At 39.1% G+C, this 72,089-nt stretch overlaps 1 protein-coding gene and 1 long non-coding RNA gene across 15 annotated transcripts; one reads left to right on the forward strand and one right to left on the reverse strand.

The window, feature by feature from the left end:
• Positions 1–28,003: 28,003 nt before the first annotated feature.
• On the reverse strand, positions 28,004–28,879 carry LOC107792335 (uncharacterized). Its single transcript, XM_075222705.1, has 2 exons — positions 28,399–28,879; positions 28,004–28,314 (listed from the first exon to the last, which is right to left on the reverse strand). Exons 1-2 carry the CDS (start codon positions 28,877–28,879, stop codon positions 28,004–28,006), a joined length of 792 nt encoding a protein of 263 aa, XP_075078806.1.
• Positions 28,880–30,983: 2,104 nt separating this feature from the next.
• On the forward strand, positions 30,984–57,976 carry LOC107792336 (uncharacterized). Of its 14 annotated transcripts, XR_012710868.1 has the most exons (8): positions 30,984–31,434; positions 32,474–32,658; positions 32,770–32,940; positions 38,038–38,090; positions 38,247–38,342; positions 56,141–56,247; positions 57,567–57,616; positions 57,751–57,976. It is a non-coding gene; the product is annotated as an uncharacterized LOC107792336 (long non-coding RNA). The 14 variants fall into 14 exon arrangements; XR_012710870.1 differs by lacking the exon at positions 56,141–56,247 and having other exon boundaries at positions 30,985–31,434; XR_012710866.1 differs by lacking the exons at positions 56,141–56,247; positions 57,567–57,616 and having other exon boundaries at positions 30,985–31,434.
• Positions 57,977–72,089: the final 14,113 nt, after the last annotated feature.

The following is a 72,089-nucleotide window of genomic DNA, read 5'->3' on the forward strand; positions in this document are numbered from 1 at the left end:
TAGTTATTGCTATCACTTATCCTTGGTAACATTAGATTCAAATTATGTTCATTTAAATTTCGAACAAATGTTATAATTATTTCAATTCTGTCTGGCAAAAAGCTGAATCTTAGAAGCTCATGATTTGTATTACCAGTCCTTGGGGAGTTTTATAAATTCATTTATCTCATCTTTGACTCATATTAATAATATTATATTGGATTTTATTATTAATTGGCTTACCTAGCAAATTGGGTTAGGTGTCATCACGACTAGCAGGATTTTGGGTCGTGACAAGTTAGTATCATAGCTCTAGGTTCGTAGGTTCTACAAGTCATGAGAAAGTGTCAAGTACAGTCTAGCGGATTAGTATGATGACTCCCATACCTATCTTCGAGAGGCTATAGGAACTTCCTATCTTTATTTCTTTATCGTGTGGTATTGATTCAGCTTGAAGCGTAACTCTTTGCATTCTTTCCATGCATTTGTATGTGCATGTGAGCGCTCGGTATCAGCTGTACATCGACGACTTGCGATTCCATGGATGAGGTGCGAGATGAGATTTCTGTGTGCTGATGATGTGCCAGTCTGGAGGACTTGAGGCCAGGTTTTGACTGTAGCTTGAGCAGGGGGATTTCAGTTTTGTGAGCATGTGGTTTTGGACTTATAAGCCCGGCAGTGTCCCTATGAGTGGAATTTGTGGCTCGATGAGTGGTTGGATGGCTATATGATGAGTATGATGTGACTGTGGGATGTGTTCAGATGGATTGAATGTGACGAGAAGAGTTTGCTTGAGATGTAAAAAGGACTATTGGGTGCTTGATTTTTATCTTGATGACGTATAGTCTCGAGTTATGAGTGTGTTGGAGGATCTTTCATGTTATTTAGCTGTGGGACGAATTAGGCTCTTATGTGTCACGATCCTAACCTCGAACACGGTCGTGATAGTGCCTTTCGTAGAGACAAGGCCAACCAACTAAACCCAATTCACTTGTTAAAGCAGTTAAACAACATAAAAGCAGTCTAAAACATGATTTAATGATAATAAGTAGCGGAAATACAACCCGACACAGCCCTAACCGGGGTGTCACAAGTCATGAGCATCTAACAATACGAAATCCTCAAATGTAACTACAGAGTTTTAAATACTAAACTAAGGACATAAAGGAAATAGATAGGGAGGAGCTCCAGGCTTCGAACACCAACAGCTACCTAAAAACTCCTCGAAGATCCGCCTGAAGCTAGGATGAATCAGCACTCGGGAGCGGAACCAGCTACGCCTGAATCTGCACACAGGGGTGCAGGGAGTAAAGTGAGTACTCCAACTTAGTGAGTAACAAATGTAAATAATGATTGAAAGTAAGAACACACGTAAGGCACAAGGCATTCTATAATGAAGCAGTAAAATCACTTAAAATCAGTAAAACCAGTAAAAAAATCAAGTAAAATCCTCTTTCAACCAATAAACAGGTAATTGACAGATAAATAAGATAAAGTAAACAAATAGAAGTTCGCCCCTCGGGCACAGTATCAACAAATCCGCCCCTCGAGCAACATCTCAGATCAGTACCAGCCCCTCGGGCTCAATTTCACATCACAATGGGTACTCGCGCCCACTGGAGGTGTGCAGACTCCTGGAAGGGCCCCTTACGGCCCAAGCGCAATAACAAGCCACCTCGTGGCATCAAATCTATGCCCTCGACCTCATATCAATCAAGCCACCTCGTGGCGTATATATCTTAGGCCCTCGACCTCAAATCAGCATCAGTGTTTCCTCACAACTAGGCCCTCGGCCTTACTCAGTCAAAAATACTCACAAGCCCCTCGAGCAATAGTAAAACAGTGTTTCTCAGCCATACATCATTTAAAATATCATTTAAGTCTTAAAACAGAGTAAACATGGCTGAGTATGAAAACAATGGAAAATAACATGACTAAGTTCAAGTATAAAGTCAAACAGTGAGGAAATATCAATAGAAAGCCCTGAAGGGTTCAAATAGTTGGCACTAGGCCCAAATATGGCATTACGCCCAAGTAATGATGATAGCAAATAGTTTTCATTCAAATACGCGGTAAAATCATCAATCGGGACGGACCAAGTCATAATCCCCAATAGTGCACAACCCCATGCTCGTCATCAAACGTGTGCCTCACCTCAATATAGCACTACGATGTGCAAACCCGGGGTTTCAAACCCTCAGAACATCATTTACAATCATTACTCACCTCGAACTAAATAAATCTCTAGCTCGTGACAACTTTGCCCCTCGAATCAGCTTCCACGCGCGTCGAATCTATCTAAAATCAGAATGAGGACGTCAAAGTATGCTAAGGGAATAAAGCCCATGCGAAAACAATCAATAAATGGCACAAATCCCGAAATTACCAAAACCCGGCCCCTAGCCCACTTCTTGAAACTCAGAAATTTTCACATAAATAGATTCCTTATCTCCCCACGAGTTCATACATATCAAAAGTTCTCAAATCTGACCTCAAATGGTCCTCCAAATCCCAAATCAAAAGTCCAATTTCTCAAGCCCTAGTTCTTCAATTTTAGGCTTAGCTTTCATGATTTTCTAGGTGGAATTCACATAATAATCGAGTTTTTAGTCCAAGAATCTTACCTCCCAACGATTCCCCCTTGAATCCCTCTCCAATCTCCCTCACAAATCTCCCAAAATGGCCAACTATGGAAGAAATAAACCCAATCCTCGCGGACAAGACGAGTTTAAAAACATTTCTGCCCAGGCATATTTTCTTCATCGCGATCGCGGGAGAACCTTCGCGATCGTGAAGTACAAAGCTCAGCTTCCCCAATTTTATTCTACGTGAACGCGATACAGCCTATGCGAACGTGATGCCCAGGTGACTTACACTACGCGATCGCGGACATACCTCCGCGTTCGCGATGCACTAAGATCCATTCAAGACTCAGGTCCAGTTAACTCTATGCGAACGCAACTACCTTCCCGCGTTCGCGATGAACAACTTTCCCATGCTATGCGATCGCGACCCTCTCTTCGTGAATGCGAAGAACAACTGGACAGCTTCCTCAAAACCTTCTACGTGATCGCAGGACTCCCCTCGCAATCGCGAAGGGCAAATTTCTGCAACATCTGAACCTGCAATTTCTGCAATCTTCTCAACTTCAAAATGATCCGAATGACCACCCAAAACTCACCCGAGGCCCCCGGGACCTCAAACAAAGGCACCAACATATATTAAAACCTTATTCAAACTTGTACCAATCTTCAAAACACCTCAAACAATATCAAATCACCCAAAACACATCGGATTCAAGCCTAAGTTTCTAAAATCTTCCGAAATACGCTTTTGATAAAAAACCCAACCAATCCACGTTCGAATGACCTAAAATCTTACAAACACATCCCAAATGACACAACGAAGCTACTGCAACTCTCAGAATTCCATTCCGATCCCTATATCAAAATCTCGCCTATTAACCGGAAATTGCCAAAATCTCAACTTCGCCAATTCAAGCCTAAATCTACTCCGAACCTCCAAAACCCATTCCGGTCATGCTCCTAAGTCATAAATCACCTCCTAAAGCTAACCAAACCATCAGAACTCACGTTCGAGCCCTTTAACACATAAGTCAATATCTAGTTGACTTTTCCAACTTAAACTTCCTTAAAAGAGACTAAGTGACTCAAACCTTACCAAAACTATTCTAGATTCGATCCGACCAACCCGATACCACAAAACACGGATAATGAAGAATAAAGAAGCAGAAATGGGAGAAACAGAGCGGTAACTCATGAGACGACTAGCCGGATCGTCACATCCTCCCCAATTTAAACAAACGTTCATCCTCGAACGAGTCAAGTAACATACCTGAAGCCTCCAACAGGTAAGGATATCTACTCCGCATCTCCCGCTCGGTCTCCCAGGTAGCCTCCTCCACAGGCCGACCTCTCCACTACACTTTCACTGAAGCTATATCCTTTGATCTCAACTTTCGAACCTGATGACCTAAAATAGCTACTGGCTCCACATGATAGGTCAAATAATCATCCAACTGAACCATGCTGAAATCTAGAACATGAGACACATCCCCAATATACTTCCGGAGCATAGAAACATGAAATACCGGATGCACACTCGACAAGCTAGGTGGCAACGCAAGCTTATAAGCCACCTCCCCAATCCTCCGAAGCACCTCAAAAGGCCCGATGAACCGCGGACTCAATTTTCCTTTCTTCCCAAATCTCATAACACCCTTCATGGGTGAAACCTTCAATAGAACCTTCTCGCCAACCATGTAGGATACATCTCGAACCCTCCTATCAGCATAACTCTTTTGCCTCGACTGCGCTGTACGAAGCCTCTCCTGAATCACCTTCACTTTCTCCTAAGTATCCTACACCAATTCTATCTCAAATAGCCTAGCCTCGCCAGGCTCGAACCAACCAACTGGGGATCTACACCGCCTCTCATACAAAGCCTTATATGGAGCCATCTGAATACTCGACTGGTAGCTGTTGTTATAAGCAAACTCTACAAGAGGTAGAAACTCATCCCATGACCTTCCGAAATCAATGACACAAGCATGCAACATGTCCTCTAATATCTGAATAGTACGCTCGGACTACCCGTCCGTCTGAGGATGGAAAGCTGTGCTCAACTCCACCTGAGTACCCAACTCTCTCTGCACGACCCTCCAAAACTGCAAAGTAAACTGAGTGCCCCTATCTGAAATGATGGAAACGGGGACACCATGCAAGCGAACAATCTCCCGGATATAGATCTCTGCCAACCGCTTTGAGGAATAGATAATACACATAGGAATGAAGTGCGCGGACTTGGTCAGCCGCTCCACAATCACCCAAATAGCATCGAACTTCTTCAAAGTCCGTGGAAGTCTAACAACAAAGTTCATAGTGATCTTCTCCCACTTCCACTTGAGAATATCCATCCGCTGAAGCAAGCCACCCGATCTCTGATGCTCATATTTTACCTGCTGACAATTGAGACACCGAGCTACAAATCCCACAGTGTCTTTCTTCATTCTTCTCCACCAATAGTGCTGCCTCAAATCCTGATACATCTTCGCGGCACCCGGATGAATGGAATACCGCGAGCTATGGGCCTCCTCCAGGATCAACTCCCGAAGCCCATCCACATTGGCCACACAAATCCGGCCCTGCATCCTCAACACCCCATCATTACCAATGGTCACATCTCTAGCATCATCATGCTGAACTCTGTCCCTAAGGACAAGCAAATGCAGATCATCATACTGGCGCTCTCTGATGCAATCATATAAGGATGACCGATAAACCACACAAGCCAATACCCGACTGGGCTCCGAAATATCCAACCACACGAACCGATTGGCCAAGGCCTGAACATCAACTGCAAGAGGTCTCTCCCCAACTAGAATATATGCGAAACTCCCCATACTCACTGCCTTTCGGCTCAAAGTATCGGCCACCACATTGGCCTTTCCCGGATGGTACAATATAGTGATATCATAATCCTTAAGCAACTCCAACCATCTCTGCTACCTCAAATTAAGATCCTTTTGCTTGAACAAATGCTAAAGACTACGATGATCAGTGAACACCTCACAAGATACGCCATACAAGTAATGCCTCCAAATCGATGCCCAGGCGACTTACACTATGCGAACACGATGCCCAGGTGACTTACACTACGCAATCACAGACACACCTCCACTTTCGCGATGCACAAAGATCCATCCAAGGCTCAGGTCCAGTTAACTCTATGCCAACGCGACTACCTTCCCGCATTCGTGATGAACAACTTTCCCATACTATGCGATCGCGAGACTCTCTTCGCAAACACAAAGAACAACCGGACAGCTTCCTCAAAACCTTCTACGTGATCGCAAGGCTCCCCTCGCAATCGCGAAGGGCAAATTTCTGCAACATCTAAACCTGTAATTTCTGCAATTTTCTCAACTTCAAAATGATCCGAATGACCACCCGAAACTGACCCGAGGCCCCCGGGACCTCAACCAAAGGCACAAAATATCTTAAAACCTTATTCAAACTTGCACCAAGATTCAAAACACCTCAAATAACATCAAATCACCCAAAACACATCGGATTCAAGCCTAAGTTTCTAAAATCTTCCGAAATACGCTTTTGATAAAAAACCCAACTAAACCACGTCCGAATGACCTGAAATTTTACACACACATTCCAAATGACACAACAAAGCTGCTGCAACTCTCGGAATTTCATTTCGACCTCTATATCAAAGTCTCGCCTATCAACCAGAAATCGCCAAAATCTCAACTTCGCCAATTCAAGCCTAATTCTACTCCGAACCTCCAAAAACCCATTCCGGTCATGCTACTAAGTCATAAATCACCTACCAAAGCTAATTGAACCATCAAAACTCACATCCGAGTCCTCTAACACATCAGTCAACATCCGGTTGACTTTTCCAACTTAAACTTTCTTAAAAGAGACTAAGTGTCTCAAACCTTACCAAAACCATTCCGAATTCAATCCGACCAACCCGATACCATAAAACACGGATAACGAAGCACAAAAAAGCATAAATAGGGGAAACAGAGTGGTAACTCATGAGATGACTGGCCGGGTCGTCACATTATGCCTTGTTGGTGTGTTCAGACTCAGGAAGATTAAGTGATTGCGTAGTAGTTGTGGCTGTGAAAGGTAGAAAGAGATGTCAGTTTGAGGCTAAGTAGGTGGGTTATAACCTGCAAGGTAATCTACGAATGGGTGATTTTTATGATGTTGTGTTGAGGCTTTCTTTTCTACCAGTGGGTTATATTTGTGTGATTTGAGTTTGGACCGGTTGTAATAGATGAATTGACCGTCATAAGGATGAATACGAGATTTACGGATGATTTGAGGTATTATATGGTTTGTTTTACATGAACATATGAAGGATTGAGTTGAACTTCAGTGCGGAATTATGGCAGTAATAGAGTATGGGTATTATGAGTTATCGAGTATTTTGTTCCATGGATTTGAACCAAGTGGGGGAGTCTGCTATCGACAATTTGATTGCATGGTTATGTGTTTTACTGGTTTCCGTTTGAGGCATAGTTGTGAATCGTATATGGCTTACAGAGATTAAGATTGAGGATGACTCGAGTAAATGAATTTCTGGATACGGTTTATGTTACACTTTATGGGTATATGGGAATCATGGGATGATTGAGTTGTTATTGTGGAAGGTTTAGTGCGCATGGAGTAAGACTTTGCTCGGTCGCATTAAAGTGGGGTTACTTCTTTAGGTGTTGTCGTGCTAATGGGCAGAGTTCGTTCGGCCCGTTTGATCGGTGCAATTGACACGTGTGTAGAGTAGATGACCCTTGAGAAGGTTCTAATAGATTCAAGAATTATATGTAGCAATTAATAATTTTACGGATTGGTATATGACTAGAAACTGAGATTTACATTGGATGGTGTTGAGACTCGCGATATTTCTATAACTTTACGGATTGTACATTTTAGTATCAAGAAGGTAAAGGAAACGGTTTTAGATTAACAGAAGGTCTCTTCAGAATAGGTACCTCGATTGTGGTACTTTTGGGGTGCTTAAGAGGGAATATAGCGGCTTATGGGTGTATGGTTTTATGCTAGGATCACTTATGGTGAGTTTGGGTAAGCATCGTGGTGTTCTAACAAGGAGAAGTATCAACTTGAAGGTAATTTAGAAGAAACTCGGAGGAAATAGGATAGCTTGGTAGCAGGTGGGAGCAACACAGTAATAGTTATGATCGATTTTTTGGGTACTTATGATGTGGTGAGTCTCTACAAGTGTTTTATGATAATATCTTGGGTTTGGCGACCTACGTGGATTGGTTGAGTTAGAGAGATTCAATTCTGATGGCTTGGTTATGCGCAAATGGGTTTTGAGGAGTTCTCGATGGTTTCTACCACGGTTTGAGATGGATATTTCCTACCGGCGTAAAGAGCATGTTGCATATTGTAACTTTCTCTTGGATAAGATCAAATGGAAAGTTTCTGACTGATCGAGTATGTATCCTGCTAGTGACTCAGAGTTGATTATGAGATTCTTGTACTTTTCATATAATGGTATCATAGATGCGATGTGTTGTGTGGGGTTGAGATTTTCACGTGCAAGGTCATGGTTCCATTTTGAAATAAGGGTTACAAATTCTCAGATAGTATGAATGGTTTTCGATGTTTAGATGAATGCTATAACTACTTGGTATTTCCTGAGAAGGGTGCACATCTTAGAATGCGCATTGAGATTTGACTTATGGATACTTCATTGGTATTGTAGTATTCGCCTGGTTGATCGACTGTTGATATTCAGATTTTGCTATGTAGCACAGAAGAATTATCAAAGTATTCCTCATGGGATGATCGTGTATGAGAGAAGTGTTAGACATTCAAACGGTGGAGTTGGGATCAGATATAGTGACTCATTTGTTCTATGGATTTGGAGACTAGGAGTTCTCATACGTAGATTGTTTCATGGTTGTGGGCTGTGAAAATGTGGCCAAAGTTAGCGAGATGATGGTATGCATTATGGTTAGGTCATTGTGGACTTTCATATGGTTATATATTTATTTATGGGTGACAAGAGTTGATTTGGAGTCCATTGGTAAGGCCCAATGAGGACGTTTAATCTACATCGGGTCGGATTGGTTAACTCCGTGTTGTTGATGTTGAGAGATGTGCCATTTAGTTATAGTTGAGCTTATTCATTTTTCGATGTGTTCTATGAGTTATCCTTCTATGCTACGAGGGGTTGTGATTCGTTGGTTATACGCACACATGGTACGGTTCTATTTGGGACTTATAGCAAAATTTGAGTTGGATTGATATTAGGGTGTTGAATGATTGATTGTGCATCTAGTTTTGTTCTTTCCAAACTGTGGTGTTGTGTTATTGGTTCCTCCATGCCTATGGTCATGCATCTTGGGAAATTATGTCTAATTGCGCGTGGCTGTTGATTTTGGGCATAGTGGCTTGGGGTATTTCATATAGACCAGTGTTTGGCTAGGATTATGCATTATAGTGAAGTTGTGTGGGATATGATCCTTCGTGTTAGATTCATGTGTATTGGTTCTACTAGTTAGGATGGGTTTGTAGCATTTCGGTTGTGGTGGTACTTGTTGAACTTGCAGGATGGCTCTCTTGTTTGAGTTCTTTTCCATGATTGAGTACATTTGAATTATTGTGTATTGGTGCACGGATTGCATGACTTGTGGCTCTGGGTAGTAATTGTGTGGCATGTCAGTAGAGTAGCTTGTATTTGATAAATTGAGGTCGTCGGACCTAGAATGGGTGCAATTAGTTTTGATTGCGGTAAATTTGAAAGGGTAATGTCGCTGATCTGCTAAAAAATTGGCTATAGTTCTTAAGGAGGAGAGGGAGTTCCATGACTTGTTGATCTGATGAATGGTTATGAGTTTCTACGTGTTTTTTTCATCATCGACAGTGTACGAAGGTTTTAGAACGAGGTTTTGTTTAATATGGGGTTTATTATCAGTATTGGGTTGTTTTGTGCAGTTACTATAATCGGAAATTTTGCTATGAGTATGCGAGTCGTGTGGTATGTCATGTGATTCCATCTTCGGTTATGGTTATGGCTTGATACAACTTTTTCAGATTTATACAATGTGTAGATGCGAGGTTCAGGTCTTGAAGGAAAATTTCGGATGTTGGAAATTGGATTCGGGGGTTTACGGACTAAGGTTGAAGTAATGATCTTCAGTTATATTGTATTGTCAAGCCAATATGAAATAGAGTGTTGTGGGATCAACCCCGGGTATGCGTGTGTTAAGGTTATACAATGATTTGATGGCTTGGGAGTAACTCTTGGCATGTTCGAGGACGAACATATGTTTAAGTGGGGGAGGATGTAAGGACCCGACTGATCATTTTAAGCATTTGCCCTTTGCTCGGTGGTTTGAGGGCATGATTAGCTCCACATGAGGTATTATGACTTGTGTGAATCATCGGTTTTGATTTTCAAGTTATTTAGAATCAATTTGGAAGAATGAATTTCATGTTTGAAGCTTTAAGTTGGAAGAGTTGATCAAGCTTGACCTTTTAGTATTCGAACTCGGATTGGAGTTTTGGTGATTCCATTAGGTCTGAATGGTAATTTTAAACCCCAGCATATTCCCGGATTTGCATTTGGATACTTCTAGAAGGATTCGACGCTAATTGGAGAAAGTTGAAAAATTTGAAGGTTTGAAAAGTTCATAAGTTTAACCAGGAGTTGACTTTGATGAAATTAGATTCGGATTTTGGTTCCGGGAATTAGAATAGCTTCGTTATGTCACTTGGGACTTGTGTGTAAAATTTGAGTTCATTCCGGGTTGATTTGATATGTTTTGGCGCAAGTTTTGGAAGTTGAAGATTCAAAGTTCATGAAGTTCGATTTGAGGTATGATTCGTCGTTTCGATTTTCTTATGTGTGATTTGAGGCTTTGAGTAAGTTTGTAGTGTGTTTTAGGACTCATTGGTATGCTTGGGTGGGGTCCTGATGACCCCGGGTGTGTTTCGGGTGAGTTTTGAACAAGTTTAAGCATTTCGGCACTTTGATGATGTTCTGGAGCGAGTGAAGTACGGAGGGCACATTTTGGAGTGCTGAGGCAAAGCCTCATGTGCAGATCGCAGAAATCCTCTTGCGGCCGCAGAAAGGAGAATCTATAAGGAATTTGGAGTTGATCCAAAAATAAAAATTGTAGTCCTTTGAGTCTAGTTTTCAGAAAGGTAAGTCATTCGTCATTTGAACATTTGTATAGAAAATTATGGCCAATTTACTAAAGCCTGGTAGTGCAGTCACTGCTAAAGTGCGACCATACAATTTGGATTGCGGCCGCGAAACCTGTAATGTGTGGACCACACAAAAAATATGCGGTCAACACAATGAGAGATCAGATTTTGTACTATATAAATGAGGGTTAGAGTATTATTTCACATTTGGACTTTGGAACCTCGGTTTGCGGCATTATTTTCGTGGGTACTTCAAGAAACTCATCGGGATAAGTGATTCTAACTTGGATTTGGTTAGTATACGTGACTATATTATTATTTTCATCATTTAATTAGTATTTTGAGATGAAAATTTGGAAAAAATTGTAGAAACTTCATAAACTATAATTTAAGGATTTGAAGGTCGAGTTGCGATCGGATCTGGCTAATTTTGGTATGGTTGGACTCGTGGTTGAATGAGTGTTCGAATTTTGTAACTTTTACCGGATTCCGAGACGTGTGCCCGGTGGTTGACTTTCGTGTTGGCTTATGACTTTTGATTAAGAACTTAGTATCTTTTATGGAATTGATTCCTTTTTCTCGTGTTGATTGTGTCGAATTGTTTGTGGCAAGATTCGAGGCATTCAGAGGTTGTTTCACGAGGCACAGGTGTGTTAGAGTAGAGATTTGCACGGTTTGAGGTAAGTAAAACTTCTAAACTTGGTGTTGATGGTATAAAACCCTAAATTACATGCTATGTGATTCACATTGAGGTGACGGGCATGCTAAGTGACAGGCATGTAGGCGTGCACCATAGTAATTGTGACTTTAGTCGATTCCATGGAACTGTGTAGCTATCTTCTCTGAACATTTTTGTTGTACTTTATGTGTTAGAGCACTTGAACTATGATTCATGCTAGAAATCATGTTTAAGTTATATGCTGATACTACTGGGACCCGCCGTGGTTGTTCTTTGCTGTTGAGTTACTTGCTTAATTGCAGTTATGTACTTAGTCACATTCATCATTACATATCATATCTCAGTCTCTATTATCGTATGTTGTCACATCTCGTATCATTTATTAGGGTTTCTTAGTATGAGTGTTGTGAGCTTGAGAGACTGGAGGGATTGATGACTGAGTTGGGGACTGAGGGCCGGATTGTGAGTGTTATTGATGGGGTAGGGATGCACGCCGCAGTAGCATTTATTATTCTTGAGCTGGATTTGCCCTGCATTATTGATTCTTGATAGGATTAGGTAGCACGCCACATCAGGATTTATTATTCTTGGGGTGGATCTACCCTGTTTTATTGATTCATACTAGGATTTGGCTTATTATAGTGCTCGGGCTGAACCGGCCCCTCCGGAGTCTGCACATTCATAGTGGGCGCACTGCTAGCATTGTTATGTTTGGGATGGATCGGCCCTGTTCAGTACTTAGTGACTGAGTGTGTCGAGTGATTGAGCGTGATGAGTGGAAAGTTTGAGACAGTGAGATTGAGTACTCTGAGGCTGTAAGCACACAAATTCATTACTGAAATGCATCGCATTTGACATGCGTACTTGTGATACTTGCATAGAGATGCATTTTTTTCTGCTACCCGGGTTTTTTGGTGACATTCATGATTTCACCTGTATATTGACATGTAGGCATAAGGATGTATTTTCCCCATGCTATCTGAAAATGAAACATCTTATTTATTGTTGAAAGATTTTTGGAAGAAATCACAGTTTTCATACTTACTTATATATTTTTGGGGCTTTTGATGAAAGATTTGGGATCTACTGATATACTTGAAAAGCATGCCTACTTTTCGTAACTGTGAACGCGCTGAGTTATTTTTTGTACCATCTTTATTATATTATTATGAACTATTGTTGATTATTGGAGTTGGACTCTGGCCCTTGTCCCAGCTCGTCACTACTTTCAACCTAAGGTTAGGTTTATTACTTATTGAGTACATGGGGTCGGTTGTACTCATACTACACTTCTGCACCTTGCGTGCAGATGTTGGATGCTGATGTTGCTGCGTACAGCTGAGCTGGATCGTGTACTTGCTTTCCAGTTATGACTATCACTTGTTCTTGGTAGCATTCGATTCAAATTTTGTTCATTTAATTTTCGAACAGATTTTGTAATTATTTCAATTCAGTCTTGTAAAATCTCAATCTTAGAAACTCATGATTTGTACTACCAGTCCTTGGGGAGTTGTATAAATTCATTTATCTCATCTTAGACTCACATCAGTATTATTATATTGTGTTTTATTGTTAACTGGCTTACCTAGCGGGTGGGTTAGCTGCCATCACTACTAGCGAGATTCTGGTTCGTGGCATCAACAGGTATATAATAAGGATTTGGGTGCAAGGTGGACGGGTAAACTATGTATTTTGTCTTTATTTATCTTTTAAACTTATATACATATAACTCAGTTAGGTTTAATTTTTTTCAATATTTTTTTTAAAAAAATAAAACCTATCCTAATTTTCAATACGATTTGTAGATTTATATTGAAACCTATAATTTCATAAGAAAAGCATAATATCCAATCGATTTGGTTGGTTCATTCTATTTCAGAGAACCATTGACTAAAAAAAGGTAGCAGCGAATGCGAATATCTGATTGCCTAAGCTTCAAGAACGCGGGGGAAGGAGTGCGAATGCGAAGAAGGAAATTGATTAGCCACAAAACAGGCTACGCGATCGTGAAGAAGAAATTCAGACACCAGCAACAATAGTAAAAAAACATAGAGAAATGGCCCGTAGCCCATCCGAAACACACTCGAGGCCCGTGTGACCTCAACCATATATACCAATACATCCCAAAATACAATACAAACTTAATCGAGGCCTCAAATCACATAAAAAAAGTCAAAATTATGAATAGCACCACGAATCGAACTTACGAATTTTCAAATCTTCCAACTTCTAAAACTCGCGCCGAAACATATCAAATCAATCCGGAAGGACGTTAAATTTTTCATGAAAGTCCAAAATGAAATAACGAAGCTAATCCAACTCTAGAAATCGCATTTCGACCCCGATATCACTAAAGTCAACTCTCGGTCAAACCTCTCAATCTTACAAAACTTCAACTTTCTAATTTTCGCCAAAACGCTTCAAATTACCCTACGGACCTCCAAATCAAAATCCGGATGCACGCCTAAGTTCAAAATTACTATACGAAGATATTAGAATCAGCAAAATGCCATTTCAGAATCGTTTACACAAAAATCAAATTCTGATCAACCCTTACCGCTTAAGCTTCTAAAAAAGAATCTTTCTTCCAAATTGACCCGAATCATCCGAAAACTGAATATTATAGAGCTTGGGCTGGATCGGCCCCTCTGGAGTCTGCACATCCATAGTGGGCGATCTGCTAGCTTTGTTATGTTTGGGCTGGATCTGCCCTATTCAGTACTGAGTGACTGAGTGTGTCGAGTAATTGAGCGTGATGAGTGGAAAGTATCAAATAGAAAGATTGAGTACTCTGAGGGTTTGAGTACATGAGTTTATTGCCAAGATGCATTGCACTTTACATGCATACTTAAAATACATGCATAGAGATGCATTTCTTTCTACTACCCATTTTTTTTGGGACATTCATGATTTCACCTGTATATTTACATGTAGGCATAGAGATGTATTTTCCTCATGTTATCTGAAAATGAAACATCTTATTTATTGTTGAAAGGTTTTTGGGATAAATCACAGTTTTCAAACTTACTCATATATTTTTAGGGTTTTCGGTGAATGATTTGGGATCTACTGATATACTTGAAAAGCATGCCTATTTTCCATAACTGTGAACGAGCTGAGTTATTTCTTGTACCATATTTATTATACTATTATGAACTGTTGCTGGTTATTGGAGTTGGACTCTGACCCTTGTCCCAGCTCGTCACTACTTTCAACCTAAGGTTAGGTTTATTACTTATTGAGTACATAGGGTCGGTTGTACTCATACTACACTTCTGCACCTTGCGTGCAGATGTTGGTTGCTGATGTTGCTGCGTACAGCTGAGCTGGATCGTGTACTTGCTTTCCAGTTATGACTATCACTTGTTCTTGGTAGCATTCGATTCAAATTTTTTTTTATTTAATTTTCGAATAGATTTTGTAATTATTTCAATTCAGTCTTGTAAAAATCTCAATCTTAGAAACTCATGATTTGTACTACCAGTCCTTGGGGAGTTGTATAAATTCATTTATCTCATCTTAGACTCACATCAGTATTATTATATTGTGTTTTATTGTTAACTGGCTTACCTAGCGGGTGGGTTAGCTGCCATCACTACTAGCGGGATTCTGGTTCGTGGCATCAACAGGTATATAATAAGGATTTGGGTGCAAGGTGGACGGGTAAACTATGTATTTTGTCTTTATTTATCTTTTAAACTTATATACATATAACTCAGTTAGGTTTAATTTTTTTCAATATTTTTTTAAAAAAAATAAAACCTATCCTAATTTTTAATACGATTTGTAGATTTATATTGAAACCTATAATTTCATAAGAAAAACATAATATCCAATCGATTAGGTTGGTTCATTCTATTTCAGAGAACCATTGACACCCCTATTAATGGTCAATGAAGTCAATTGAAAATATTGAGGTTACAAGTTCAAATACTAATGGACCCAAAATACTTAGGTGAATTCTTTGCATTTTTTCAAGCACAAGTGGATAGAATTATTCGGTCCCTATATTGATGGGAGGTAACGAGTGCCCCGTGAAAATAAACAAAGTGCGCGCAATTTAACTCGAAAACATGGTTATAGGAAAACGTCTACTACTATGCAGAGGCGGGACCAGGAGTTGAAGGCTATGGGTTTGTGGTTCTAATCCTTTAAATTACTGTGTTGTAAATTAATAGTTAGTATGTAGGGAAATTTTTATAAAGCACTATCTTTTAGTAGTAATTAGCCATCTATAGATATCATTTGCTATATTACGGATTATAGATACCTTTTATGTGGTTATAAGATGTATTTGATGTATTTAAGCTATTGTATTCATGAATACAATAGCAAAAATAGGCGTGAATCAGGGAAGTCCAGCTAATCAGTTGTTGTATTCGAGTGTATTCGACTGTATTCATGGAGTGAAACATGAGATTACAACTGGACAGATTGTTGTATTCGACTGTATTCACGGCATGAAATAGGGGATTACAATGTTTTTAAAACGGAAAGTGAATCAATTAACATAATAGACTCCTAATATAACTCCACAAACTCAATTATAACACACAAAATTTGTATTTTCAGTTATAAAAAAGATTCTCAACCAAAAAATACCCCAAAAACATAGCAATCTTCAGAGAAATTATATAATACATCAGAATACATAAATTATATTAATTAAAAAAACTTATAAATACATTAATGGCATATAGAGAGATAGTGAATACGGTGAAATACACAGAATACAGCGGGATACATTGAAATACAATGAAAAAAAAGACAGAGAATACAATAAAATACATGGAATACAGCGAGATACATTGAATTACAATGAAAAAAAAAAGACAATGAGTACAATGAAAATTATGAAAATATAGCGTAATACGTTGAAATTACATTGAAATATATTAAAAGAAATGTTTTTCTTCATCGCGAAAGAAAGAAATCGTCACTTAGTGGATCTTCGAAACCGAATCCTCTTTCCACGACCGCCGCCATCTCCTCGTTGGACTTGAAATTATGAGCAATATTCCCATGTTGAAGTTGATGAAAATCTTGAAAATTTTGAGTACTACTCAAATGATCAGAATCTTGAACTTCTTGTTTTCACCATAGCCTTTGTTGTTGTTGTTGTTGGCTATAAGGGAAATGCATATTCAAAGGCTGAGCTTGTTGGAATGCAATGTTAGACTAGATATGATTCGCGTTCGCGCCATAGCTACTGATTGTTCCATTTGTGAGATAAGATCCAATGGTTTCTTGACTAACTCTTTCATAAGCCGCCGCCAACTCCTCAACTGCAGTTCAATTCTAGAAGAAGACAAAGCAAAAAGAATGAAAAAAAGTTGATTAGCATATAAAGGGAGGGGAAAGTGGGAAGGGATAGAAAGAAAATCGATGGAAGGAGGAGAAAATCGGAAATTTTAATGGGATGAGGAAGAGAATGGGATGTATCAAAGTAGAGAGAGAAAGAAAATAGTGTAACTAATTAGCATATTTAGTGGCTTAGGGCTAGTGGTAACCAAAATTAAATATTTTGCTATAAACCTTAAAAAATATCTATAAAATATAATTTTTTTAAATGGTATTTATTTAAAATAAATAAGGTGTAACCTTTGCTATAGTAGGTAAAAACAAAGTTTGGACCAAAACTACTGGGTTCGGCCGAACTCGTAGTTGATGGGCTTGCTCCACCCCTGCTACTACGTCAAACTGATTAGGAAGCCCGAAGCCCTAACATCTAAGATCTAACGATATGGCTGTCTAATATTCTCCAGCAAACCCTAAAATAGGCTAGGGTGGGGGCTATAGAGTTATAAAGACGCATTCTCTTGTTTAGTTGCTGGAGAAAGCAGGCAGTTCTTCTCTTTTCTTTTTTAATCAATAAAATAATTCCTTCATAATCACTTCATTCTAATTGATATACAAGTAGCATAAACAGAGAATAAACGAATCTCTTAATTTCAAGGAAAGTTCTTTAATAGAGACAATTTATTTAATTTTCTTCCACTCCAGCCAAAATAATATTTTGGCTGGTAGGGTATCTGCAACTACTTCTTCTAATTTAGCTCAACTTTCTTTTAAAAATATTCAAAGAGTGTTTGTTTATATTTCTTGGAAGTTAATTATCTCAAAGACGAAAATCAATTTTAAGAAAATATTAATTCAATATTTAGTATGCTGGACAAAACATATCCAAAGATACTATTAATATGCCATAACATTGTTCGTTTTGTGCTAATTTCGCACCGTTATCCCCAAATACCTCATGCCATTAATTGTATTTAATTTTTTTTTATATTTTGTACTTTCGATATTAAACATTGTTCACACACCTCATCAATTTTCCCCTTAAACTAAATTTACACGACTCATCACCATTCATTTACTAATTTGAAAATTAACTGTGTGGCACACATATATCCAAGTAATGGCAACCAAGCCCACATGCTTCTAACCAATACCATCATTATACGAAAATTAATTAATTGCTAGCACTTACCATTTATTTGAACTTAGTGGATTATTTTGTCGATCAAAATTTAGATAGATATGAAGAAATCATTTGATACGAAGTGCTAACTTATACAAGAATAAGATTACCTTAATCTTACAAAATTTTCTTTAAGTGAGCAATCTGATCAAGTTGCCTAACCCACTATGACTTTTTATAGATGATTTAGTCGATGGAATTAAACCATGATTGTATTCGATGCTATATCGATTAAGAATAATAATTTTTTTGACTGAGAATTCATCTTTCTTTTCTTAATCTATGAATCTTTGTCTTTGAATAGAACAATTTGTTTAAAGAATACGCTCATGTTTGCTTCCGTGGTCCTCTTTTCTTGATTTAATTTAATCTTTGGTGGGTTTTCTGTGTATTGATTGGTCCTCTATTTGCCACTTAAGCATTGACTAAACTAGTTCAATTGGTCCTATCACCCCTTAGATTTTGGGTCCAAAATCTTTCCCCTTTGGGAAATCTTGGATTATTTGATATACATATCTTCACTCTTCATCTAGGGAAGATGACAATTATAAAAATTCTTTGAATTATTAATGTATAAAATACATTTGCAATTTGCAGGAATGGTATCCCTGAATTATTTTCATACTGTTTGCTAAGTGGTAGGGACATTGAATATCTTTTTTTCTTTCCTTCCCAAACTGAATATCTACTTCTTTGTTAATTTATCTTCTTCTTTTTTTAATTAAAAAAAGGAATTCAATTGTTATATGCAACAATTAATTTTATTTCCATCGAGTCACCTAAAAAATAACTAGAGATAGCTTCTTATTACGTGAAATTCATTAATAACCTGAAAAATAAAGCATGTTATTTGCTCCATCAGGTTAAAATGTATAAATAATATATTTTTTTTTTATACTGCAGGTGCCTATAAGTTAAATCCAAAAAGAAGTCCCAACCAAATCAATCAATTTTTGATGCTCTTTTTCTTCATCTTGACTTTCTTGAGACAAGCACTGAAACTACCTAATTTCCCATTGTTTCAGTAAACATAAAATTTCTTAAAATTTCTATCATTTCTCTTTTTATGTTTCAGATTAGACATCTATACGCAAATGTGAATTGATTCCATTTCCATCTTTCTGTTGGATTTCTTTTCGACTTCAAAAAAAATACTCCCTCGTCTCATATTAACAGCCATGATTACTAAAATTAGTTATCTCAAATTATTTATTATATTGAAAGTTCAAGACAAAATTGATTATCTTTTTTCTTTTTTACCATTAGTGATAATTGTTCTTGAAGATGGAGATAACACATAAATATTCCATGAAAAAAGATTATATTTTAAAACATAAATAAGGACAGAATAGTCCAATCCCTTTCTTAAGGGTCATGCAAAAGAAAAACACGATACATAATATGAGACAGGCGGAGTACTCTATTGACTAATTAGAGTTTCCTAGTCTTTGCTGCTAATAATTGTAGGATTTTATTCGAGAAGATTTGTTTAATCAAATCTATAGGGAGCCGAATGCAAGTTGCTCAAAATTTATAGGCAAGCGAAAGCGCCAAATCTTTTTCCTCTTTTTGTTTTTCCTATGCTGGAATATTTACTTTTAACTTTAACGTTAAGCATAATGAAAATGAATATGTTGAATACTAATAACTCAACTTGGGTTGGGCTTGAATTCTCCATCATCTTGACTCATCGTGTTACTACGCGAATATTCTTACATTATTGTTGAAGTCATACTGTCATAATAGTTACTAGCTTTTATATCTTAAAATAAATGTTTACCTCGAAAATACGAGTAACAATTAAATTTGGTTTGTGGTTATAAAGATACGTGATTTAGTTCAATGCTAATTAATAATCGAGAAGTATAACGAATAAATAAAAGAAATGAGTAAATCAAACCAGCGTTGTTAGGCAGTGTCGACCTCGAGCCAAAATGACCTCGGGATGGATCAAGAATAGTTAAGCAAGAATAATAAAGCTAAATGACAATTCTGATGAACAATGAACGAAAAAGTAAGAGAGAATATTCTTTGCCAATGATTGGATCCTCTTACAAATGATTGTGGTCCCTTTTATATAATAGGGGAACCCTAAATAAGGTACATTTCCATTTACAACAAGAAATCTTATTAGGACAGCTGTATAACTGCCTAGTACGGATTTGTACTAATTCGTACAAATCTATTCCGGAATTTACGCCATGATCTTGGGGACGTGACGGGTATCTTATCCTTCTGTAACAAACTCATACCGGCACTGTCTCGGAGTTGATCGTACTTGGCTCCGATGTTCCTCGAGCACTTAGGCCTTTGAGCCTCTTACTCTGCATTCGAGCCCGAGCTTGGTCTATATCGAACTTTTGTCCTCGATGCAACCTCTCGAGCCTACAAAATCGGAGGCACATGATTTTGACCGTATACTTATAGTCCCCGCGTTTCTTTTAATAAAATGATAAGAAACGACTTGAACCTCGATTTTCCAGAGTCTCTAATGATGACTTCATTTCCGTGACGTAGGCGCTCGAAGCGACCAAAACATCCCACTAGTTCGCTTCCCCAAAACATTAAATGCATGCCAATAATGGTCGGCCACTAGTGACGTCGAACCGTCGCCGCTCATCTATAAATACAGGGCTCCTTCTTTGAATTAAAAACATTACTCCTTCATTACATTCACTCTAATCTCCTTTCCTCTTCTTCTCTTTCTGTCATCATCTGCTTCCACCGCCCCTTTAAGTGCCGGAAAATGCCAAACTCCCAGTAAACACCACGCTCCGCTACCTTCTACATCTCTTAGCTTAAAATCCACAGCCAAAACTTCTAAGACAGTCCCCCAAAAAGAGAAGGCATCATCTTCTTCTTCTTCTTCCCGGCCGGCCAAACTAGTGGTGCCGACCCTTCACGAAATCACTCCCGGCCCCTGTGTGATAAAGAAGGATTTCAATATCGAAAATCCCCCCAACATCCCAGACTGATGCGAACATGTATCTCGATATATCAGTTCGATATCGGAGAAGCACCTTAAGGTCATGAAGAAAGATTGTGGCTGGAGAGACGAGGTCGTAGTGTAGATCCCCGACCCCAAGGAAAGCATCACTACTCACGTGGAGGGGTTCTTAAGTGTTTACACTTACCCCTCCACACTGAGTCCCCTCGATCCAATAGTGATTGATTGCTGTAAAAGGTACGAGGTTACCCTCGGCAAGATCCATCCCTCCTTTTGGCGCATCGTGATTATGCTGCGCTATTTCTCCAGCAACGCTGAGGGATTAGAGTTTACCCTCAACCATCTCATTCAGCTGTACCGACCTCAATTGTTTCGAGGGCTCATCAAGCTTCAACTCCGATCAAAAAAGGCCTCATTCGCTAGTAACGACGAGGATAAAGATCGAGGCTGGATGAGCCGGTTTATCAGAGTGAGGACCTCGGACGTCATCCCTTGGGGAAAAATGCCATTCCCGGAGAGATGGAATTTAATCGTAAGTGAAGTCCTTTTCCAAATACCCTCTCATATTCCGCTTCCGTGTTTCATAATGCCTTTACCTTTTTTGCAGTTGTTCCTTGGACGCCGCACGCAGTCCCCGACCTCGAGGACTAGGTCTGAAAATTAGCTGCAACCTCCTTGTATGATGAGCGCAAATGGCGCAAATTATCGAGGGGAAAATGGGAGGCCAAACATCATGGTAAGTTCTCTTCCCAGGTTTTGTTTGATACTTTTCTTTTATTGGTGATGCCATCTCACTCATGCTTATTTGTGCAGGCATCAGAGATGTCTCCGAAATAAGGCCAACCTCGCCCAGGGAAGAGACCGAGTCCCCGATTCTAAAATCGGGGAAAGAAAACAAAAGAAAGAGGGCTTCGAAGCCCGAAGATCCCCAGGATGAGAGGGCCCCTACTCGAAAGCCAAGGAGGAAGCTGATCCACGTGGACTTGGATTCAGCCATCCAATTTTAGGAAGATAAAGGGAATGAGGGTGAAGAATCGGCGCTAGTGCCCCGAACTAGGAAACCAGCCAAGGCCACCAAGCCCTCCGAACCTAAAACCTTGCCTCATGATGAAGGAACTCCGATGAAAGACTCAGGCAAAGCCCTCGAGTCCCCCGAGATCGAGATCATTCCCATTCTTTCAACATGTAATCCGTAGGGGACAAGTTCTAAGAGGGCTGAAGCTAATCAAAGCGCCCTGAGTGAGGAGTTCGGGGCTATGACAATAGGTCATTCTCCTTCTCTACCATCTTACTCTGAGGAGGCAATACAGGATGCACGTGCTCTGGGAATGCCCGACCCGAACAAGATTCTCAAAAGAGGATCCATTTCAGGATTGTTTCACCAGGGTTGACGATGCCGCCGACCTTAATGACGCATCCACCCTCTTCGAAGAGGCTCATTGCCTCTTTTCTCGGGTAAACACTAAATTTTATTGTTGTAATTTTCTTTTTTCTCCCTTTATTTGACTGACATGTCTTTATTTTATATATAGAACATCATCAAGGTCAGGGCCGATCTAAGCCAATGTGAGGTCGAGCTCAGGAAAGCCTCGGATGAAGAGAAGGCCTTGAGGCTCCTTTGTAGCCAAAAGGAGTAGGAGCTCAAAGTCCTTCGGGCTGACTTGGCCAAAGTTCAGAAAAATGAGGCCGAGCTAGACAAACAGGTAACCATGATATTAAAAGAGTATGGACTCCTTGGCCTTACTGCGGAGACTAACACTTTGATGTCTCAGCTGCAACAAAAGTTGGAGATAATTTGGCAGCTCCGGGGAGAGGTCGATCAGGTTAAGGCTGATTGTCACCAATGGAAAGGGAACATGGATCAACTTGCTGCTGATAAAGAAGCTGCTCTAGCCTAACTAGCCTCGGCTGAGACTCAGCTCCAAGGTATTAAAGTGAAAAATCTGGCCCATGCCAAGAAAATCGAGGAGTTAGAGGAAAAACTTGCTAAAGTCGGGGCCGAAGTTGCAGAAGCAAAGGGTGAAGTTGAGAAGACGAAGGCCACAGCTGATAAGGCCATTGCCGTATACTTAAAAGACGCCGAGGTTGTTCAAGCGAAGCTAAGGGAGGCCTCTGACCGAAAAAAATGTAGTAATGATTTAGCCAAGTGCCAATCCCGGAGGGAGACTCACGAAGAATCCACGCCTGAGGGTTCGACCTTACTGAAGAAATAGCCCAAGCAAAGGTGCTGGAAATCGATGCCAGATTTCTCGTTTCTTCTGATGATGAAGATGCTGTTAGTGGTTCTGAGGGTGGGGGTGATGAGGAAGGAGTCCCTGAGGAGGAAGAGGTTCCTAAAGATACAGCTCCCGAGAATGCAGCTCCCGAGGATGTGGCTCCCGAGGACGTGGCCTCGAAATAGATTAGGTTCTTTTTTGTTTCTTCGTTTTTGTATAAGGGCTCCTCGTGGATGTTGTAAATATATTTTGTAAATTATATTTTATAAATATAAAGAATTCCTTTGCTTCATCTCCAATTTGCTTTATCTCCGATTTTTATTGAATTCCTCATTGTCTTTATTTTGTGAAAGTTTTTGATAACTTCAATGATCAAGTGAACATTGGCTCGGACTCTGAATATAAAAACCCTTAGGTTTCTTAGTAATCGATGGGCGATATTCGAATTTATAATAGAATACCTCTTAAGGTTTTTGTTAATCCTTGAGCTATGTTTAAGTCGATTTGATGCGAGCTCAGGACGATGGGACTCTTGAGTCCGATTAAGTGAGAGTAAGATATCGAACTCCGCATGCTTCGGCCCTTAGGCTATTTTATATTGGCCCTTAGGCTTTTTAGGTCGGCCCTTAGGCTCTTGAAGTTGGGCCACTTCAGCCTCTAAGGCGGCTATAATTGTTCCCTATTTTCGGCTAAAAGACTTAGTTAAAATTTCTTTATGCCTTAGCATGTGTTTTTTGTTCCTGTTGAGTTTTTCGAAGGTTCGATCAATCAGAACCTCATTTGTAATCCGTTTGTGTTACGATAATTGAATACCTCTTGAGGCTTTTTTTGAAGGCTGGTTTTATCAAAGCCTTTAAATTATTTGAGGGCTGATTTTATTGAAGCCCTTTTTGCTTTTGTCGAGGGTAGCCTAGTTTCACCGGTTTTTCAAAGCATTTCAAGGCCATTAACTTATGGCAAAATTCGGGCGTCTCCAAGCCGCATTATTTTGGCCGTAGCCTTTAATATGGCTGTAGCCTTGGGGTATGTCTCTTGGAATTATTTCCCGATAACCCTTTGAAATTGTTCAAAAGGTTAGTCCCCGAGTATGATGGCCTTGGCCTTTATGTCGAGGGGATGACTCTTTGAGGTCTTATGAATTCGTGTTTAGATGACTCAAATGCGTTGACTGTCGATGACATTCCCCGAGTATTCGAGGTGTATTCACGTTTTGGCCCTTGAGCCATTTCTTGCAAAATCGCAAGTATGATGTTCATATAGTAGCAAATTTCTTTGAGACACAGAGTGTTTTTTGATATAGAAAGAATGTTTCTATGAATAATTTGATACATGCGTACATGTTTTGTCGTCTGAGCTCGACTATTCTATATGGACAAGGTTCATCTGACCATTTGGTCCATTACAAAGTTTTCCTATCGATGCCCTCTTTGGCATGAGGTATTTTCCTCGAAAATATAATCTCCGAGAGTGATGCCCCCGAGTATTCGAGGTTGATTGAAAAGAAGCCTTGGATACTGTTGAGTTCTCCTTAGGTAGCACATAGTTATTTTCTGGTAAAACCCATTTGGGACAAAATCCGATCTAAGGGAAAAAGAGTGCAAAACGTGCTTTAAAACCCAAGGTCTTCGTGTGGAAAGGTTCCCTCGAGATCGATCGAACACCTGCAATGAGTTAGCCTTAAATTTACATGAAAAAGGAGAAGGCCATACCTTATCAGTAATATCGCTTGAGTAATGATACACTTCAGTTGTTTGGAAATTGCTCGCCTTCCATCGTGCCAAGTTTATAAGATTCTTCACTGACAACTCCGATGACTCGGTACGGTCCTTCCCAATTCGGGCCTAGTTTCCCTTCATTCGAGTCTCGAGTATTGAGGGTGACTTTTCGTAGAACTAAGTCCCCCATTCTGAAGTGTCAAAGGTTGGTCCTTCTATTATAGTATCTCTCGACTCTTTGCTTTTGTGCGGCCATTCGAACGAGCACTGCTTCTCATTTTTCATCCAATAACTCGAGGCTAGTATTCATAGCCTCGTGATTTGACTCCTTCGATGCATGTTGAAACCTGGTGCTGGGTTCTCCGACTTCGACCGAGATTAAGGCCTCAGAGCCGTATACAAAAGAGAACAGAGTAGCCCCCGTGCTGGACTTCGATGTCGTTCGATATGCCCAAAGAACCTCGGGTAGAACTTCTCGCCATTTTCCTTTTGCATCGTCCAACCTTTTCTTTATGTTTTGAATGATGGTTTTATTTGTTGACTCGGCCTATCCGTTCCTGGTTGGATGATAAGGCATTGGTAAAATCCTTTTTATTTTGTGTGCTTCAAGGAACTCCGTAACCTTGATGGCGATGAATTGCTTTCCATTGTCGCACACGATTTCGGTGGGTATCCCGAATCGACACACGATGTTGCCCCAAAAAAAGTCAATAACTTCTCTTTCTCTGACTTTCTCAAAGGCTTGTGCTTCCACCCATTTAGAAAAGCAGTCAGTCATAAACAAAATGAATTTAGCTTTACCTGGTGACGTTGGTAGAGGGACAACTATATCCATTCCCCATTTCATGAAAGGCAGAGACATGAATGAGTGTAGTTGCTCTCCAGGCTGGTGAATCATTGGTGCGAACCTTTGACATTTATCACATTTTTTAACAAACTCCTTGGTGTCTTTTTCCATGGTTCGTAGGTCCCTCGATTCATTGTGGTCCGATGGGAGTCTTCCATTTTTCAAATAATCGATATACTTATTCCTCTAATCCCAAGTCAAATTTGTAGAATTTATCTCAGCATGACCCTCTTCAATCACAGACTTCGGTAATTGGACGACAGTCCCCAGGACGATATCATCTTCTTCAACAGATGACCCCAAATTAGCAAGTGTATCGACCTCACTATTTTGCTCTCGAGGCACATGATCTAGAGTCCACTCATTGAAGCGGTGCAAATTTACCTGTAGCTTATCCAATTACCATTCCATCCTATCCTCTCGAACTTCGAAACTTCTATTTACTTAATTAACCACCAACAGTGAATCACACTTGGCTTCAATATTTTCTACCCTAAAGCTTTTAGGTAGCTCGAGACCTGCAATCATGGGCTCGTACTCGGCCTCATTATTAGTCAACCAAGAAGTTTTGATAGATTTTCTAATAATACTACCTGTTGGTGGCTTCAAAACAATACCGAGCCCGGACCCTTTCACATTCGAGGCACCGTCCGTGAAAAGGGTCCATACCCCCAACGATGTACCTGATTTTAGCAGAAGTTCTTTCTCCACTTTGGGTACGAGGGTCAGCGTAAAATCGGCCACAAAGTCAGCCAAGATTTGAGACTTGACGGGTGTTCGGGATTAATATTTGATATCGTACCCACCGAGTTCGACTGCCTATTTGGCCAATCGTCCTGATAGTTTGGGCTTATGCAAGACATTTCAGAGAGGATAAGTGGTTAGTATACATATGGGATGACATTGAAAATATGGCTTTTACTTTCTAGATGCGCTTATTAATGCAAGTGCTAATTTTTCTAACTGAGGGTATCTAGTTTCAGCATCTCCTAGAGTTCTGCTTACATAATAAACAGGAAATTGCGTACCTTGCTCTTCTCAAACTAGTACTCCACTTACCGCTATCTCGAACACTACCAAATATAAGTAAAGCTTTTTATCTAGCCTCGGGGTGTGAAGCAAAGTGGCCTCGATATATATCATTTCAACTCTTCTAAGGCTTGCTGGCATTCCGAGGTCCATGCAAAGTCCTTTTTCTATTTGAGCAAGGAAAAGAACCTATGACTTCGATGTGATGACCTCAAAATGAATCGACCAAGACGACTATTCGTTATGTTAGCCTTTGCACGGATTTCATGCTATCCACCATTGTGATATATTTGATGGTCTTGATCTTATCGAGGTTGATCTCGATTCCCCGATTAGACACCATGAAGCCGAGGAACTTCCCCAAGCCGATTCCAAAGGCACATTTTCCGGTTTAAGCTTCATGTTGTAATTCCTCAAGATTTTGAATGTTTCGTGCAAATGAGTTAAATGGTCCTCTGCGCGCAGGGACTTAACCAATATATCGTCAATGTAAACTTCCATTGATTTACCTATCTGTTCCTCGAACGTTTTGTTAACTAGGCATTGGTATGTAGCTCCAGCATTTTTTAGCCCGAAGGGCATTACGTTGTAACAATAAGTTTCAAACTTAGTGATGAACAAGGTCTTCTCCTGGTCCCCCGGGTTCATCTGAATCTGATTGTACCTAGAGTAGGCATCGAGAAAGGTAAGGATCTCATGGTCGGCCGTGGCATTGATCATGTGATTGATGTTAGGTAGTGTAAAAGAGTCTTTAGGGCATGCTTTGTTTAAATCCTTATAATAAACGTACATTTTAAGTTTGTTTCCCTTTTTAGGAACTACAACTATGTTGGCTAACCACTCCGGGTATTTTACCTCCCGAATAGATCCTATTTTAAGAAGCTTGGTTACTTCATCCTTTATGAATGCATGCTTCACCTCGAACTGGGGCCTTCTCTTTTGCTTCACCGGTTTGAACCTGGGGTCGATGCTTAGCCGGTGTGTTGCTATTTCCGGTGGGATCCATGTCATATCTAAATGGGACCAAGCAAAACCATCCATATTATTGATAAGGAATTGAATGAGTTTTTTCCTGAGTTTGGGGGTTAACCCCGTTACCAGGTATACCTTTTTCTCAGGCATGTACTCGATCAGTATGACCTATTCCAGTTCCTCGATCGTTGACTTGGTTGCATCTGACTCTTCGGGAGTAACAAAGGTTCGAGGAGTAAGGAAATCCTCTTCTTCTTCTTCTTCTTCGGTTACCTATTCTTCTGTTTCGGTCGAGGCTGGGGTCGTTGATTGCTATTTGGCTGTCTGCTTATCTTTAGTGCTCGATTTTTTAGAGGTCGAATGCACTGGTGCCGGAGTCACATCCTCGACTGCAAACATCTCCTTTGCAGCATGTTATTCTCCGTGAACCGTTTTCACTCCATCCATTGTTGGGTATTTCATCATTTGATGAAGCATTGAAGGTACAACCCTTATGTTGTGAATCCACAGCCTCCCGAGTAGTGCATTGTATCTCATGTCACCTTCGATGACATGGAATTTTGTATCTTGAATAGTTCCCACCACATTTACTGGTAGGATTATCTCCCCCTTCATTGTTTTGCTCTTTATGTTGAAGCCATTTAGGACTCGGGATGCAGGTACAATTTGATCCTGTAGGCTAAGTTGCTCTATGACCCTCAATCTGATTATGTTTGCTGAGCTACCTGGATCCACTAGAACATGTTTAACTTGAATTTTATTTAACAAAATAGAAATTACCAGGGCACCATTGTGCGGCTGAGATATGCCTTCTGCTTCCTCGTCATTGAATGATAGGACGCCCTCGGGCACATAGCTCCGAATCCATTTTTCTCTGGTGATCGACACTTTGGTGTGTTTGAACACAGGCCCTTGTGGAATATCGACGCCGCCAATGATCATATGGATTACATGCTGTGGTTCTTCCTGCTCATTTTTTCTATTTGCATCTCTTTCCCTGAAGTGGTTCTTAGCCCGATCAATGAGAAATTCTCGAAGATGAACCTCGTTGAACAACTGAGCCACTTCCTCCCTTAGCTTCCTGCAGTCTTCAGTTCTATGGCCATGTGTGCCATGATACTTACAAATCAAGTTTGGATTCCTTTGAGAGGGATCAGTTTGTATAGGCCTGGGCCATATGGTGTCTTTGATTCTTCCAATAGCTGATCTGATTCTCGATGCATCTATACTGAAATTATACACCCGACAATCGAGGTGCTTTTGCGGGGTCGGTATGTTTATCGAATCCATTCTTACTCCTGAGTCCCCCAGAGCTATGACCTTGATCATTTATTCATCATTTCGAGGAGCATTACGCCCCGAGCCGTTGTTTCTCCAATCTACATACGGCTGATACCGTTCCTTGTTTGATCTTGATTCCCTATCTGTACCCTCGGGGGCTTAACTGCCAATCTTTTAGGATGAACTGAAACCGAGGGGGCTCCCAACTGGTCGTCCTTGACCCCTGACCTTCGATTGGTAACAATTATACACATCTGACCATGTCACAGCTGGATACTCGATAAGATTTTGCTTTAATTGTCAAGACGTGATAGAACTCCATTCGTTTAAACCCTGCATAAAATCCTGCACTGCCTAGTCATCCGAGACCGGTGATAAATCCATTCGCTCCATTTGAAACCGGAATACGAACTCCCTTAACATCCCATCGCTCTTCTGCCTTATCTTAAAAGCGTTTGATTTCCTCGTTGCCACTTTTATGGCCCCGGCATGTGCTTTCACGAAGGCATCTGCTAACATAGCAAACGAATTGATAGAGTTCAGAGGCAAGTTATGATACCAAATCATGGCTCCCTTAGACAAGGTTTCCCCAAACTTTTTCAATAATACTGATTCGATCTCATCATTATTCAAGTTATTTCCTTTAATCCCGCAAGTATACAAGGTAATATGTTTATTGGGATCAATTGCTCCATTGTATTTAGGTATATCGGGCATACAGAACTTCTTGGGGATGGGCATCAGAGCTGCACTCGGGGGAAATGACTTTTGTATGAATTTTTTGGCATCCAATCCTTTCAACACTGGGGGTGCCCCTGGTATTTGATCAACACGGGAATTATAAGTCTCCACCTTTTTGTCATTATCCTCAATCTTCTTCTGCCCGGACTCGATCCTCTTGGTGAGTTCCTCGAACATCCTCATAATTGTGGGGTCAGTCCCCGATCCATTCCCGTTTGCTCTCTCTGGCACCGACTTAGTATGTCGAGGGTTTTCTGGTTCGACTATACTTAGAGTTTTATTCTGACTTTAAAGTTGAGCGATGGCAATCTGTTGAGCTTGTAGTATCTCGAATATTACTTGGAGGTTGATTCCTCATTCTCCTACACCTTGTGTTCTTTGGCCACCAGATCTAACTTCCCTGCCTACACTTGCTCCAGGGTCTGTGCCTAGATCTGCATTCAAAGAAATGTGTGAACTAACATCTACTGGTTCCACATTTGGCACTTCCCTAGGGTTTATTGGTGATATACACTACAAGAAAAAACCTTATATGCGACCAACATTTAGGGACGAGTTAATAATCTCGTCTCTAAAAGTATATGTATTGGGACGAAATTATGTTGTGGTCCTTAATGCTGTATTTTATTGCGAAGGTCCTAAAGCTGGTCCCAAAAAAAATTAGTAACTGGTCCCAAATTACAATTTTGGGGCCATGAGCGGTAGAGCATACCGCCAAATACTATACTAAAAAATTAAAAAAATTATGAATAGGCACCAAAACTAATATACTAAAATAAAAAAAAATTCTTAAAATTAAAGAAATCTTTATTATCCCAAAACAGAACTACTCTGCCCTAGTCTCTAATAAACTCCGCCTTCCTTCATTCATCTCTAAAAATCTATATTTTCTCAAAGCAAAAGTTGCAAATTCGTTGGTTCCTAAATCGCAGGTCTATCCTAGTTTTCAACCTCGCTCATTTGTGAAACCCAGGTATGCTTTCTCTTCTGAGTTGCTCTTTTCTTCTCTAAGTCCTTCTTCTCCTTCTTCTCTAACATTAAATTGGTAAAAGGTTTCATAATTTTATTTCTTTTTTGTATAATCAATTGATATATTATTGGGTTGGGATTCCTAATTTGATTTCTCTGAAGTATACTCATATTTGTAGCGTACTGTGTGTTTGAAGAATTAATCTTCAAATAGGGGAAAGGTATATTTATATTTGTTCATGTTTGCCGTTTGGGAGAAAGTATATGGAAATGTAATAATGTGGCCTTTTGTTTTGGCCTTGTTGTAAGAGGCCTTGGTGGCCAATTTAAAACCATCAGAATTGAGATTTGCTGGCCAAGTTATAACCAAGCAAATCCAATTCCTTTAGTTATAAATTGAGCCGATTCAGGCTCATTTGAGGTACACCAACAACATTTGAATTATTCATTTCTTGTTCTTCTCCTCCTTCTTTAGGAATTAAGATTATTTTGTAAGAGAGTTGAGTGTCGGAAAATACTTGTGTGAACCCTTCTTTGGAGTGATCTTGTGAGATTATTCTTTTGGGATATTTGGGAATAATTAGAGTTTTTACTCTAATTTTGTACTCTCTTTTGTACTCTTATTGTTATAGTGAAATTGCTCCTCTCCGCTTGTGGACATAGGTCACACTGACCGAACCACATTAAATTGGTGTCTTCTTTATCTGCTTTAATTACCATTATTATCAACTGGCATTGTCTTTGTTATTGTCATTATAATATTGTTTGGCTAAATTCCGCACTACTCGGGTTTTCGATCCTAAAAAATCGCAGGTCTACCCTAGTTTTCAACCTCGCTCATTTGTGAAACCCAAGTATGCTTCCTCTTCTGAGTTGCTCTTTTTCTTCTCTAAGTCCTTCTTCTCCTTCTTCTCTGACATTAAATTGGTAAAATGTTTCATAATTTCGTTTCTTTTTTGTATAATCAATAAATATATTATTGGATTGGGATTCCTAATTTGATTTCTCTGAAGTATACTCATATTTGTAGCATACTGTGTGTTTGAAGAATTAATCTTCAAATAGGGTAAATGTATATTTATATTTGTTCATGTTTGTAGTTTGGGGGAAAGTATATGGAAAGGAGTTGCAAGAAAAATGCAAAAAAGAGATTAGCCTAATTTATTGCTCGGAGGAAGATTAATACTCGGGGGATAGGGGGAGTGTAGGGTCACATGGGGAATATTGGGACAACTATCTACAACTGGTAGAGGTTGAGTCTCGATGGTATTACTAGAAAGTAGCAGTAGTTTAATGTAAAGGAGTCAGAGACCATGAACCCTTGGAAAAAGCTTCTTAAATATTATACTTACTACTTTATCTTTTGTTATGGATATGGTTAGGAATTTAAGAAGGAAATTTCACAGGAGTCAACCCAATTGGTTGATATTCACACCTAATATATCGTCTGACCTTACTATATTCGGTTTAGAAATCGAGATAGAAATCCTGAACTTCATGTCTAATATAGTCAACCTCACCCTTGTGCTCAATTGGCGAGTCTTTGTCTTCAGCAAGTAGTATTCCTGTAAGCAAGATTGAAAAATGTACCTTGTTGCAAATATATATCACATTTCTTTGTTTGATATCATTATTTTCTTTTCCAGTAATATTTCTAAACTATTGAAACAAGTATAAGATTATACTCTCAGTATTTTTTGAAATTTTAAAATGGCAAGCATTTTCATCTGATGTACATTACAATGCATTAACTAAAAAGATAAAGAAGCCTAATCCTCTAGTGCGACCTTAGACTTCAACATAATTTTGTGCATATTGTAATAACTTGTGTTCATCTTAGTATTTTTCCTGTCTTTTATATTTTTTTAATCTAATTTTTATCTACTCTCCAAGGTTATGGAACCTAGTAAGCAATGGATGCAAAATAAGGTGGGATCAACTACGAGGATTGCTGCCAAATATGCACTCGTCGTGCCAGGAGCTATAGGAAAGGGACGAGGACGAGGACTTAAATCTTTCGTTGAGTAGGAGAATATGCCAACTAAGAGTTTATTTCCTCAATCTAGTGATCTAATTAAGTAATACATCCAAATAATTGAAACAACTAAGACTTTTTAAATATAATATTTTTAATTTGCATAACTGAATTTTAATGCCGAAGTGCTAGTAATCTGATTTCTTTTTGACAGGTGCTACAGGGAAGGGACGAGGACAGGGGCTTAAAAAATCTACCACGTTTTCTAGTCAAGGAATGATACATAAAAACAACATCGTTCTTGATAAAGAGTACATGGAAGTTGATATTCCATTGCCTTCATCTACTAATCAAGTTAAGAAATACACCCAAAAAGTTGAAACAGGTAAGTTTTTTCAAATCGTTGTTTTTTTAATTGCATATGTAACTGAAACAAATGCCAAATCTTTTAATAATATGGTTTCTTAAGTTCAGGTGCTATAAGGAAGGGTAACTTCATCTTGTCACACCTCCCTTTTTACCTACCCCGGAAAGGGTATAAGGGAGTTTTTTTCCAACTTAAAGTGACAATCGAAACGAGATTATTTATCTAAGAATCAGAGTCGCCACTTGGGATAATTTATGGTGTCCCAAGTCACCGGTTCAAATCCCAAATCGAGGAAAAATTTGACTCTGTATTACAATCCGCGAACCAGAAATTCGGATAAGGAATTCTGTTAACCCGGGAGAAGGTGTTAGGCATTCCCGAATTCCGTGGTTTTAGCACGGTGACTCAATTGTTATTATTGGTCTATTTATATGATTTTTAGAACACTTTCAAACCCATGTGCGTTTTTACATGCTTTTATTTAATTTTAGGAAGATTTCAACGTTATACAAAACACGTCTTTGGATCACGCCACATGAAATGCACCCACGATCCGTGACATATTTTGTTTAACATTGATAGGATTTGGATTTGGATCACATGAAATGCACACCCGATAGTTTAGGAAGGTAAGTTATTAAAGTAACGCGCCTAAAGCAACTACACGTTTGCAACTTTGCGAGGGTCATGAAAATTACTAAATGGCGCGTCTCAAATTCTAAGGATCAACACAAGATTAATTAAATGAGGGCCATGCAATGACAATTTTTGTTGGGCATGGCGCACCTCAGTTCTAAATTAAAGAGGCATTCAAACTAGCTTTGGAGGGCCATAAGCTATTTTGCGTTATTTAGTATGGCTAACCTCATTCTAAAAAAATATTAATTGTTTAAAGAAAACTGTAGGATTCCTAATTACTCAAATATTGACTAATGGATTTGTTGAAGGCCAAAAGAAAGTACTACTTCATTTTAAAGAAAAACTCAAGCCCAATCAACGAGCCCAATCCGTATGGGTCATGTGCAAATAGAGTATTCTGAGATACACATGTCGAACCTCCACAACAACTGAAATCAGTCAGATTTTTAACGTGCCAAATTAACATTAAACCAAAAGCCATTGCAAGCTTTAGGGCTCGAAGCAGGCCCGTCATGATGAAGGTCGACAAAACCAAAACAGCTCAAAGCTGTGCATTCGTACTTGAGAATGCTTTCGCCACTTGGGCTGGCTTTAAGCCCAGATTTTACAAACTAACAATTAATTTAGATTAAAAGCTAAGTGGGATTAAACCTACAATTATTCCTGACTCTTAGATAAGGGACACAAATTGCCTAATTAACTTCCATATTTACAATTGTCTTAACATAGAATAATTGACCAAATGTTCCCAAACCAATCCATCACTAATCCATTATTATTCATGAGTAAACATACTGGAACTATGGATATCAGTCCTTTAAATAACTTGACAAGAACAGTCATACAAATTTTAAATTTGTTCAAACCTTGGCTTAATCAGTGTACATGATAAATGGAGACTTGTAAAGGGGCCTAATGAACAAACATGATCTCAAACCTTAGGCTCATGGGCAAACATGCTTATAAAACAACATCAATACACGTACAAGCCAAACACCTAACATTTTAATGGATTCAGATAAACATTAGAACCAAAACCTTATTGATTTTTGACAGAAACTTAAGCAAAAAATCTGTGATCTAGAGCACAAATCAAAATAAACTAAATAATTGAGGCCTACAGTTCATTTTCCATACAAACAATCCACAAACCTGCTCATACACCTTCTAAACATGTTATTTAATGTTGAAACTAAACAATTGGCTAAAACACAAACCCAATTTTATAAAACCAGTACCAGCTCGTTTAACATCTACCATTACCAATCTACTACATGGTATTTAAATAGTAACGAAAAAAATAAAGAGAAACTATGACAAATACAACCTATATTCCATCGGATTCCACTTGATTCTCATAACCAACATTCAATCAGTATTTCTGGACTAAGGAAATACCTGGAAATGAAAGTAAAGGGGATAAGATCAGCAGTAGCAATAACAGTATCCAACAACAGAAAGAAACCACAAAAAAAAAAATAGCTGTAAACCAAAGACTGATGCTCAAAAATCAAAAATCCACAACCAGAACTTCAAACCAAGCTTTTAAACCACCAAATTCAAATCATTTGAGCCCAGATAAGTTAGAAACTATTTTAGGAATTAGAAACTGAAGAGATCACAGAAAGAATTCAATCAAACCGTGAAAAGAAGCCGTTTATATTTTTGGAATTTTATCCCCTAGGTCTCTCTCTTATTTTGTCCTTCCTCTTAAACTTCTATATCTCTATTTCTTTTTCTTTGGACTCTATATTCTGTCCCTTCTCTTTCAATCTTTTCCTAAGCAAGCTTTATATAGGATCTCTTAAGGCAGCCTAAAATCAATTCCCTATTCACAAATGCCCCTTCCTCAATTTCTGAATTGATTCCACTCAATTCTTTGCTCTTTATTTTATTCAATAATGCACTCCTAAACCCTACCACTATTAGAAGCTTCTTAATTAGTTAGGTAAGGTTCACACAACCTAAATAATCCCTAGGCTACCCTTACAACCCCTGTTAATTACTTAAACCTAACAAACGGGTCAAATTGACCCAAAGTCCTTGAGCTACTGTCTGTGATCCAAACCAATTACTGCGATCATATGGAAGGCAAAAAACAAAAGCGACTACTTAAATGGATTCAACATAGGACTGATTAATAACAACTACTATATAACTGATTAATATCAACAAACAAACATAAAATTAGTTAGGTTATTAAAACAAACGGCCTAATTATATGAACTAAGTCAGCGGACCAATAAGAATCATAGAACAACTTTCACAAAAAGAAACAAAGGGGACAATGAGCAGAGAACTGTTTGAACTCAACAGATTGGTCGAGTTTTCAAAGGGAGTAAAAAAAATCTAACTAAAGAAAGGGAGAGGAAAAAGGAGATGAAATGAATTAAAAGAATGAAAACACTTACCATTTCAAAAATCAACAACCTGCTATAGACCTTGATTTAACGAGACTGATGTTAAATATTTGTTCTTTGTCAAGAACAACTGAGCAGCATCAGTCTTCATCGAATCTAATCTTCAAAACTTTGATATAAACAACATCATAAGACCATGCATGCCACTAGGTTTTATTGAGGACAATCTTAGATTTTTAAGTCTCGACCTCAAATTTAAGATTCGAGAGATTCTGACAATATTCGAGGGAAAACAATAATGGATTTGGTACGAGGGAGATATGGGGGTTAGGTGATGTTGATTTAGGGTCGATTGGGTAAGTTAGGGTTTAAGGGTGTGACCTTCGATCCCATATTTGAAGAGTTCGACTGTGATTCAAAGGTAATGGGTTGAGGATTCAGAATAGGGAGATGAAGGAGAGTCGATGGTGTGAATTTGGGGTTGTTTGGTGGTTCTCCGCCGCCGTAGGTGATTTCCGACAGGCGGTCAACGGTGGTTTGAGGCGGCGATTTTGGCTGGTCTCTAAGAGAGATCAGAGACGATGAGGGAGAGGGGGTCTGAGAGGGTAAGGGGTTTGAGGTTTTGAGTATATTAAATTGATGATTTAATTAGGGCTGGTGGATGGTTGGAATCCAACGGCTCTGATTAAATCATTAATGGGAAACAGGGTTGTTTTGTTTCACTGGGGGGAACCGATTTGGTTTTGGATCGAGTTGGGGTTTGGGAAATAGGCGAGAATCTGGACCGTTTGATCAAACTAATTCAACGGTCCAGATTAAAACACCTGAAACGACATCTTTTGGATTAAGCTGGAGATGGATCGGCTATTGGGGTGGGTCTGGGCCAGTTTTGGTTGGGTTTTGGGGACAATTGTCAAGTTTGGCCCAAATACAGCCTTTTCTATTTCCTTTTATTTTCATTTCTTTTCCTTTCCCAATTTTTTTTAAATTAAACTAAAATAAAAACCTAAATTAATTCCTAATCCAAATTATCTAATTAATTTAATTAACTCTAAATTGTGACTACCACAACTAAGTTAAGTACCAAATTAAAGGGAGAATTACCAAAAAATCAAAAATTTAAAAGCAACAATAAACTATTTTTTGTGATTTTCCATTTTTGTAAAGCTACTTAATTAATTCTTAAAATATCAAAGTTAAATACTAAATGAAAAAAAAAATGCAATATTTTTTTTATTTTTAAATAATTTAAATAAAATAAACATGCACAGACAAATACAAACAATAACAGAAAATGCCACAAAAAATCCGCAAAATTGCGAACAATGGGAAACATTATTTTGTTTTTGAATTTATGAGAATAATTCATATAGGGCAAAAATCACGTGACAGCTGCCCCTCTTTGCTCGGAAACACGAAGAGTTTTCGTGCAAAGATCAAGTGAGCGGATACGAGCGATTTTTGCCCATTTGAATACTCCGTGTGAAGTATCTTTGAAAGAATCTGACCGAACCTCTACTTCAAAGATTTCCTACATATCCTTGGCTATAAAGGAATCAGGTCAGTGTAGTTCGGGAAGTTTCAGTAGCTGGGACTACCATGAAGCTGTGATTTCACTGTTGCTGCTGCTGCTACTGCTTACTGACCTCCTTATTACACCGTGACAAAATAAAAGAAGCTAGACTAATCTATGAACTATGCATTACAAAGATTTATTTTCAAACTTGATCTTGTGATTGTTGTTGCCTTGTTGACTTGTATTTTCCTACAGAAGTTCCTTTGTTGCTGACTTGAATCGTAATTTTGTGATGCTTTCCCTTTCCTTTAATTACTTTCCCTTGTTTTCTAAGTGGATACCTGATTGCCGAACTTTAACCATCTTCCTTTGACTATTATTGCCTTTCCTTGAATTGCTTCCTTATGTTCTTCTTCCTTTCATTTTAGGTGGTTTCTTGATTGCCAATACTTGAATTGTATTCCCTTCCTATGAAACTCGAATTGCTTTCCCCTTTCAACTTGAACTGTCTTCTTTTGACCATTGTTGCCTTCCCTCTGTTCTCCAAGCGGGTTCCTGATTACTGAAACTTGAATCGTATTCCTTGCCTTCGTTCTTCAGGCGGGCTCCTGATTATTGAAGTTTGATTTGTACTTCTTCCCTTCGTTCTCCAGGTGGGATCCTGATTTCAACAAAATTTGAATTTGTACTTCTTCCCTTTTTCTTCAGGCGGGCTCCTGATTTCCAACATTTGAATTGTACTTTTTTCTTTCGTTCTCCAGGCGGGCTCCTGATTACTGAAACTTGAACTGTATTCCCTTGCTCTCCAGGTGGGCGCATGACTACTGAAACTTGAATTGCATTCCCTTGCTCTCCAGGTGGGCGCCTGACTGCTGAAACTTGAATTGTATTCCATTGCTCTCCAGGTGGGTGCCTGATTGCTGAAACTTTAACTGTTTTTTCCTTGACTTGTTCTCCCTTGTTCCTCTAGGTGGGTGCCTGATTACCAATACTTGTGTCAATCTTCCTTGAAACTTGATTTGTTTTCCCTTGCTCTCCAGGTGGGCTCCTGATTACTTGATTCTGAACTGCTTTTAATCCTTAACATCCGTGTTGTTCTTCCCTGTTCTTCAGACGAGCACCTGACTTCAACAAAATAGACAAAACAAAGAAAATTTTCTACCCCAGTTTGGTAGTCGGGAACCTTTGTGAGTGTTAAATGAATCATGTTACTTAATATCTCTAACAATCTATAAACTAGATCCCATTATCCAGGAGGGTCCTGAAAATTTCTAGTAAAATGCCCGTTTCAAAGCTGCATTATATTTTCTTCTATTGAACCTTGTTATCTAACTTGGTCCTAAAACTTCATCCCATTATCCAGGAGGGTCCTGAAAAGTTTTAAATTAAATATTATCTTACAAGTGACGCTTTTAAAGCTAAACTATACTTCCTTATAGCCGAACTTACGCTAAAACTTGTTATCTAATGGAATTCTTAGTGCTATGTCCCATTATTCAGGAGGGTCCTGAAAATTTCTAGTGAATCCTATCTCAAGCATGCAAACTTCGAAGTTCCGCTTATATTCCTTTGGGGTACATTTATGCTAGATTCTGCTACTCATAATTATTTTAAATTTTAAACTAAGTCCCATTTTCCAGGAGGGTCCTGAGAACTTTGCAATCAAACCTGCTTGGAGCTAGCTCTTTCTTCACGTAGGATTTCTCCGAAACAAATGAAATTTTTGCCCCTATTTCAAATCAAAGAAAAATCTTGTCAGTTTAAAACGTGGTGGTTAGTTGTGGCATTCTTGCTGAAGGTGGTTCTTCCTTTGCCATGCTTTGCTTTGACTGGCTGCTTTGAGCCGGTCGAGAATTGTTTGACCTTCTAATTGATCCTTAACCCTAGGACCCTAGATGATCTGAGTGCTCTACACCCCAACTGTTGTTTTTCATTTCTGACCTCTACATCTCCCGCGACATTACTGAACCATTTCATTGATTTAACTTTTGCTTACACTCTATGTACCACTTATCATCACGCTATCTCTGGCATGTCCTAGCTAGATTTTGCTTCGTGCAATTTTGAAACTGGTAGTAAACTTTGAAATTCCTTCTTATTTGTTGAAACAAGGCTAACCTTGGAAGAGCTTTAAAGGAGTAAAATTAACAGCAATGAAACTAGAACCAATAATCATGGTATGTATTTTGGATTAATCAACCTAGTCTGTTTAACCAATCACTTTTCCAATTGTTTTACTTTGTGCTCCAAAATCTCCGCAACCCGATGTTTACTTTCCGCCAGCTTACAGACCTTGTTTGGCTTGCAATGCCCTGAAGGATTTTCACCGACAAACCTCTCTCATTTGTTCATTACTCAATTCCTTGTTGCCTCATGGTGCCCGTTAAGGTTTTCACCAATAAGACTCTCTCATTTTTACTTTCTCTCAGCTTTCGTCACCTCATGGTGCCCACGAGGGTTTTCACCAATAAGACTCTCTCATTTTTTGATTTCTCTTGCTTAAACCGGACTGTTGTCCCTGGTATGAATCCTCTTTACTTGCTTGACTTGTCATCTCTCGAAGACTGATCGGGAGGTCTTTCTTTGGACTGTAATGTGGGCTCTTTGGATATGTTTGGAAAGAAAAAGGTATCAAAAAGTCTCAAAGCAACTTAAATAGGTCAAAATTACAACTTTTGGAATTTGATCTCTTACCACAATCACAACTTCTATCCCAGTTTCTTGCTTGGAGATTTTTGATTTTTATTTTGATATGATATGACCAAGCCGTGAGGCTGCCTTCGTATCCTTAACCTGAATTTCTTTGTTTTCTTGTATTTTCTCTTTTCGCTTCTTTTCTTTTCTCTTTTTTTTTTCTTTTTCTTGTCTTTCTTTTCTCTCTTTTTCGTTATTGATTCCAAAAGAGGGGTATGAAATAAAATAAATAAGGCTCAAAAGGGGAAACAAAGGGTAGAGTGTTTAGATAGCAGAACAAATTGCCTTCGTCATTCCAATCTTCGAAACAATGCCAAGTACAAACAATCAACAATTGAACCAAAGAAATCATACATAATATCTCTTGACTGCATCAGAATTGATAGCCATGTCTACACATTTGCCTTCGATATTTGTTAGATACAAAGCACCATTGGACTACACTCTTGTTACAATGAACGACCCTTGCCAATTTGGGGCGAACTTGCCCTTCGCTTCGGCTTGGTGTGGAAGGATGCGCTTTAATACTTGCTGACCCACTTCAAACTTTCAGGGACGCACCTTTTTGTTGTACGCTCTTGCCATTCTATTTTGATATAACTGCCCATGACACACTGCTGCCAATCTCTTCTCATCGATCAAACTTAACTGCTCCAAACGGGTTTTGACCCACTCATCATCCTCAATCTCGGCCTCAGCAACAATCTAAAGGGACGGGATTTCAACTTCCGCAGGTACCACTGCTTCAGTTCCATATACCAACAAATAAGGGGTTGCACCCACTGAAGTGCGAACAGTTGTGCCATAACCCAACAATGCGAATGGTAACTTTTCATGCCATTGCTTGGAACCTTCCACCATTTTCCGAAGTAGCTTCTTTATGTTCTTGTTGGCTGCCTCGACTGCTCCATTTTCCTTGGGGCGATATGGGGTGGAATTGTGATGCGTAATCTTAAATTGTTGACATACCTCTTTCATCAAGTTAATGTTAAGATTAGCACCATTATCTGTGACGATCACCTTTGGTATCCCAAATCAACAGATGATATTTGAGTGAACGAAATCGACCACTGCTTTCTTGGTCACAGACTTGTTGGTTTTAGCCTCAACCCACTTGGTGAAATAATCAATGGCCACCAGAATGAACCTATGCTCATTGGATGATGCTGGTTCAATTGGTCCAATGACATCCATGCCCCAAGCAACGAAGGACCATGATGCCAAAATTGTGTGCAATTCCGATGGTGGAGAATGAATTAAATCTCCATGTACCTGGCATTGATGATATTTGCGCACAAAACTGATACAATCTCGCTCCATGGTGAGCCAATAATAACCTGCTTGGAGAATTTTCTTCGCCAGCACATATCCACTCATATGTGCTCCTCAGACTCCAGAATGTACTTCGGTCATGACAGTCGTGGCTTGTTTAGCATCTATGCATCTCAACAATCCAATATCTGGAGTTCTTTTATACAAAACTCCTCCACTAAAGAAAAATCCACTTGCCAACCGTCGAATTGTTCTCTTTTGATCCCCCATGGCTTGCACCGGATATACCCCCATTCTGATGTACTCCCTGATATCATAGAACCACTGTTCACCATCAAGTTCTTCTTCCACCATGTTACAGTAAGCATGCTGATCTCGGACTTGAATATGTAGAGGATCGACATAAGCTTTGTCCGAATGGTGCAACATTGATGCCAAGGTAGCCAAAGCATCGGCCACCTCATTATGGACCCTTGGAATATGCTTGAACTCCACTGATCGAAACCGTTGACAAAGATCATGCAAATATTGTCGGTACGGTATGAGCTTCAAATCTCGTGTTTCCCATTCTTCTTGAATTTGATGTACCAGAAGATCCAAGTCTCCCAAGACCAAGACTTCCTGGATATCCATGTCTGCAGCTAGCCTTAAGCCTAAAATGCATGCTTCGTACTCAGCCATATTGTTGGTACAATAAAAATGAAGTTGAGCTGTAACAGGATAGTGATGCCCTGTTTTAGAAATAAGAACGACTCCTATTCCAACTCCTTTCATGTTAGCATCCCCATAAAAAAAAAATTCCAACCTGGTTTTTCACTCTGCTCTAGCTCGTCAATATGCATCACCTCTTCATCGGGAAAATAAGTCCTCAATGGCTCATATTCTTCATCGACCGGGTTCTCGACCAAATGATCGGCCAACGCTTGGGCTTTCATTGAGGTCCGAGTCACATAGACGATGTCAAACTCTGTGAGCAAAATCTGCCACTTCGCAAGCCTCCCTGTGGGCATAGGCTTTTGAAAAATATACTTCAACGAATCCAAGCGCGAAATGAGGTAAGTAGTATAGTATGACAAATAATGTTTCAATTTCTGTGCTAACCAAGTTAGGGCGCAACATGTCCTTTCCAGGTGAGTGTACTTAACCTCATAAGCTGTGAACTTCTTGCTAAGATAGTAGATGGCCTGTTCCTTCCTGCCAGTGATATCATGCTGACCCAATACACAACCAAATGAATTTTCCAGGACTGTCAAGTAAAGAATCAAAGGTCTCCCTGGTTCTGGTGGAACCAGCACAGGTGGGTTTAACAAGTATCCTTTTATCTTATCAAATGCTTCTTAACACTCATCAGTCCACTTGATCGCAACATACTTCTTCAGCAACTTGAAAATAGGCTCACAAGTTGTCATGAGTTGAGCAATAAACCTGCTGATGTAGTTCAATCTCCCTAACAGACTCATCACCTCAGTCTTGTTCCTCGGAGGTGGCAATTCTTGGATACTTGGATCTTTGATGGGTCCAACTCAATGGCTCAACGGCTGACTATGAATCCCAACAATTTTCCGGATGGAACACCAAATGTGCACTTGGCAGGGTTAAGCTTGAGGTTGTACCTGCGAAGCCTTTGGAAAAATTTCCTCAAATCTCCGATGTGGTCGGCCTGTTGCTTCGACTTTATGATTACATCATCTACGTACACCTCAATCTCCTTGTGTATCATATCATGGAACACAGTAGTCATTGCCCTCATGTAAGTTGCCCCGGCATTTTTCAAACCAAATGGCATTACTCGGTAACAATAAGTTTCCCATGGCGTGATGAATGTCGTCTTTTCCGCATCTTCTTCATCCATTAAAATATAATGATACCCTGCATAGCAATCCACAAAAGATCCACTCTCACGCTTGGCGCAATTATCGATCAAAATGTGGATGTTGGGTAGTGGGAAATTATCCTTTGGACTTGCTTTGTTGAGATTGCGGTAATCAACGCATACTCTGATCTTGCCGTCCTTCTTCTGTACTGGCACAACATTAGCTAACCAAACAGGATATCGTGTGACCCAAATGACCTTTGCGTCCAACTACTTAGTGATTTCTTCCTTAATCTTCACACTCGTATCAGTTTTGAACTTTCTCAATTTTTTCTTGACGGGAAGGAATGTCGGGTCAGTGGGTAACTTGTGGACCACTAAATTAGTGCTTAAACCCGGCATGTCGTCATATGACCATGCAAAAATATCTTTGTATTCAATCAGGGCTTTGATCATCTCTTCCCTGATCTTTGGTTCAAGGTGGACGCTTATTTTAGTCTCTCTGATATTATCTGCATCCCCTAAATTAATGGCTTCTATATCATTCAGGTTGGGTTTGGGTTTTCCTTCAAAGTGATTTAATTCCTTACTAATTTCTTCAAAGGCCTCTTCCTCATCATATTCTGATTCGTCATCACACTCTACTTCTTGAATTATTTTTCAGAATTAGATTGATTTTTAAGACTGAGATGAGGATTCCTCTCGCATTCCATGTCATTAGAACCAGCGTAAAAAGAACTGTACAGAAAAGAAAAGAAAAACAAAAGGGAAACTATTAGGAGTGATGAAGAAAGGGAAATTGCATTTCATTGAATGATAAAAGATAACAAGGTTTGCACAATCAAATAGACTGAAAGATAAAAATCTGGATTACAACCCTGGAATAACCCAAACAAACTGAAGGAAAATCAAAATAAACTACCAAGACTCCTTTCGAGTGGGGAGAGGAGTGGCTTTCCAATTATTAAGCTTTATTTTTGGCCCGACGAATTGAATTTCTGCGTTGCTAGAACCTTCACTACTTTCCACCATGTTCATACCGTCGAACAACTTCTCAAATCTTTCAATTAACGCTTTATCAGGATCAATCACAGGACTAGGAATTGTTGTTACCGGTCATTTTCTGGTACCGTACTTGACAAATGATATGGAGAGACGTGGGACTGGCTTTGGAAGGACCCATGCCCTCTGTTTTAACTTTCTGGCTCTTCTTATGTCTACGGCAGTGGGCTTGAATCCCAGACCAAATGTTCCCAAGTTTTCAGGAAGAGCCACCGGCTGTATGATCCCTTGCAAAGATGAGCCCAAACCTTTACCAAGTACAAAACCATTCTTCAACATCTCATAGGCCACCATGACTGATGCGACGGTTATCTTCGGATTTGGAATGTATTTTCGCTCTGGAACTTTCTCTACCAACATCGTGTCAAAAACCTGGTAGACCCACGGTCCCTTGTCATCTTCCACTTCAATGAACGATACAATGGCATCGCTGTGAGCGCATAAACTGTCTTCGCCATGCACAACTATTTCCTATCTATCCCATTCAAATTTGACCACCTGGTGTAGTGTTGATGGGACTGCTTTAGCGGAATGAATCCACAGTCGACCTAAAAGCAGATTGTAGGACACAACTATATCCAGCACCTGGAATTCCATTGTGAAGTCAACTGGCCCTATTGTCAGCTCTAGTATTATATCCCCAACTAAATCTTTGCCTCCGCCATCAAATCCCGGACACATATACTACTCTTATGAACCCTCTTATTTTCCACTTTCAACTTACTCAGAGTGGAAAGAGGGCAGATGTTTGCACTGGAACCATTATCGACCAATACCCGGGTAACCACGGAGTTCTCACATTTCACCGTAAGGTAAAGGGCTCTGTTATGCTTAGTACCCTCTACGGGCAATTCATGATAGGAAAAAGTGACTCTGTTCACTTCAAAGATCTTGTTGGCTATCTTTTGCGGATGGTTCACGGTGATATTATCGGGAACATGAGCCTCATTCAAGATTTTCATTAAAGCTTGACGGTGCTCGTCTGAGTGGATTAACAATGACAATAGTAAAATTTAAGCATGCGTCTTTCTTAATTATTCCATGATAGAATAGTCCCACACCTTCATCTTCTCAATAATTCCTCTGCATCTTCTTCAGTTACAGCTTTCTTTACCAGCACTGATTTATCTTTGGAGATCTTAGCTTTTCTCAACTCCTCGGGGGCAAAACATCTTCCCGAGCGAGTGAAACCCTGGGTTTCGCAAACTTCTTCTTTGATTTCTTTCCCTTTGTAAGTCACTATCATCCGTTTGCAATTCCATGGAATAGCCCTGCTGTTGACTATTGGTAACTGGGTTACCGTCTTGAAAATGACATGATCTGTACGGGCGCCCTCCACGATTACGACAGGTTTGCTTGCCACTCCTGGCACAACCACTTTCATCCTTTCTTGCTTTGCTGCAACATCACTCGAAGACCCCTTCTTAACTATTACGGATGGTTCACTACTCCTTTTTATTGACTTGAGCACTGATTTCTCACTTGATGATTGTTCAACTGTCTTGACCCCACTGGACCGAATCATCATGACGGTTTGTGACGGCTTCCTGGGCTCTCCTCGCTCATGCACTATTTCAATCATATTTGCCTTAGGATGGGCTGGCATCGGATTCCGGTTGATATTGGGCGCCTCAGGATCTTGAACTTCAATCCGATTGGTATCAATAAGATCCTGGATAGCACTTTTTAAGTGCCAGCACTTCTCCGTGTCATGACCTGGAGTGCCAGAACAATACTCATAGCTTACGGAATAATCAAGATTTTTTGGGGGAGGATTTGGCAATTTGGACTGTATCGGCCTCAGCATGTCCAGTTGTCTTAGCCTGTGGAATAAACCGATATATGACTCTCCCAATGGAGTAAAGGTTTTCGTTTTCTGCAACCTTTCATCCTTAAATGCTTGATTAGGCCAGAAACTTGGTCCAGGAGGGTTTCGGTAGGCTCGTGGGGGTGGATAAGTGTTTTGGGGAATGGGCGCATGCCATTGCGCGTGAGTGGGAGGTTGGTTGTATGTTTGGGCAGGGTGGACAGAAAAATGAGGTTCTGGTGAGGGGTAGTAGTGTTGGGGTGGATTATATGGGCTGTGAGGGTAACTTTGGTGGTGGGGTCGAGGCTGATTATAGTGGTGAGATGAGCCTATGGATCCGAACCAAGTTCCTGAATCAACCATTGCTACGTCCTTTCTCTTTTTTTTTCTCAATTCCTCATGTGCTGCCCTGAATAGCCTGAGTGGTCGCCTTAATAGCCGAATAGCTCATGATTTTATTCGACTTGAGCCCCTCTTCTACCATACCTCCCATCTTCACTACTTCATTGAAGGATTTTCCTATAGCTGAGACCAGCCATAGTAAGTAGGTTCTAAGACCTGTAAGAAATAATCCATCATCTCACTTTCTTTCATTGGAGGGTCTACTCTTGCTGTTGCTCTCTCCATCAGAAACCATACTCTCTAAAACTTTCACTATGCTTTTTCTCCAGTTTTTTCAAGGACAGTCGATATGGAACGATTTCAAGATTGTATTGGAAGTGACAAGTGAATTCTTGCGCCAGATCATCCCATGTTTACCACCTTCCGTGATCCTGCCAGGTGTACCACTCCAGCGCCGATCCACTCAGACTTTGACTGAAATATGTCATCAGCAATTCATCTTTTCCTCCAGCTCCCCTCATCTTGCTACAAAAACCTCTCAAGTGTGCTACTGGATCACCGTGCCCATCGTACAAATCAAACTTGGGCATCTTAAACCCTACTGGTAATTGCATATTTGGAAACAGACACAGGTCTTTGTAAGCCATACTTACTTGACCTCCTAACCCCCGTATGTCTCTAAATGATTGTTCTAAGCTTTTAACTTTTCTAAACATCTCCTTCTGTTCAGGATTTTTGGATGGTTTTTCAGCTTTCGCAGGGAGATCAAAATGAGGAGTATAAACTTCTGAAGCTTTGAAAGTGGGCTCTGGGGGGTAGTATTTGTTATCCTGGGCTTGGAACATAAGATCACTGGAAGATTGGTGTAGTGTAGCAGATGGGGATGCTACGAAGACAGGAGTGATTGGGGGAGGAGGATATGGAACTGGTTTGGGTGGTGGAGCTTGCGGGGTTTGAGAGGTGGTGCCTTGGTAATGATCATAAATAGGAAATCCTGCAGATGAATCAACAGTAGGATGTTCCTGGGTTTGAGTCAATGGCGGGATGAAAGTAGGGTTGGCGAGGTATGCTGGTGGTGGTTGCCCTTTTGCCCAGGCCTGGTACATTTCGTCCATCTGCTGCTTCAACTTATACATCTCTTCTTTCATCGAATTAACATCCAATTCTTCCACCTGTCTTGAAGGATCGATGCTACTCGCATCATGTTCTTGGTTAGACATGATCAATTTGCCTTTGGACCTGGTGTTGTATGGATCGGTTGCCAGAATGTTCAACAAACTAACCACCTGCCTTAGTTCTGGAGCATCAACAACAAACTCGTTAGTGATTAGAGCTTAACAGATTGGTAACCGCATATTTGTGGAATGCAATGCACCTAAGTAATTAATCATTTCTATCATGTATTTGCTCAATTGCTTGTGTCATAACGGCTTTTCCTTATTTCCATGTGCAACTTCCCTTTTTCTCTTTTTTTTTTCTTTTTTTTCATTCTTGCCTTTCTTTGTTTAAATTCTCTTTGTTTTTTTATTCTCTCATTTCCCTTTCTTATTTAGTTTCGTTCTCACGGTTTCTTATTTGCTTTCTCTTTTCTCTTGGTTATGGCCGAATCCTATGGAGATTGCCTATGTATCATGACCCCGCATGAATCAGACCGAGCGTAGTTTTGGGGTATAAGTGTAAAAATAAGTAATAAAACATTTTTGGGATTTTCAAAAAGCAAATACTTTGATTATAATGACTCAAAAACTAACAGACTCAAAAGAAACTAACAGACTCTAACAGAAAGAAAATACAGACTCAAGTAAAAAAAATCACGAATACATTAATGCCTCAAATGCTCCCGGGGCCCGGGGGACATCATCCAGTCTCGCCACGGGCCTATATGCAAGATCCCTTTGAAGCCTCTCCAAGTCACTCATTATTTTTCGGACAAATGTCATCACTGCCGCGAATAAAGTGGTGCGAGTCATATCCTCACATGCTTGGCATTTCACAATAATGTAGTCGGCGATGACTCTGACCCGCTCTCGGTTTCTACTCTTTTCCTAAAGCAAACGCCCGACCTGTTGATTCCGGGCTTCTAACACCTGAGTGTCGTGGAGATGTTGATTTTGCAACTATTGCATTCCTTCCTCCATCTGAGCCATCAAATCATAACAGTGGTTCCTATCAGCTTTGAAGTCCTTGGCTTGCTTGGCTGCTTCATTCTCAAGGGTAGTCATTTTTCTCTTCAGGATGGTGATTGTCCCTTCATTCTTTCTTTTAATTTGCTGCACAAACTTTGCCTGCTGTTCCGCCTTCTTTGCCCATTGTGCCCGGACTTCTAGGTTGGCCTCAGACTGTTCCAGGACATCTTGACACTCAAGGGCTTTCTTTTTCAGACTGCTTATAAGCCTTTCATCCGCTCGGCTTCTTTCCGGGTTTCTAGCAGCTGTTTTCATCTTCCGGATTTGAACTTTGAGGGTTTCATTTTCCTGAGTTAGTTTTTTCTTTTCTCCCTCATTGCGGCGGCTTGCAAACCATTTTCAAACTAAAGGTCCAAGACTTGCCTTTCTAACATGCTTATGGTAGCCCTGTACTCGTTTTCTTTGGTCAACAGTCCCATTGCACATGTGCACCGTCAGTGAACTGTTGGACATGGGGTCTTTTTGCGGGCCTTTCAGGCTCCTGATGAACTCGGGATCTTTTACCATACCAAGCAGGGTAACCAGGCTCCAACTCACCTCTAGATAGATCTCGTATTTGAGTTTTAAGCTCTAAGAATCTGCACTGATGCCAAATAGGACGCACCTTTTCTTCTGGAAAGGCAGCTTTTGGTTCTAACTCAATGACCTGCCGACTCAAATCTTCATCGTGTGAGATGGTCTGGTATTGGCCTAACTGACGCAGGACTCCATGCGGAGCATAAGACTGGATACTCCGAAGACCCATCAATAGCAAGAAACACACCCCAACCAACATATAAATTACTTCACTGATCGAGAGCCACCCGAACGTCCATTCGATCTTGTTTGCAGTCAAGGATCTCAAGTGGGCGTGCCATGCTTTTGTACCCTTTGGGAACTCATAACCCTCTACCCGCTTTTCCTATTTTTCAATGCACTCGATGCCAGTCATACCACATTTCAAGTATCCGGGACGGTGACAAAGGTGTTCCTCCATCTATAATTGTAATAGCATATTGCACCCTTCAAAGAACTTTCTTCCTTCTCGACAAAGGGTCAGAGCTCGATAAATTTCTTCACAGATCAACGACATTATAGTCCCATTTGCCTTTTTCATCATAAAGTCAGCTATCCCCATGAGCCCCAACTCTATATTCCCATCTTTTCTGGGGCAAATCAAAATACCCAGGAACCCCGTTATAAAAGCTAATCCTCTCCGAGCTTCCTACTTGTCTTGGTTTCCTGCATGAGTAAGACCGGTATCTGGAATCTCGAAGCCACAAGGATTCCTGTAACGCCGGTACAAGAAAAAGAAGGTACAAAATCCTTTGGCTAAATTTCCGTCTCGGATGTCCCGAGTGATGCTTAACAGGTCCAAAAATTTGTGAGAGGTTACTACTCTAGGTGCCACCAGGTATTGATTTCTAAGATTCCCGTCGAAACAGGTGTAGCATGCTATCTCTTCCAGTGTAGGAGTTTACTCGAAATCAGCAAAGTGGAATACATTATGTGCTGGGTCCCAAAATGGTATCAAAGCCTCAATTATGTCCTTTCTCGGCTTAACCTTCAAGAGCCCGATAAGACCACCCAACCCTTTTGTCACAACCTTCCTGCTGTCGTCCCCCATATTATGCCACCACATATGTAGCTCCAAAGGGATCTCTTCACGGACTGAGAAAGGTTCATTTGAATTGTGCTCATCCTGCACATTTATTAAGGTGATTTCAATTATAAGAAAACTACGACTCATTTTGACTCAAGAAAAATGACCATTTTTCAAAATTTTCACAAAAATATCTGGCTTTACCGATATGACCTTTCAGCACTCCAAAAACGAAGATTTTAAGGCTGTGTCGGCTAACCAGCCAAAACCTTGAAAACTGACTAAAGGTGGCTATTCTTGCAAAAACAGCCTTCCAGCGCCCTTTTGAGGGACATTCAACTATTTTTGGCAAGAGTGGCATCACCTTACTTATTTGCAATAAAAATAAATTTTTTGTTCTTTTCGGGCTATTTTTGCAAAAAGGAAGTTGGACCCGATGGGGGTTGCCTACGTATCTCACACACTGTGAGAATCAAACTGGCGTAGTTCGGGCAAATAAAACAAAACCAACTATTTTTAAAAACAAAACCTCTTTTTTTCCGCTTTTTTTCATTTCATTTTTCTCAAAAAAATCGGCAGAGTTTCAGCACTATTTGGACATTGGGTTTTCAAAACAGGTGACGAACTCACTTAACCCTCACATTGCTATTATTTTTTTTCCAACCTTCTCCCATTCTTTATAAGCCAATCGGCATGCAAATACGAAGCAAATAAATGCACAAGTAGCAAGTAAGATGCATCATGATGGTCCTTTTCATTTCGGGTACACCTGTCCTAGACAGACCCAACCCCTCTGTTGAGTCTCCAAAGTCAAACACACGTGATGCAAATAAACGTTCCTACTAGGGATCCGACATGAGGTTTTGTTATACTAGGTTTAAAACCTGGGTTTATTATTCTAGACCTGGCTTACCCGAGCAGACAACTTGAGCCGAGGGGTGGGGGCAGCGTACCGGGAATACAGAAGCTTCACCGGCTTTGCAACTTGTCCTAACCTCATTCTAAATTTGGGATATGACTCTAACAGAAGAGAAATCACACGAAGTGCACACTCCTCCATGATTTAGACGACTCAGAGAGCAGATGGGTTTCGCAGCAGTTTATATACAGTTCACAGAATATTAAAGCGGTAAAAGCAACATTTAGCACATTAGGCCCAAACATGTAACAAAATCAGATAATAATAAAGCCAAATATAAAAATTCATCTAAGCTCGAATTATAAATCCTAAAACAGAGATTCTGGGTTCGTTCCTCAGCAGAGTCTCCAAAGTTGTCACACCTCCCTTTTTACCTAACCCGGAAAGGGTATAAGGGAGTTTTTTTCCAACTTAAAGTGACAATCAAAACGGGATTATTTATCTAAGAATCAGAGTCGCCACTTGGGATAATTTATGGTATCCCAAGTCACCGATTCAAATCCCAAATCGAGAAAAAATTTAACTATGTATTACAGTCCGCGAACCAGAAATCCGGGTAAGGAATTTTATTAACCCGGGAGAAGGTGTTAGGCATTCCCGAATTCCTTGGTTTTAGCACGGTCGATCAACTGTTATTATTGGCCTATTTATCTGATTTTTAGAACACTTTCAAACCTATGTGAGTTTTTACCTGCTTTTATTTAATTTTAGGAAGATTTCAACGTTATACAAAATACGTTTTTGGATCACGCCACATGAAATGCACCCACGATCTGTGACATATTTTGTTTAACGTTGTTAGGATTTATATTTGGGTCACATGAAATGCATACCTGATAGTTTAGGAGGGTAAGTTATTAAAGTAACGCGCCTAAAGCAACTACGCGTTTGCAACTTTGCGAGGGCCATGAAAATTGCTAAATGGCGTGCCTCGAATTATGAGGACCAACACAAGATTAATTAAATGAGGGCCATGCAATGGTCATTTTTGTTGGGCATGGCGCACCTCAGTTCTAAATTAAAGAGGCATTCAAACTAAGCTTTGGAGGGCCATAAGCTATTTTGCGTTATTTAGTTTGGCTAACCTCATTCTAAAAAAATAATAATTATTTAAAGAAAACTGTAGGATTCCTAATTACTCAAATATTGTCTAATGGATTTGTTGAAGGCCAAAAGAAAATACTACTTCATTTTAAAGAAAAACTCAACCCCAATCAACGAGCCAAGTCCGTATGGGTCATGTGCAAATAGAATATTCTAAGATACACATGTCGAACCTCCACAACAACTGAAAGCAGTCAGATTTTTAACGTGCCAAATTAACATTAAACCAAAAGCCATTGCAAGCTCTGGGGCTCTAAGTAGGCCCGTCATGATGAAGGTCGACAAAACCAAAACAGCTCAAAGCTGTGCATTCGTACTTGAGAATGCTTTCGCCACTTGGGCTGGCTTTAAGCCCAGATTTTACAAACTAACAATTAATTTAGATTAAAAGCTAAGTGGGATTAAACCTACAATTATTCTTGACTCTTAGCTAAAGGGACACAAATTGCCTAATTAACTTCCATATTTACAATTGTCTTAACATAGAATAATTGACCAAATGTTCCCAAATCAAACCATCACTAATCCATTATGGCTCATGAGTAAACATGCTGGAACTATGGATATCAGTCCTTTAAATAACTTGACAAGAACAGTCATACAAATTTCAAATTCATTCAAACCTTGGCTTAATCCATGTACATGATAAATGGAGACTTGTAAAGGGGCCTAATGAACAAACATGATCTCAAACTTTAGGCTCATGGGCAAACATGCTTATAAAACAACATCAATACATGTACAAGCCAAACACCTAATATTTTAATGGATTCAGATAAACATTAGAACCAAAACCTTACTGATTTTTGACAGAAACGTAAGCAAAAAATCTGTGATCCAGAGCACAAATCAAAATAAACTGAATAATTGAGCCCTACAATTCATTTGCCATACAAACAATCCAGAAACCTGCTCATACACCTTCTAAACATGTTATTTAACGTTAAAACTAAACAATTGGCTAAAACATAAACCCCATTTTATAATACCAGTACTAGCTCGTTTAACATCTACCATTACCAATCTACTACATGGTATTTAAACAGTAAGGAAAAAAACAAAGACAAACTATGGCAAATACAGCCTATATTCTATCGGATTCCACTTAATTCTCATAACCAACATTCAATCAGTATTTCTGGACTAAGGAAATACCTGGAAATGAAAGTAAAGGGGATAAGATCAGCAGTAGCAATAACAGTATCCAGCAACAGAAAGAAACCACAGAAAAAAAACAGCTGTAAACCAAAGACTGATGCTCAAAAATCAAAAATCCACAACCAGAACTTCAAACCGAGCTTTTAAACCACCAGATTCAAATCATTTGAGCCCAGATAAGTTAGAAACTATTTCAAGAATTAGAAACTGAAGAGATCACAGAAAGAATTCAATCAAACAGTGAAAAGCAGCCGTTTGTATTTTTGGATTTTTATCCCCTAGGTCTCTCTCTTATTCTGTCCTCCCTCTTAAACTTCTATATCTCTGTTTCTTTTTCTTTGAACTCTATATTCTGTCCCTTCTCTTTCAGTCTTTTCCTAAGCAAGCTTTATATAGGATCTCTTAAGGCAACCTAAAATCAATTCCCTATTCACAAATGCCCCTTCCCCAATTTCTTAATTGATTCCACTCAATTCTTTGCTCTTTATTTTATTCAATAATGCACTCCTAAACCCTACCACTATTAGAAGCTTCTTAATTAGTTAGGTAAGGTTCACACAACCTAAATAATCCCTAGGCTACCCTTACAAACCCATGTTAATTACTCAAACCTAACAAACGAGTCAAATTGACCCAAAGTCCTTGAGCTACTGTCTGTGATCCAAACTAATTTCTGCGATCATATGGAAGGCAGAAAACAAAATCGACTACTTAAATGGATTCAACATACGACTGATTAATAACAACTACTATATGACTAATTAATATCAACAAACAAACATGAAATTAGTTAGGTTATTAAAACAAATGACCTTATTAGATGAACTAAGTCAGCGGACCAATAAGAATCATAGAACAACTTTCACAAAAAGAAACAAAGGGGACAACGAGCAGAGAACAGTTTGAACTCAACAGATTGGTCGAGTTTTCAAAGGGAGTAAAATAAAATCTAACAAAAGAAAGGGAGAGGAAAAAGGAGATGAAATGGATTAAAAGAATGAAAACACTTACCATTTCAGAAATCAACAACCAGTTGTAGACCTTGATTTAACGAGACTGATGTTACATATTTGTTCTTTGTCAAGAACAACCGAGCAACATCAGTCTTCGTCGAATCTAATCTTCAAAATTTTGACAGAAACAACATCATATGACCATGCATGCCACTAGGTTTTATTGAGGACAATCGTAGATTTTTAGGGCTCGACCTCAGATTTAACATTTGAGAGATTCTGGCAATATTCGAGGGAAAACAATAATGGATTTGGCACGAGGGAGATATGGGGGTTAGGTGGTGTTGATTTGGGGTCAATTGGGTAAATTAGGGTTTAAGGGTCTGACCTTCGATTCCATATTCGAAGAGTTCGACTGTGATTCGAAGGTAATGGGTTGAGGATTCAGAACGGCGAGATGAAGGAAAGTCGATGGTGTGAATCTGGGGTTGTTTGGTGGTTGTCTGCCGCCGTAGGCGATTTCCGGCAGGCGGTCAACGGTGGTTTGAGGTGGCGATTTTGGCTGGTCTCTGAAGAGAGATCAGAGATGATGGGGGGGGGGGGGGAGAGGGGTAAGGGGTTTGAGGTTTTGAGTATATTAAATTGATGATTTAATTAGGCCGTTGGATGATTGGAATCCAACGGCTCTGATTATTATAATTAATAGGAAACTGGGTCGTTTTGTTTCACTGGGGGGAACCGATTTGGTTCTGGATTAGGTCGGGGTTTGGGAAATAGGCGAGAATCTGGACCGTTTGATCAAACTAATTCAACAGTCCAAATTAAAACGCCTAAAACGGCGTCGTTTGGATTAAGCTGGAGACAGACCGGCTATTGGGGCGTGTCGCGGCCGGTTTTGGTTGGGTTTTGGGGACAATTGTCAAGTTTGGCCCATATACAACCTTTTCTATTTCCTTTTATTTTCATTTCTTTTCCTTTCCCAATTTCTTTTAAATTAAACTAAAATTAATTCCTAATCCAAATTATCTAATTAATTTAATTAACTCTAAATTATGACTACCACAACTAAGTTAAGTACCAAATTAAAAGGAGAATTACCAAAAAATCAAAAATTAAAAAGCAACAATAAATTATTTTTTGTGATTTTTCATTTTTGTAAAGCTACTTAATTAATTCTTAAAAATGCAAAGTTAAATCCTAAATGCAAAAAAAAATGCAATATATTTTTTTTATTTTTAAATAATTTAAATAAAATAAACATGCACAGAAAAATGCAAACAATAACAGAAAATGCCACAAAAAATCCGCAAAATTGCGAACAATGGAAAAAATTGTTTTGTTTTTGAATTTATAAGAATAATTCATATAGGCAAAAATCACGTGCTCACCCATCTGATCTTGGAAAGGTAAATAGAGTGTACTTTTCTTATTAGAAGTTAGAACCTGTTCAATATTTGTTCATTGACTGTGGTTGCAAACTTTTTGGAAAGGTGTGGTTGCAAACTTTTTGTTCACAGAGTGTGCTTTTCTTATTAGAACCTGTTTAATATTTTGCTGGTGTCTAGTGCCTAATATAGCGCTTAATTAATTAAGCTTCCTATATACATGCATGCTACAAAAACAACTATAGCTGAACTTGATATGAATTTATATATTACTGTTAAAGTTTTCAAAAAATCTGCATAGATGTTTTTGCCGATGACTTTGTATAGATTCTTTAATTGTGATTTTAGTTCTATGACTGGAGTACTTTTCTTTTCTTTTCTGAAATGCCTCCAACTCTGAATCAACAGCAGTTGTTTCTTGTGTAGCGTTTGCAACGTGTCCTACTACTGCTACTGCTGCATGATTAGCAGTTATTGCTCAATCAGCTGGAGCACTACTATGTTTTCCAGTTTTTTGACTTGTTCTGCCACTGGTATTACTTGTAACTTACCCCCAATAGCTGCTCGATTTGAAACTTTCTCCTGTAAATTTGTTGACCTTCACTACCTTGTAATCTTAACACCTGCTGCTGCCCAATGTTTCTGTTATCTTCTGAATCTTGGACCAAATAATCTGTCGTGCTCTTTTTGCATTGAAATTTCCCAATTTTGATCTCCTTTTTGGTTTAAGCTACCTAGGTATCTGCTTCCATCTATAAATACCAAAATAAAGGAATGGAGGCCAACTTTGAACATGGATAGAGTTGTTGGCAGATGTTATTTGTATCTCTTATTTAGCCAGTGTTATTTATTTTTCTACACAATACTTGAAACTTCATTCAAAATTTAAACTGCTACTCATTTCTCTCTTTTTAAAAACTCTTTACATTAAGTGATTGCAGGCTCAACATTGTCATTATAGTTGCGTGCATATTAGTTGAACAATGCATTATTTTTCCACACCAGAAAAGCTTATTTTTTCACAAAGGCGAGAAGTAATAGGAATACAACAAACCGGGCTAAGTTGAAGATGCTTCATCATATTAGTAGTAAGCTTATTCGAGAGATAATTTATCAAAAGGTATTATCATAAAATCTCTATTTTCCTGAAGGAAATATTTACGAGGCGTTTCTTGACATATTTTCCTTTGATGTAAAGGGTGGGAAAGATGGCAATCCACCAGATTTGGCAACAATCTTTTTGAGACTCTTAAGAAAAATAACAAGCTTGTTGAACTTGAAGCAATTGAAAAACATGAATGTTTGGTAAAATGAATATGTAAATTACTTGAAATTATTATTGCTTCTATCTGATAGAAGACAAAAAAAAGATATCCTTAATTTTCCATCACTCTAAAAATGTTGTATACTTATTTGATCAACCAATTGGAGCTACAAATGCTGACAATACTTCATCACCTCTTTGTTATAAATGAGAATATCCTTTGTAAACTTGAATGAAGGAAATCTAGCAACTCTTTTATTATGGGTGGTATTTCATATTTGCCTTCTATATTCATAAGTCTACATCCTTTGGCCCTTTAAGCAAGTATGTGGTTAACTTGGATGTTGTTTTGCTCTATAGTGACTTATTCATCTTATCTGGTTTCTCAGTTACCTTGTTGCTGCTGTTGATATGTCACAAGTAGCTATAGTGATCTTATCTGCAAGCTTCAAACTTTCCTTGTTCTCCATTTAAAGATTCACTTTGATTCTCTGATTCTTCTTTTCCTTTTGCACATTGCTTTTTACCGTGCAATTTGAAATCCAAGTCTCCAAAACTTTTTTAATTAATTTTCTTATATTCCTGTAGCCTTGTTGATATTGCTAGATAACACCTCAAGAATTTAGACTGCCTTTGGAGTAAGCGGTTTAACCATTGCTAGTGTAAATTTACATATATTTTTTTCCAATAGTTATTCATTGTCTTTTCAAAATTTACATATACTGTTTTACCAATATTTATTCATCGTCTTTTTAAAATTTTGTACTTGCAGGTTTTGAAGATTAAAGCTACAAGTGAAGATTCAAGTTTGGAAGATACACAAGCTCATTATTTTATTGCTAGGAATGTTATGTAAAACTTTATATCATAGTCTAGCTCAGGATGTTAGTTATAATTTTTTTTATTAAGGTGTTGAGGAAATATTGAAACTAACATTATCGGATGTTAACATTGTAACTAATAACTTTATTTCTATATTATATATATTACCTTTTTTATATTTTAGATTTTTAAATAGAAATTTGATATTTATTGATAAAATAACTTTTACTCGTGGTTAATAAGAGATCAGAAATACGTTCATTGAAGTTGCTATAATTATTTTAAATAGGGACCAACACTGCTCGTCTCAAAAAGATAAGTTATGGCCAGTTAAATGCTAGTCGCTAAAACTGGTTAACGACTGGAAAATATATATTTTTCATACTATATTTGTCATTCATTAGGGAGGAGAATAGCGATCGCTAAAACTATTTAACAATGGGAAATATATATTTTTCGTAAGATTTTAATTGTCTATTGGGACGAGATATGTAGTCTCTAAAGGTATTTAACGACTAGATTTTTCTCCGTCTCTAAAAGATTTAGCGACCGGGTTTCTAAACCCGTCGTTGTTGCTCTTTAGCGGCGGAAGCTATTGCGACGGGTTGCGACCAGATTTTTCCCGTTGCAATTGGCGTATTAGGACCAGATTTAGATCTTTAGGGACCAGATTTCCCTTCCTTATAGGCTGTTTTTCTTGTAGTGATATCAACCCCTGGAGCAATTATATTGTCATTTTCTCCGTGGAACCCAAGATTGTCATCACCGTGTATGGGTGCATTATGTGAGTTTGACATATTTTATCCTGAAATCAAAGAATCTTTGACAAGAACAAGTGTGAAACTAACGTGTGTTATCAGAATCAGTATCGAAATAAACACTATTATCTTTAGCCTCATGGTGGGCACCAAACTATTTACCTCGAAAATATGAGTAACAATTAAATTTGGTTTGCGGTTTTAAAGATGCATGATTTAGTTCAATACTAATTAATAATCGAGAAGTATAATGTATAAATAAAAGAAATAAGTAAATCAAACCAGTGTTGCTAGGCAGTATCGACCTCGAGCCAAAGTGACCTCGGGATGGATCAAGAACAATAAAACAAGAATAATAAAGCTAAAAGACAATTCTAATGAACAATGAGCGAAGAAGTAAGAGAGTATATTCTTTGCCAATGATTGGATCCTCTTTACAAATGATTGAGATCCTCTTTATATAATAGGGGAACCCTAAATAAGGTATATTTTCATTTACAACAAGGAATTTTATTGGGACAACTATATAACCGCCTAGTACGAATTTGTACTAATTCGTACACATTTATCCCAGAATTTATGCCATGATCTTGGGGACATGGCAAAAATCTTATCCTTCTGTAACAAACTCATAACAGCACTGTCTCAGAGTCGGTCGTACTTGGCTCTGATGTTCCTCGAGCATTTAGGTCTTTGAGCCTCTTATTCTACCTTCAAGCCCGAGCTTGATCTAAATTAAATTTTTGTCCTCGATACGACCTCTCGAGCCTACAAAATCGGAGGCACGTGATTTTGACCGTATACAATAAAAAAATAATATATGCATGCAAAGTTCATAAAAACATAGAAATAGTCATGTTGTATTCCAAAGCTTCAAATAATGAATCCTGACAAGCATATAGACTATATTAGAATTTGGACTTTGTGTTGATTGGCTATAGCACGAAAGAGTAATCCGTGACCCGAATGGTGGATAAACTAAAAAGGCCTAATACTAAATATTATGGAGCAATTTGTGCAAAATATCCATTAAGCTTAAGCTAATTATCTTTTCCTACCTATTTGAAAACTATTTATAATATATACCTACCAAATTAAAACTAATTACCTCTACATGCTTACCCATCCCAATTTTTTTTTTTACCCATTTGGCTTAGGTTAGTTTGATTTGATTTGGCTTTATTTGGCTTTGCTTGAATTAGCTTGGCTTGGGTTGACTTGATTTGGTTTGGCTTGGTTTTACTTGAATTTGCTTGGCTCGGCTTGAATTGGCTTGGTTAACAGTAGCTTGAATTGGCTTCATTTAGCTGGGTATTAAAAATATGGCTAGGAAAAATATTTTCCGCCCCATGAGTATTTGCTAAACTTCCCCAATATTATGTGTGTAGATAAGCCAACCCAGTAACTATTGGTCTATGATGGGTAGACACTCTCTATAAATAGAGGCCAACCCCCTTTTTCCTAGCCGTTATAGAAACTCTATCGTATTTTGTTCTTGAGTGCGTGAATAGCAGATGACGTCCCATCGATCGGTTTTTTGGGTTGTAAAAGCGTGATAGCTAGTAGATTATGGATGTCGATCTCATGCTTAATTCGCCGTTTGCTATTACGGCTGAATCAATGAAGTTGAACTGTATGTATATTTAATTCTGACTCAAGATTATATTTATTTGTCGGTATAGTTGTATCTTAGCCTCTAATATGATAAAACATAATTAATCTTACAGACTATACTGGATCGTCAAGTAGTATACAAGGACTGTTCCTTTTCCTTTTGGTTCATTGGCTGTATATAATATTGCCCCATATTCAAGTAACTTTTATTTGTTTCGTTTGCTTGAATAAAAAAATTAAATGAAACCTCTAAACACTAAATGGCTGGTAATAGAATTTCTTAACTAACTGATGCACGCTTAGTTACCGTTTGTACGTAGAAAATTTAATATATCAAAGTCTAAGCTAGGTGAATAACCCGCAATTAATTTGAATTCAAAAGTAAAAAACACTCCATGGATTAAATCGGGAACAAAAAGACAAGTGGAAGAGGAAAGTTTGGTACCGAGTCTGTAAAGTACTGATAGAAGATATGTTGTGCAAATCCGCTGTTCTTGTGATGACCCGATATGTTATTTAGAGTTTTAAATCTTAATTCTGTGTTTCGAAAGCTCAAATAACTTCTTTAAGCCTTTCTCGATTTGCATGCGCAATCCGTGCTTTTTTCCGGAAAGTTTTTTGCTCAAATAACTTCGGTCAACGTTCTGAGCAAACGTACCCGGATCCATATTTGATGGTCCCGGGGGGGGGGGGGGGGGGTACGCATCGTGATTTGGGATTCGATCGCATGTTCGGAATCGAATTCGGAGGTCCCTAGCTCAAGCTATCGTAATTTATTGAAAATTTGAAGTTTAAAGATTTAAAGCTTTATAAATTTGACCAATGATTGACTTTGCTGATATCGGATCCGTATTTTGGTTTCGAAATATGGTATAGGTCCATTACTATATTTATGACTTGTCTACAAAATTTGATGCAAAACGGAAGTGATTTGACGTGAGTCGAACGTTCGGTTGTTAAAATAAAAGTTCTTAAGTTTTATTGAAAATTTCATTCAATTTGGTGTTCGGTTCGTAGTTCTAGGTGTTATTTTAGTTTTTTGATCGCGCGAGCGAGTTCATATAATATTTTTGGACTTGTGTGCATTTTTAGTTGGGAGCCCCGAGGCCTCGGGTGAGTTTCAGATAGGCTACGGATGTTTCAGACTTAGAAAAATCTGATTTTTGAGCTTCAGCTGTCATCTGGTGTGTTGTGCTTCGCGATCGTGAATCCTTTTTCGCAATTGCGAAGGGAAATCTGGGATTGGGGAGGAATTGTTCTATGCGACCACGAGGGGATGGACGCGAACGCGGAGCAATGGGGGTCTGCCCTTCGTGAACACACCCATACCTTCACGAACACGTAAGGTTTTAGGCCTGGGGGGAGGGGGAGTATTTGGTTCATGCTATGTGAACACGGACCAGGGGACGTGAATGCGATGGTCGGGGGGAGAACCATCGCGAACGCGAAGGCCATTCTGGTCGCTGCCTTTCGCCACCGCGTCAAGCCCTTCACGAACGCGAAGAGGGCCTGACGCCAGTGATTTAAACAGTCCAAAAACGGGACTTCTCCCATTTTTCATAAACTCTCTATTAGAGCTCGGCCTAGAGGTGATTTTGAAGGGAAAACTCAACACCAATTCATAGGTTTGTACACTTTAACTCATTCTCTTCCATTTCTAACATCACCCATTAATTTCTAGCTCTAATCTATGTTCTTACATGGTAGAAAATTAGCGATTTAGGAAGAATTTAGGATTTTTGCAAATTCGCGATTTAGACCTCAATTTGAGGTCTGATTTCAAAACTAATTACGTAATCGGGATTGGGGGTGAATGGGTAAACAGATATCCGAACCTCGAGTTTTGACTAAGCGGGCCCGAGGTTGACTTTTTTTGAATTTTTGGGAAAAGTAAAAATCCTATCTTTATGTATTGTAATTGATTCCCTTAGCATTATTTGACGGTATCGGGTCAACTGTGGATAGATACGAGTGGTCTGGTGTCGGATTCTAGAGTAAAGGCCCCGATAGAGCTCTGAGTTGACTGCGGAGTGATATAAGTGTCATGATTAACCTTGACTTAAGAGATTGAGACTTGTTTGCCAATTTTCTACATGTTTAAATGTTGGGTACAACGTATATGTGAGGTGATGAGTACTTATGCATTGTTGTTGGGTTAAAGCATGCGGGTGAGACTTGTTTCTTGTAATTTATTTCCTTCTTTGATTATGATATCCATGCCTAGACTAGTTTATTACTTAATTGATTGTTCTTTCCGCATTTATGGACAATTTGTGATAATTGAGTATTTTTGGGAGTTGGGGTTTGGTATTGTGGAACCGTTGTCGACGTAAGGTTTATTCTTGCTTATTCTATTTTCCAAATGTTATATATTCATTGCTACATGGTAAGGGAGAGTGTTAAAGCACGAAAGGTGATGTCATGCCAATTGTTGTTTCATTTATTGATTAATACATAGGGAGGAAGAGAGTTAAAGCACGAAAGGTGATGTCGTGCCGTATTTATCGTTTCATGATGAAAATGAGAGTAAAAGCACAAAGGGTGATGTCGTGCCATATTTATTATTTTATGGAGAGATTGAGAGCAAAAACATGAATGGTGATGTCGTTCCATTATTATTGTTTCATGGTGAAGTTGAGAGTAAAAGCACGATGGATGATGCCGTGTAGTCTTTATTCATCATGTTTTTCCATTTTCATTGGTTGAAGGTTTGTTGACTATTTGATATTGTCATTTCCTGTTGTAGTTACCGTATCTTGTACCCCCTTTCGCATGTCCCCTCCCACTAGTAGATGCTTAATCTCTATTGGTTGTTATGTTGTATATATATCCTCGTTTTGTATAGGTTTATATACGTGAGTGTCCTATTATAGCCTCGTCACTATCTCGCCGAGGCTAGGCTCGACACTTACGAAGTACATTGGGTCGGTTGTACTCATACTATACTCTGCACTTCTTGTGCAAATTTTGGTATTGGTCCCAACTGCACGTGAGGTGCATTAGCTCGGATTGGCATACTTGGAGACTCGAGATAGATCTGCTGGCGTCCGCCGACCTTGAAGTCCCCTTCCTCTTTCCTTAGTTACTGTTTATTTCATTCGAGACAGTAGTACTTGTTTTAGACTTTATTTCTAGAACTTCTAGAAGCTCGTGCACTTGTGACTCCAGATCCGGGTAGTACTTAGATAGTATGGGTTATTATACCACTTCGTACTTCATTTTATTTACATTTCAGTTTAATTGGTTTTATTTATTTGAATTAATTAAAACTGGCTAAAATATTCTCTAACGTTGGCTTACCTAGCAAGTGAAATGTTAGGCGCCATCACGGTCCCGAAGGTGGGAATTTCGAGTCATGACAGTTCTAGTTTGCATAACCAGTGAATCCCTAACAATTACTAGACATAGTTTAATTTTATATACTTATATTTATACCATCAGATTACCTGAAGTATAATAATAAATAATAATTTCTATAAATTACGTTAATAGTCTTAAAAATAAGGCAACGACTACTATCGCAGGTATAATTACTGAAGTAGATAGGACAAAGGCCTTCTCTTTCTGTCCGGTCTTCCCGAAGTGACGAATTGCATGTAAAGATCCGCAAGAGTTTATAATTCCTTAATAGCTCGTTGTTATAACTTCTATTTAGCTCGTTTCGTGATTATTCACTTCAAACTCTCTCGTTCACTAGCAGTGGTGTAGTTACCTTATACTAAGGGTGGTCAAGCGCACACCCTTCGCTGAAAAATTATACTATATATATAAGTTAAATACTACTTTGTATGGTTATACTACTTTGTATAAGTTATATATATACTATATATATAAGTTAAATACTACTTTGTATGGTTATATATTTTTCAAGACCCAAAACTCAACATGTCGTGATGGCGCCGATCACCATACTAGGAAAGCCGACAATCACAATAAAACTAGGCATTTTATATTAAAAATAAGATGAAGCAAGTTTAACAGTAATAACTCTCATAAATAGCTGATATGGACAATTGCGACTCAAATACAAACTTTCCCAAAGTCCGAGTGTCACTGAATACATGAGCATCTATACAATAACATAGTCTGAATCACCGTCTAGGAAGATAGAACTGTATAAGTAAAACTAAGAGATAGAGGAGGAGAGTCAAGGTAAGCGGATGCCAAAGTAGCTACCTCGATAATCTCTGAACAGGTAAAACCTCGAAGATCATCAACCACCATGCCCGGAAATACCTGGATCTACACACGAAGTGCAGAGTGCAGCCTGAGTACAACCAACTCAATTAATAACAAAACTAACCTTTGGGCTGAAAGCAGTGACGAGCTCAACCAATATAGTACAAATACAGAGTTTAATAGTACATAAATGATAGGAAATAAGACATTAATATCTCCAAGAAAAATCATAATCCGTTCGTACATAGTACAGGAAATGTAGTCATGCTTCCAGGTCTAACAGTTAAGCTCAACACATATAAAATATGCCAAGTGTGACTGATATAAGGAATATGATATCTTTATATCTATATACCAATATGCAAACCGTATGTGATACAACACAATGAAAACCTCATGTACTCACACTCTCAGAATACTCAATCTCATTGTCTCAATTCTCACTCGTCACACTCAGTCGCTCAGCACTGTACAGGGCCTGCTGCGATGTGCAGTCCGATCCACATATAGCCATAATACCTGTTGCAGCATGCAACCCGATCCACATATAGCCATAAGGCATGTTGTGGCATGCAATCCGGTCCACATATGGACATAAGGCTTGTTGCAGCGTGCAACCCAATCTATATATATCCATAATGCCTGCTACGGAGTACAACCCGCTCCACAATCTCACTTACAAACACAACTCTCGGGCCCTAACTCAGTCATCAATCTCTCCAGTCTATCGGGCTCACAAATCTAATGCCAACTAGCCCTAATAATGATATATAAAACAACAATAATAGTAACGGAGACTAAGGTGTGATATGTAAATGATGGATCTGACTGAGTACAAAATTACCATTTAAGCAAATAATTTAATAGCAAAAATGATTGCAGTAGGTCTCTGATAGGTGGGAATTTTGACTACTTATTAGATTCTTTTTGTTTTTGTTTTAGTCTGAAAGTATTGATTTATGTTCCCGAAACTAATGGAAGTTTGCAAATTGCAGGAATGTTGGAAGTTTGGTCTCCCATGATAAATCCGACTCAAAAAGGAGTGTTCCGAATCACAAGGCAATAAATGGTGCAGAATTAAAGAACTGCAGTCCTCAAAAGGATTTCTGTGGCCGCAGAAAGTGCGAACCACAGAATTCCATCTGCGGTCGCAGATCAAGTGAAAGAGCCCAATAGGACTGGCCAATTTACGGACCGCAGATCCCTTATCTTGCAGGCCTAACTGAACTGTACAACCCCACAATGTCTTATGGTTTCTCCTTTGCCTACATGTCTCCTGTATGTGCTTGAACAATGAATTGCAATTAACAATCTCCTCTACTTGATACAAATAATGGTTCGATCAAGAGGACGAGGCGACAGTTCAAAAGGGAGAGGTGAATCTTCTTGGGGTTGAGGCAAAAGTGCCTTGCCCCTTGGACAGCCCAAGACGATAAGAAATAATGTAACAACCGGCAGTGGGAACGGTACAAACCTCTCCGGGTGTAGCTCTTATGTCCTGTCTAGGGAGGTGTTAGAGGGAAACTCAGGCTCTGGCCACACAGTCGAGCCCGCAGCGGAGATACCAGCTCAGGGACGAGCCGTCTTCGTCTCACAACACCTCTGAGGAAATGGAGAGTGCTAGACAAGATTTTGAGCCATCATCTACACAAGTCCCTAAGTCATAGGTTACACATGATATCCCCGATGATGGCAGAGAGGGAGATGCAACAACTACAAGGCTTGAAAGATCAAAGAAGAAGGAGGTTTGGGAGGATCACTTTGTCAGCCTGGCCGCCTTCACCAGTTTCTGTATGTGGTAGCCAGTAAGGTCGCTAACTCTTGAGCGACAATTTCTGTTGAAGGATTTGGAGAAGTATGACCTAGCTATATTGAGACTGTTCAAGGCACGAAAGGGGTGGATGTGGTTCACCCAGAGGGTAGAGGATGCCAAAGAATACTTCATCCGTGAAATTTATGCCAATGTGGCTCATATAAAGTAAGGGACGAAGGTTAATCAAAGTACGCAACCTCAAGGTAAGGTTTGATCAGCATATGCTAAATACGTACTTGGGCTTCGAGGATGTTAAGCCAAAGGTGTATCTGGAGAAGTGCGCACTGAAGAAGGAAGTCCAACCTTGGTTGGCTGAGATTCTAGCGCCACCAGGGCCACCACCACCATGGATTGCCGCTGGTTTCCCATTCAGCAAAAAACCTTGAGCTTTGAGGCAAAAGGGTGGCAGACCTTTGTTTGTAGTAGGCTGGATCCATGCTAGAACGAGACTCACCTCTTATTCCTTAGGCAATTCTTGTGGTTCCATTATGGTCTGGTACCCAATCAATATGGGTGATGTGATGTCAGCCAACATTTTATTAATAGCACAGTTGGATAGCTCGACCTACCCTTATTCCAAACTATTATAGAGTATATCACTTATGCAAAGGTAGATCCGAGGGATTTTGACACCAAGGTGAAGACGATGAAGCCCTTTGATTGGTATTCACTGATGGATACGAGCAACCCAAAGAAGAAAGTCCAGCCTTCTCCCACTACAAGCCAGTCTGATGAGCCAACAATGGTAGTTTCTGAGGTAGTTGATATCCCATCCACCGATGCTTAGCCTTCTACCACTGCCACTGTTATGCTCCTACCATCATCTTCATTTCCGACCACAACCCCTAGAGTTTCTCTAAAGCCAGTGCCCGTGCCCACAGTTCTGCTATCTGCACTGTGAGTCTCCCAGACATTGGTGAGTCCCAACAATTGCAGACAACTACTACAAAGATGTCTGACTTGTCAAGTATTGTTGCAGCGCAGTCAATTCACAAGCATCACAAGCTCCTTCTGATATTGAGGAAACATTGAAGAAGATTCTGGAGAACCAACAAACTATCATGGACACCTCGGTACAATACGGGTCAATTAGTTAGGAGTTGGGAAATGAAGTGAAGAAGATGAGGAAGTCCCAGTTAAACAAGAAATCAGTGGACAAGCTCCGAAAGGAGGTGGCCGAATTGCTACAGCCGGAGACCTTCCCTATGATATGCTGCTTGACCCGCACCATTCCGCCCCAGATCCTTCAGCACCATCTACACTGGTAGCACCAGCTAACCAGTCTTACGAGCCAGACCTTGTTGCTGACACTGCTGAGGTAATACGTGAGATGTTTGCCAACCGAGCCATGCCTAGATTTGATGATGATGAGATTTAGTTGGCTGATCCTGAGGTAGATGATATTGCTGGTGACACTGAGATGTCCAAGGATCCTTAGGGAGTTTTCTTCACCCTATCTTCTTTTACTCTTATTTTGATAAGCATTAGGGACAATGCTTACTTTATTCAGGTGGGAGTGGGGGCGGAAAGGGGTGGAGTTTATTTGACACATTGGTACACTTTGATACATTTGATCTATAATAATTTGATGATACTCTTTCTTTTCTTATTTGTATTTATCTATCTTCTCTCTCTCTTATTATGCATATTTTTTTCTATCTGTAGTATTTTTTGCTCAATAGACTCTTTATTTTTGTTTTTGCTTATTAGATTCTTTATCTTTTCCATATTAGTTTTTGTTTGTTAAGTAGAATCTTTTCATATTTAGTAGATAATAAGCCTTCGGTTTTTTTAACGCCACAGTTCTCTCAAAAGGTAGTTGTTGTGTGAACTGGGTGACTCGTCCTAATGATGGATGACATGACAACCTTCTTAAGGGAATGAGTCCGTTTTTTGTGGTTAGGTAATAATAGTGTAGTAACAAATAAAAAGACCTAATCAAGTAATTTTCGAAGAGTTAATCATGATTCATTCAGTACTAACATACTTAACTACGTTCTTATGATTAGAGATTTGATTTTTGAAAGAAATAGCTCTAGTTAGTGATTTGTGACTCTTGAGTTGACTTTGGTAATCATCGAGTGGTTTAATTGTCATAGTGATCTTTAAACATTAATGTGGTCATTGTAGGCTCTCGACTCTATCCTCTTTTACAATCTAGTTGCGTGAGGGGTGAGATGAATTGTTGTCAGTCCAAGTATCCATGCAAATGGTCTAGAACTTGCCCCGAATGTGTTTCAAGGCAAAATCCTAAGTTTTTCTTGCTTTGAGAAGTGATTGTCGGCTTTCCTTGGCCCGTTTGAGCTTTCTATTGCCAACCAATGTCGTAATCCCTAGTCAACCCCTTTGAGCCTCTAGCCTTTCTCATTTGATAACCATGTTATAAGCCTTTACCCATTTTGTCGTGACCTTCTCTTGGCACCCAAACTTTCCTTTACACTTTTGTGAAACAAGTGGATTAAAACATAAGTTTGGGGGAGAGATGAGGAATTTGAAAAAGGTATCAAGACACAAAAAGAGAAAAAAAATAATCTCTATGAAAAGAGAAGGCAAGAAAAGAAAAGAACAAAACGTGATAAAGTGGAAGGGATGATGGATTCAAAAAGATGTAATGATCCCTAGCATGAGCAATAAAAAGGGAGAAAAATAATGAAATAAACAAGAAAGAGTAATGTTAAGTCTCTCTAGTCCCAAATGAAAAGAAAATGCCTCTAAGAATTAGCAATTGTGAGCCAAAAAATGAAAGTGTGGAGCGCTTAAGGAAAAGTGTTTACTTACCCATATAATATCCGAGTCCAGAACCAAAATGTGGCTCTTTCAGACTCAAAGAACCAAAATGTTTGGAAAAAAAACTTGGTGGCTATTTTATAAATAACGCCTTTTTAAAGGGCCATATACCTTAACGGACATTTGCCTAGTTAAGTATAGGGCCCTTTTAAAAGGCGCTGTATATATAAAGCCCTTCCTTACCGCGCTATACATATTATGTGGGACCACCAATAATTCATCTGGGCTTAACTGACATAACAATAATTCAAATAGATATAGTGCCCTTATTTAAGGCGCTATACCTCAAAAAATTCAACCCCCGAATTGGTTTTTTCCTTATTTAAAGACGTGGATTTTGTAAATATCCATTCAGAAATATTCTCAAGTCTTATGAAATATTTCTTCTTTAAGTTGTTTTGCATTTTGTCATAATGTGTGAAGAGCGAAGAATTAGGGTTTAATTATATTGGGGTGGTGAGGTTGTGGTGGCGAATAACTCAGTAAGCTATAATTTATCTCCACAGTTTTATGTTAAGTTGTTACTTAAAATGGAGTACGATAGATTGGTATCATTGTTATGTAATAAAATGAGTGTGAGCAAACGTTCGGTAAATATTAAAGTAACCGAAAGATATTTGTATTCTGTGACTCCGCAAGGGGTTGCGTGTTATGTTGAGTTTAGCATCGACGATGATGAAACTTTGAGAGATTTTTTGAGGACTCCGGATGAATACCGAGAATTTTTTGTGATAAAACTATTGGAAATGTACGTCAAGGCTGAAGACGTTTGTAATAATGAGTTTGTGCAAAGTAGGGATATCCCTAAATCATCGGGTGGTTATTTTGGAGCAGTTTTAGCCGAACAGGTTCCGAGTGAAAGAGTTTGGCCTGATCTAAACTTATCTCCACAGGCGAATGAGGAGCGTGGAAACAATTTCTCCCCTAGTTTACATAATCCACGAGTCGAGTGGTAAACTTCAATTTTCCTTTGTGTTATGATGTATATTTTTATGTATTGAATTTGTAGTAACACTCATATATTTCATAGGGGGTACCGACCATATATGAATTTTACAAGTTATGAACCAACAGCCAGTTGGAATATGCCTAGTTTTGGTGTGTTGGATCATGGTAGTCCATCCAGGAGTCATCATCAACAGGATAATATGCATCATAAGATATCAACACATTATGATTTGTAAGTGAATATATAAATTTATATGTCAAGTTTGGACCAATTTGAGTAACTCATTATTTTATTGGTTGTGTAGTGAAAACGAGCAACATGATGGTCCCGCCCTTTCTCAATTGCCTGAAGACGACATATTTAATCGGGATCTAGCAGATGCGCAGAGTCAGGAAGAGAATAGTGATTATGACAACAACGCCGATAAGTTTGGAGATGACACACCCTTCCCTGATGAGGGTGAGATGAGGAGGAAGAGAATGTTGAACCTGATTTGACGAGGGAGTATGTTCCACCTCCTGTTAGACTAAGAATGTACGAGTCCCACGTGCCGCTTCATTCAAGGGAGATTTCCTACCTTGATTATTTTCCAAGTAAGTTGGATGCGAATGCCCTCACAAGAGATACTAATGAAATTCGGACAACAATGTGTGATGAATCTAGAGCAACGATGCTGTCAAAGGGCATGCTTTATCCTTATAAAGCGTGCCTAAGTAGGGCGGTGCGAATGTACAGCATAAAAGAGTTTCATGAGATGATGGTAGCAGAGTCATCCCCAGATGTATACAAGGTTATTTTCCATAGATGGTTTACGGGTTGTCATTGGATGCTACGTGCGAGCAAGAAGAAAACAGGTATGTGGAAAGTGGGTAAATACACTGGCACCCACAATTGTGAAATGGACACATTCAGAGGGAATCACTTCAACTTGGACGTTGACATGATTTCTTTTGTCTTGATTCCATACATTAAAGTGTCCATGAGGTACAAAATTAAAGAGTGTATAATATATGTTCACTAGGAATATGGGTGTACCATTACCAAAAGAGAGACATTTTTCGGTCGCAAACGTGCATTTGAAATTGTTTATGGTAACTGGGATAAGCCATTTACATCTCTACCCAAGTACATGGATGCATTGAAACAATTTAACCTTGGGACTGTTTTTGAATGGAAGTTGATCTGAGTCCAGTAATACTAGAACATATATTCAGATATGTGTTCTGGGCATTTAAACCAGCAATTGATGGTTTTGCGCATTGTCGGCCAGCAATATCCATAGACGGCACTCATGTCTATGGAAAGTATGATATTAAGTTGTTGATCACCGTTGCAGTAGATGCTAATGGAGGTATATTTCCCCTAGCTTTTGCTATTTGCACCAATGAAAGCCAAGAGATGTGGATGCTATTTTTGAACCACTTGAAGGAGCACGTTGTCAGAAAATGTTCAGGTATTTGTCTAATATCTGATCGACATGGAGATATTTTAAGTTATATACAGTATTTGCCTGCATGGCAGGAACCGTATGCATACCACCGTTACTGTGTGAGGCACCTGAAGGCCAATTTCTAGAAGTCACGTCCCAACAAGGACTTGCATGATTTAATATGGATGATTACAATAAAGCAACAAGAGTGTAAATTCAGGAGGCGCATGGAATCAATCAGGCAAGAAGATGAAGGAGCCTATCGTTGGTTGATGTGACATGAGCTTGACAAGTGGACATTGCATGCAGATGGTGGCAGACGATGGGGAACCCTAACTACAAATGTGTCAGAGTCTTTCAATAGGTTTATGAAGTCTGCACGTGGATTGCCTGTCACTGCCATGGTGCGGATGTTATTCAAGCAGATGGCGGAGAGGTTTGTTGAAAGGGCTAGAGGTGCATCATCATTGATGGAGAGGGGTGTTGCATTCATGCCAATACCAATGAAAAAATTTGAGAAATATAGGAGGCGAACACATTGGCATTCATATTTACTGTATTGCAACGAGCGAAATATTTTTGAAGTTCGCACCGTTATCCATCAAAATCAGGGGAATAGTACACACATCATAAATGAAGCCAGAAGGTTATGCTTTTGTGGGAAATGGTCCATCTACCACGTGTCATTCTATAGGTTTCGCGGCAACCGGCTACATTGATAAGTAATATAGTATTGCTGCATACTTATATACTTATAGTG

Source organism: Nicotiana tabacum, chromosome 1 (genome assembly GCF_000715075.1).
Source record: "Nicotiana tabacum cultivar K326 chromosome 1, ASM71507v2, whole genome shotgun sequence".
Lineage (NCBI taxonomy): Eukaryota > Viridiplantae > Streptophyta > Magnoliopsida > Solanales > Solanaceae > Nicotiana > Nicotiana tabacum.

Bases quoted from the DNA above. Each gene is read 5' to 3' on its own strand.
- LOC107792335 (XM_075222705.1), bottom strand. From the start codon at position 28,879: ATGGATTCGATAAACATACCGACCCCGCAAAAGCACCTCGATTGTCGG. The intron at 28,315-28,398 runs GCATATCTCAGC...TAGTGGATCCAG, and splicing joins CAATGACGAGGAAGCAGAAG to GTAGCTCAGCAAACATAATC.